The sequence below is a fragment of the Zea mays genome, chromosome 2, assembly GCF_902167145.1.
Source record: "Zea mays cultivar B73 chromosome 2, Zm-B73-REFERENCE-NAM-5.0, whole genome shotgun sequence".
NCBI classification, from domain to species: domain Eukaryota; kingdom Viridiplantae; phylum Streptophyta; class Magnoliopsida; order Poales; family Poaceae; genus Zea; species Zea mays.
In genome coordinates, this window is record NC_050097.1 from 235,310,015 (window position 1) to 235,382,103 (window position 72,089).

Sequence of the window (72,089 nt, forward strand, 5' to 3'; positions counted from 1 at the left end):
AGGTTCAGTGTAATTTTAAGTGCAGGGCTGCACAATGAAACATCAGGTTCAGTCTACAAATATCACATGTTCAGTGTACTCTCACTCAAACACATGTTCAGTCATACACAGGTTCAGTCAACATTGCAGGTTTGGGTTAGCAACTGAACCTTGTGCATGTATATTCTGTTTTTTGTCAGGCCTTGTTGATTAAAGTGATTATTTTTGTATACTTTGGAAGAGAAACCTTCGATGCTTACTGGTGACTTATTATTATTGTTAAAGATAAATCTGTACAGCCCCATAGGGCTTTTATATTTTTGGTATGATTGTATTTATGGTAGAGATAGAGTTTGTTGCCCATTAGGCTGTACCCAGGGCTTTGTAGTGCAATGGTTAATTTTATCACATGCTTCTCTTTCTATCAGGATTGATCTTTACACATACAGTCAATCAGCTTCCAGTACCGGCTCCTTAACTTGACTAAATTGTTTTGCTTATTAAAAATTGCAAAGTGTTCCTATTCAAGTTGGGCAAACGCCCCCACTCTTGCAGTACTTTGGCTCATTGCTAACTCGAGGGAAGCTCAATGCCTTTTAGTCTCTTGAGCTATCTCGCACTACAGGAACGTAAAGCATTTTCGGCGGGAAATTGGTTTGTAGAAGGTAAGCCGGAGGGAAGCAGTGCAGAAAATAATCACCCGAGTTGTTGCAGTGCTGAACGCCAGCGAAGAAAAGTAAACAAGCGACGCAAAAAAGGATCTGTGGATGTCCAGCTGTGTCGAGCGGTGGCTAGATCAACAAATGAAAAATAAAAAAGCGACCTGTGGACATCCAGTGCGTTGGCTACAACAAGAGATGAAAAATCATGTGCCAAAAAAGCAACGATATGATTTGGTTGTTGAGATTTTACAGATTATCATCTAAAATTAGAGTTTGTTGTATGCACCCATCGATTAGGAACTTGTCTATCTTTTTTACAACCCTAAGACTGTCTCCAGCAACGTCCTCTATATACATCCTCTATATCCGTCCTTTACAGTCTTCTCTAAAAGATTCCATCTCCTATATCTACTTTCTCTCCAACAACGTCCTCTAAATCACGTCCTCTATATGTAAATACCTATATTAAACACATTTTTAATTTTTTAATTTTTGTACATACGTATTTGTCATACTCTCAAATGTATTGTACATATTTTAGTTTTATTAAACCGGTTGTTTAAAGTATTCAAATAGATAGAGAACCGTTTAGAGAAACTCTACATATAGAGGATCCAGCAGCGTTCTCTAAATTTAGAGGACCGTTTAGAGGACGTTGCTGGAGGGAGTAGAGGACGTCCTCGTCCTCTAAATTTAGGGTACAGGACCCTTTAGAGGGTCTTGTTGGAGCCAGCCTAATACTCTAAAATTTGCTAGGATTTATACCTAGGCTGTTGGAGTTTCTCTAATTTGTTGTATTCCTTACTCTACTCAGATGTAGTGGTTATGATATGTTGGGTAATCACCGGCAAGCCTACCTACTTATGTCTATCTTTTGATGAAAGTTATGATTATCTTTAACTTTTGTAGTGTTGTCGCATGCTGTATTGACCTTTATCATTCCAAATCTTAGGGCTTGTTTGTTTCGCTCTCAATCCATATGGACTTGGTGAGATTAGGTGGGTTTAAATCCTAAACAAATTAAAATTTTTCATAATTTTTTTCAATCCCATCTAATCCACATGAGATCGAAATAATTGAACAAGACCTTAAGGTCCCGTTTGTTTCCTTTCATTTTGAGGAATTGGAATCTTACTAATGAAATATGCTATTTTTTAGAATGTGACATTCGACCATTTTCCAAAGTTATCATATAAGCCTATCTCAAATTCATGGAGTGAGAGATGGAAATCGATTCTATAGATTTACATGCTATTTTTCCGATGCACAACTTATAACACACTCTTCTACTTGCTTCGCTATAACATAAATATATTATATAACTATCTCTCTCATATGATTTAGCATAATATACAAATATATTAAATATATAAATATATGAACTTAATTAGTTTTTTCTAAATTATAATTATTAAAATGGAATTCAATTTCAACGAAACAAACGGTGCCTAAGTGAAATATAACAGTGTTGTTAAGATCATGCAATTTTATATATACCTAATTTAGGACGAGAAGTCATGTTATGATATATTGTTTGATTTACGGTATCACACATATAACGATTTCATGTGTTTTCCGTGACAACGCACGAGCATAGACCTAGTGTTATATATAAGCGTCTTATAAAATAGTTGTATAAAAACAATTCATAATTGTTTTTTTTCTTATAAACTCAGATGGAGATATACTCTATATTATAAAATACAGCTCTCGACAGGATCTACAACTTCCGCTTATTAGACGAGGACAAAAAGCTGTCCTAAAATACCGTTTTAATTATTTCATGGATTTTGAAATCCAAAGTTTTAAACAACGTACCTCAAGTTTTCTTAAGATCATAGCACAACGCAGATGAGCATACACTTGCCACTAGGTACATGCTCATATCAAACCCCCTACGATCGAGGAGCTGTTTAAAACTTTGGATAATTAATCATGCACACCATCACTACTTACATGCACATTGGTTGACATCTACCTAGCAGAAAATGATGAACTGGGCCAGCGCTGCGGTTGTACAAATGAGCTGAAAGCCTGAAATAGTCCAAACTCCAACACGCCACATAGTCAGGGAACATGTCTCAAATAGATCAAATGTTTTGAAGCAGCGTTGATACTAACAACCAGCTGGAACAGCAGATTATATTGGACAATTAATGGAACGTGCAACTTGGGCAGCACAACAACATGTCTTTGACAGCCCATAAAATTAAAGCATGAACAGTACTCGAAACAAATTTGGAATTTAGGATAGCCACTCTTCATATTGTCTAGCGAAATCCAAATCAGACAAAGACTGCAACCGCTGACTGAGCATAATGGACGGAAAGGGACAGCACGACTGCACCAGCTAGCCGTGTAGTCCTGTCCTGCAAACACCACCGATGGATGCATGGCGGAGGCGCGATGACCATGCATGGTGACTTCATCTTCTGAGACCATATTATCATTAGGACGATCCTAGTCCGCCGCACTTTTTGGGGTACTCCATTATTAGATGCCTGCCATTGAGACTGATTTGATCACTTTGCTAGTTGTGTTGAACATTTGCCTCTTCTAGAGAGATTAGCGTTATTCTAGAAGTTTTGAGTTGCTTGTTGGTTTTTGCTAGTGGTGTTAAGCCCTTTCTATCACTTCTTGAGGACTGCCACCTTTGCTTTAATTTTTGTGTCGAGCTATTACCCATGTCTCTAGGAACCAAATTTTGCTTCTTCTTGGTTGCCTTTTGAGCCATTGTCCATGTCTTTGGGAACCGACTTTTCTCATGTCAAATGACCTTGTTCTTTCCTTTTCACCCAATTTTGGTTGTTGGATGAGTTCACACATTTTCCTTTTGTACCGGTGTTGACAATGGTCGATATAAAACCTTATAGTATATAAGCAGGTTTTTTTCTCCCTCACTTTCTCATCTCCCTTCCTCAGCTACATTCACCCAAGATCATCCTTCTATCTCTCTCTATATCTCTGGTGGTATTCGAATGAGGGGCACAAGGCGTGATGTATTTGATGATGGTTTGTGAGGGTACAAGCCATCCGGTAGTGGTGTAAGGCCCATGAACCCGAACAACCCATCTAGTAGTCGTGTAAGGATTCTCATGCATGATGTGATCATCTTTGGAGATGGGAATCAATGCAAAGTAAAAGGTTTGGGTAAGATAGCGATTACTACTAAGAATTCCATTTCAAATGTGTTTTTTGTAGAATAGCTTGGTTACAATTTGCTTTCTGTAAGTCAGTTATGTCATATGGGTTATAATTGTTTGTTTACAAATGTTGATGTAACTGTCTTTAGAAAAAGTGATGGTTCAATATCATTTAAAGTTGTACTAGATGGCAAGCTTTATTTTGTCGATTTTTCTAAAGAGAATACTGATCTAGATGCATGTTTACATGCTAAGACTAACTTGTGCTGGCTCTCGCATCGCCGTCTAGCACACGTTGGGATGAAGAACCTTCATAAGCTTCTAAAGGGAGAACATGTGTTAAGACTAACCGATGTCTGTTTTGACAAAGACAGACCTTGTGCAGCGTGTCAAGCAAGGAAGCAAGTAGGAACAAGTCATCCAAGCCGGAACGTGATAAACAAGAAGTTGAGTAGCTGAAAAGGTAAACATTTGTCTGTAGGGGGAGGTTGGTTCTGGTTGAGTCCGTTCTTTCTAGCATAGCAATGTTCATGCTATCCTTTTTCGAGGTGCCACGTGGAGTGCTTGAAAAGCTGGACTTTTATAGATCTAGTTTCTTTTGGCAGGCATATGATAATAAAAAGAAATACAGATTAATTAAATGGAGTATAATCTGTCAACCAAAAGACCAGGGTGGTTTGGGCATTAAAAATTTAGACATCCAGAAGCAATGTCTTTTGAGCAAGTGGTTGTTCAAACTGATAAACAAGGATGTGATGTGCCAATACTTATTGAGGAGGAAATATGTCAAAGATAAGATGATCAGACAGTTAGTTAAAAATCCGAGCGACTTTCAATTTTGGTCAGGTCTTATGAAAGTGAAGGAGAAATTCTTGAAACTAGAAACCTTCATCGCCAAAAATGGGAAGAATGTTGGGTTTTGGGAGGATAGGTGGTTAGTAAACTTTACCTTGTGGAATAGATTTCCATCTCTATATTGCATAGTCCATTGTAAGAACGATTCCATAACCTCGATAATGAATTTAGTATCGCTCAATATTTCCTCCAGGAGGGGCCGGGGCTGGAGGGTCGTAACCTAGCTGCATGGCATAATCTGGTAGCTTTATTGACAAATGTTACTTTGAATGAGGCTAGAGATATTTTTACGTGGGATCTCCATTAGAACAAAAAAATTCTCGACTCATTCAATGTATAATACGCTAATGATCAATGGGGTTGTTAGTAGGCCGGGAAAAGACTATAGATGGTGTAGTAAGATTCCGCTTAAAATCAAAGTTTTTATGTGGTATCTTAAAAATGGGTGGTGCTAATAAAGGACAATCTGGGGCGTAGGAATTGGCAAGGAGATAAGAGATGTGTTTTTTTTTGTTCATGCAATAAAACGATCCAACATTTATTCTTTGACTGTCATTTTGCTAAGTTCGTTTGGAGAGCGGTTCATATTACCTTTGGCGTGGCAGCCCCAATATGAGTATAAATCATGTGTACGGTGATTGGCTATATGGACTCAATAGCAAAGCCAAATCACCGATTATGGTAGGGGTGGCTGCGTTATGCTGGGGTTATGGCTTAGTAGAAATGATATAGTCTTTGAAAAATGTTCGTCTAAAACATATATGCAGGTACTTTACGTGGGACCCACTGGTGCTGGTTCTGGACGTAGCTGCAGAGGTGTGACGAGGACAAAGAAGCCCTGAGGAACGCCTGTCGAGCCTTTGGAGACAACATTTATGTAGATCACCGTAAAGCTGCAGATGTGTTTCTATTATAGTATTGTATCGTCCTAATTTTGTTTACTAGTATTCGTTTTTATTGCACCCTGCGTGGTTTCTTCGGATGTTTCTTTTTTTTTTCCTTTGCTCGTATTTTGTTGGCCGGAACAGTGGTGGTGAAGGGCGGTACATTGTGTTACTGTTATCTAAAAAGAAATACGGGATCAAATAAATAAAAACTTTCACATGATCCCAACATTTTTTCCTTTGTTCTCACCAAATTTTGGGTGTTACATAATAAACTAATTAAGTACGATACTTACACATTACAATGAATGAACACGCTATACTGCATATTAATTTGGGGGAAAACGACACAAAAGCAAGTAATAGACAAGTACACGCTATACGTGCATGCTCGCTTGGCTTGGAGATGTGTATCTGCTTATATTATAGGTCGTTGTACTCGTCAACGACCACGCTGGGCTTGTTCGGGATTCTTTCTCGTCAACGCCTTTATTTGAGACACCTTCATCTTGGCAACCTGGGGTGCGTGGCTGCTGACTGTGAGGAGCACCTGCCGAAGGCTCGCAAGGTTTTCCAGGCCGTACACGCCCGCCATCGTCACGAACGTAAGCTCAAGGCTCTCAAGCTTCGGCATTGCTCCTCCCAGAAAGCTCAGAGGTGGCAGCACCGGCGTGGCAAAGCGCAGCAGCTTGAGCTTCTCGAACCCTCCAGCCTGCACAAAGATCTCCCCTCCCTTGTGCAGAATCTGGAGCACGTTCGTCTTCTTCATCGTAGAATCCATGGTGAAAACGAGAGAGAAGAGGTCTGGGAGCTTGCTAAGGACCACCAAAGTGCTCGCCGTGAGCGAGGTCAAGGAAAGGGTCAGGCTCTCCAGGTTGTGCAGGTGGACGATCCAGTCAGGCACCTTGGACAGCATGCCGGAGAGCCCCAGGGTGTGCAGGTGCTCCGGTGGGGCCTGTGAAGCGACGAGCGAGCTGTCAAGGAAGCCCGTGAAGTCATCATCAATAGCAAGAACCTTGAGGGAGCAGCTGCTGAGGTGCTCAATGGCAGACACCAGTAGAACGTTGTCCATCTCGGTGAAGGTCCGAAGCCTGTAGACAGTGAGCTTCTTCAGGTTCGTCAGATTCTCCAGGGCATGCAGTCCTCTCGTCGACCCTTTGCTAGCCGCCTTGCATCGCCAGCAGCGGCCACTATAGCCATCTGTTGCATTGGTGCTCGCGGTTGTTGAGCAGCAGCCTGGCTGTGCCTCCTTCTTCTTGTCTGTTCCTTGGTTATATGATCCACCCCTGGCAACATCATCACTACCGGCCGTAGAGCTTCCAGCGATTTCAATCCCAGACAGCGTCTGCAGAGCCGTCATCTTTGTTATCCCTTCAGTCAATGCCAGCCCGATCCGCTTGCTCTTGCTTCCAGCAAGAAGATGCACGATATGCTGTAGCTTGTCGACAGATGGAGGCAGCTGCAAGATGTTTGTATCCCTTATGTCAAGTACCTGAAGATACTCCAGCCTACCGATCTCCTTGGGGATCTCCTCGACGTCTGTCCTTCGCAGACTAAGGTATTTGAGCTGATGCATCCCGCATATCTTGTCGAGCTGGTTGGTCAGGGATAGATCCTTGCAGCTCTCAAGGTCCAGCACCTGCAGTATCTGAAACTTGGACAGGGTAGAACGGAGAGCTTTGAAACTGCCCAGAGCCGTCAGAGACCGGACGTGCGACAGCTTCATCCTCTCCACCGTCTCCTTCTCTGGCTGATCGCTCTTCTGGACGGACAGCCGGCGCACCTTGTAGCTTGGGAACGGTGTGTGCCAGTGGCCGCCAACCACCGTGATGAAGTTCTCGTCGTTTGATTTGACGACGATGTGCTCGAGGACCATGTCGTGGACCTGGCAGCTCTTCACCCTGCCGTTGCTGCTGTTGTTGACCGCTCGGATTAGGTTCCTGCTGATGAGCTCGTTGAAGCAGTCCTCGGCTACTTCCTCCACTGTCTTCCCGTGCTTCTCAGCGATGAACCCTTCGGCGATCCATCTTCTGATCAGACGCTTTCTACTGATGAAACAACCCTTGGGAAACATGCTCAGGTAGAGTAGGCAGGTCTTAAGGTCTGCAGGCAATTGGGTATAGCAGTGGTTCACTATCTCTGTGACTCCTTCTGTGGAGAGATTTTTCTCTAGATCCTCACTTAAATCCTCGCCCACTTGGACCATGAATTTGTCCAACCGTTCACTAATAATCTCATTGTCCTGTTCTATATGGGTACTAACAACGTCCTGCTTCTCCACTTTTACCATGAATTCATCCAACTTTTCACTTACATCCCAGTCCACTTGAGTCGAATGGTCCTTCTTCTCTTTAGGGGCAACATCTGACGCTGATCTCAGCTTACTAGCCACTAGCCCTGCGACTAGAATTATGGCCAGGGGCAAACCTCCGCATTTCTTCAGAAGAGCTCTTGCACCATTAGAGGGTACATCAGGAGCACTCAAGATGATCCGACGGAAGAGTTTGTAGGAGTTGTACTCATCGAGTGGCTTCAGCTCATGGACACGGCCTTGTTGACGGCGGCAGGCTTCAGCTACAGATCTGAACCTAGTTGTCACCACTACGCAGCTGCCCCTCTTGCATTTTGGCAAAGAATCCCTAATGCTTTCCCATGCTGATACAGACCATATGTCATCGATCAAGATATGGTACCTATTACAACAGTTATTTACAACTAAGTCAGTATTCCAATCCAAGCGAGTATTACTTTACCAAAGGTACTTATGAAACAAACATTGTTTCTTTTGGTATACATTGGTTTTTTTAAAAACATTAGCATATCCCATCCCTGACGCGGCCGCACCACCCCCTCAATCTTTATTTGGATATTCTATTATTGACTCTAATCCACATGTGTATATCTTAATTTACCTCAATACATATAGATTGTGGTTAATACTAGAGTATAGACAACAAGAATCCATCCTACTACCTACATCTTTAAATGTAGCAGTCTATCCATTGCACCAAATCTCCATTTGTGATTATAGTGGAAGATATATAGGTTTTATAAATTTAGACATGACTGATGCCATACTAAGCCATAATGGGTCCTCCGCCACTGCCTAACAGCATGCACGACGTCCCCTCGCCTCTGGCCCTTGTCCGCGAGTGCGCGCTAGGGACTGCGCCCACGCTTCCCTCTTGATCGTGGCTGACCCTCTTCAGGGTGAAAACGGATACTTATTCGGATACCAGTTTTTTAGTCTTTTTTCTTTGATTGTGAATAAATAGGATATAACATAAGAAAAAATAAACATCAAATTTTATACATATCTATTTTAAAATATTAAATTTGTCCATTTGAATACCCATTTTCATCCCTACCACCCCTTCCTCCAGTTTCTCAATGTGTTGGTGCTAGCCCTGTCATCTGTTTCCCTCGCGTTGGAGCCCACACTACCGACATCCCCTCTCCATTCAGTGTGTGTCCTGCCTGCCCTTCATGGAGTACGCTCGCTAGCAACGATCTCTACAGCCGTGCCCACGCACCACACTCCTCTGTGCCAGGCGTTCCTCGCCTTGCACGTGGACTGCCCTGTCGTGCTATCCATCAGTGGCCGCATAGTCCTCCTCGCTCTCCCCCTTCTCTATCGTGGCCCAATACACCGCTCCTAGTTGTCCCCTTCCTCCAGCAACATAGGGGCATGGGCGCCCTGAGGGTGTCGAGCTATCCCTTTCTGCACCTGCTCTCTCGACGCTTATCTTTCGCTCCACTGTGGTCCACGTGCCTCCGTACTATGTGCGTGTATCCCTTCAAGATGCATAATTCCTTCGGGGCACGTTCGTTCATGGCCTTTGATCAGGACATGAATCTAGTTCTCTGCTACTGTGTTGAGCTCCACCACCCTCTAGCCTTCATCCACCCTCCCGAGGCCCACCACTCTCTAGGACCATTGTGTTCCGAAGTGTTGATAATGTCTCCATGATGATAGAGGCCATGCCGTCACCACCGCCCATACTTGATGTGAGCCTGCTCGATAGTGGCGACCCTAACACCCATCCTAGAGGCTCTGTGGGAGGGTGTCTCCGTTGGATCTCTCCTCTCACCTCATGTCATTGTAGCCCACTCCTGCTACTTCCACCGATTGGGTTGCTAGCTACAACGCCTCATACCACACCACTCCTGACCAAGGTACTGTCTCTTTACCCCATCCCTACAACCCCATCTTTCCTTCTTCCATCATTGTCAGCAATGTGTCGACTCTGCCTGTCACCTCATTAGGTACGTGACCTAGTCCTTCTTGGCCCCTTGTAGCTCAACACCATACTTGTTGCTCCCAACATCATACAGAACTTTCTCTTAGTCCAACAGTGCCCCGTGAGGTCCTGTCACCTTCGACCGTACCACGTATGACCCTATCACCTCTGATCATGCCACGTACGACCCTATACTTCTCGACACATATGGCTCATTTCATCGATCCTGCCAATGTCTACTAGCAACATGTGTGTCCCTGTCCACTAGTTCACTCTACCGATGAGCCACCTAGTGCCCCAACCTATTCCCATGCCAAGCCGTTGGTGCACCATCTAGACGCCATCCACCACGACCCATACCACGCCCACCCAATGGTCAAGCAACGGTTGACTGGTGTTCTCCGACCTATAGACTAGCTGGTGCTCATGGCCCCACCGCTCCACCTCCCTCTCATGTATCATCCTTCGTTAGTAATGCGCTCGCTAACCCCCACTAGCGTAGTGCTATGGAGGAGCATTATGAGGCCTTGCTGACCAACCACACATGGGACCTAGTGTTGTGTCCTCTAGCAACAATGTGGTCACTAGTAAGTGGATATTTCAGCACAAGCTTAAGTCTGATAGCACTCTAGATCCATATAAGGCCCATTGGGTTCGTTAGGGCTTCAGCTAGCTCCTAAAGTGGACTACAACAAGACCTTTAGCCTTATCGTGAAATCTATAATTGTTCAAATCGTCCTCTCCCTCGCCCTCTGATCTCTAGGGACTGGGTGGTCTACCAGCTAGACATCAATAATACCTTCTTCCATGGCACTCTAACCAAGACAGTGTACTTGTAACACCACATCCACTCTCGGACCGATAGTACATACTCCTGTCAGCTCTCTAAGATTATAGACCATCCGCACAAACCAACATGAGTATTTTGTGTGCACTTTATCCTCACTCATGCATAGCCGAGAAGACTTCCTGGTCGGCCACCCATCCCAATATTGCTCTAGGCCAAGCAAGCTTAACCTAAAGGTTCTTTTGAGATAGATTTCCAAAAAATTTAGAACACGAACATAGCATCTTCAAGAGACTTTATTTTTTACTGTTCTATTTATATCTTCATAAAAATTACACTCTACATGTAGCACCTCATTCCAACAGACTCTAACAAACAAGTTAGTTTGGCTAGCCGTAGTGGCTAGCTAAATTTAGCTAGAAAGGGACAATTTAGAGAGCTAGATGGCTCAGCGAGTTAGACTTTTATACATTACCTCTTGTCTTGTATGTGACGGGCGAGGAGCTGTTTGAGCGCCTCTTGTCCCAATTCCTCCATCTTGGCGCCATTCTTGGAATCACTTGCTTGCTGGTCGTGAAACTGCCTGATAAGGCTTCTGAGAACCGTGGGGAGATGGAACTTCTGTGACGCCAAAACGGATGCCCTGCAATCAAAGTCATTCCCAAATTCGCGGTACAAGGCCCTGGCAAGAGTGGTTTTGCCGAGGCCACCAAACCCTACAATGGCATGGATCCTCGGCTGATGATCATTAGCGACCTGCTGCTTCGCATCATCCATGAACGTGAACCATGGCTTGAGCTCCTCCTTGGCGTCCTCGATGCCCACGGGTGCCATGGCACAGATGAGCGCGGGAGGGGGTGCTGGGCGGTCAACGGGGGCGTTGGCCAGGTCTGAAGTCGACCCACCACCTGCAGCGACCAGCGGCGGGTTTCCCAGATTCTCGACCCCGTACCTGGTGCGCCGCTCGCTGACGTTCTGCGCTCGGGCCTTGAGGTTGCCGAGGTCAGTGGCGATGCGGTGGCGCGCGTGCAGCGTGGTGAGCAGGTACCATGCCCTCTTGAGGCTGGCAAGCCTCCCACTGCCGCGGGGCTCGCCACTGAGGCGATGGCGGGCGTTGTCGACGCAGTCTTCGATGTCGTAGGCCACCTCCCGGACTTGCTTCATCCAGTCCTGGCGCTGCTCGTCGTGCTTCGCCTCCTGTTTAATCCTGTTAAGGAAGGCCTGCATGCTGGCCAACTCATCGTTGATGTACTGGATGTCGTCGCTGACGCCTCCGATCAAAGTGTACTCCTGGGCCAGGAGGCTCCCGAGCTTGTTCAATAGGGAATTCACAGCGTCGTTGGAGGCGCCGACCACGAGGTCCATGGCATCAACTACGTCGCTCGATCTTAGCTAGTGGGCTCGCTGCTGGTCGAGAAGAAGCTCTTGGTTCGTTCCCCATGCAATGTGCATGCGAAGCAAATAAACTACCAATCGTTGGAATCCTGGCCTGGCCTTGACACAAAGAGAACATGGCATGGCTTTGTGGGAAGGCAAAGGCACGCCGTGCAAAGTCCCTAGAGAATGCATGCACGATGCACGAAAGGAATCTGGTGCAGATGTTGTACGTGCGTGCAGCCTTGTTGATAACATACTACGAATCACGACACTTTGATAACTGGGTCATTCTCAATAGGAATTTTATAATCATTGAATACGGTGACCACATCATGCTTGGTAACATAATAGTGCAATTGTGACTTATGAGTTATGAGGAGAGATATAGAGAGATTTATGGGAACGGTAGAGTTTTATGTGAATGAAACTATGTATACATAGTTACCTAGTTTAAAGCTGATGCGGCAATATTGGAACAATGCATGAAACTCATCACTAATAACAATAGCCTTATGTGGAGAGGATCGGACTCTCAAACACTTGAATTACAATATTGGAATCGTAATCCTTCGCGCTTTGAACATTTGGCATCAGTGTCGCCTGATCGCCATTGCAACGTGTGTGTTCTTACCTTCCTGCCCCTAGTTGCCTCCGTTCTTGTTCCTTCCGTTAGTTGGCATCGTCTCCTAGTTCCGTTCTCCTCACTCCTCTTACTCGCCGCCACACTCGTCTTCTTCCTCACCTCCACCGTCTCGTCTTTGGCTTCGCACCTACTCCCCTCTATACTCCTCGCAGCCGTCCCAACCCGCATTTGAGCAGTCGCTGATTTTTGGTTGTGTTGGGTTTGATTCCGCATTCGTCCTCCTCCCCGTCATTGTAACACCCTGGGATCTACAAACACCCCAGAATGCTACTAAACTATACATCTAACATTCATATATAAAATGTTGACAGCATCTCCTTTGAAAATTGCATAAACGAGGAAGCAACAAAGTATAAATAGATATCATGATAAGAAAACATAATAGACATTAATAATCTGCTAGCAATGGGAAAACAACCATAACGACATGAACAGAATTAACCAGTACACACAACTAGTTAAAAACAAACATCCTTTGACAAAAAGTTTCTAATTAAATCATGATTGCGCCTAGACAGCGTTATTATGCGAGTGAAGGTGGATGTGCTGCTACTTCCCACTCCCCTTGATGAGTAACACGCACCTGCATTGAATAATGCAAGAGTGAGATGAAACATCTCAGCAAGCAAATTGTTTTGACGAGATATTTAAACCACAAATTGAATTAATCAACATTTTAAAAGAATCACAATTAAGATCAGAAATACTTGTAGATATAGAACTCAGTAGTCCAAATATAACCAATACCATCTCATTTCCTCGAACAACCACAATAGGTTGTATAACACTTCCCTGCATCAACAATACCTGCAAATATCACTCAATGTATGCATAGGAATGCAATGTGTAGGTCCTCTATCTTCATACCTCTGAGGGTATAAAACCACATCATCTGCAAATATCACTTCAATGAATGCATATGAATGCAATGTATATGTCCTCTGCCTTCATACCTCTAAGGGTATGAAGCCGCATTGTACCCCTCCTCGGGCAACGTATATGCTAAGTTGTACCGGTACGGTCGGACCATAGGTTACGACAAAACTTCAGATGCAAATGAGTCATGCAATGTATATGGCATGCTGCATTTATCAATAAACTTCACTTCCTTGAGATACAATACAAACCTCAATTAATACTTCATCTGCCTACAGATACAATATAAACCTCAAATAATACTTCATCTGCCTTCAGAGGTGTGAATTAATCTCATGGGTCATACTCGAACCATAATCATCATCAATATATTACAGAGCATCAATATAATACAATCAAGTAAAATATCATCATATAGTTCAATTATGGAAGAATCCAATAATTCTGAATATTAGAGTGTAGGCGATAGAAATAACAGGTCAAAACGGTAGCAATTACCGATACTTTCACTTGCCTTCATCGAAGAAGAAAAATGTACTATGCATGATCTGGAGTGTAGCCACCTGCTAGCGGGCATAAAACTTAGTACAAATATTTCACAAACATTTGCCAACAATCAACAAATCGCTCCTACACTTGAAACCAAGACCTGGTGGAAAGACTCTCACCCTGAACCACATGCCATACAGCAGCAACGCTGTTTGTTAATTTTGTATCTTTAAAATTCGAATTGGATAGCAGCAATAATAAATTTTAGCGCGAATTGTTTGGAGGGGTAGTCTACCCTTTTTGATGCATTCGGCACGTGCAATTTCTTTTCCTGCTAGACGACCCGCAATTTGGATTTTTATTCCCTTTATATCCGCTTTTTTAGTTAATTCAATAGCTTTTTTCATTGCTTTTCAGAATGAAACTCTATTTTTTAATTGGAAAGCTATATATTCCGCAAGAATATTAGGTTGTCTATAAGGTTCTTTAACCTTTTCGATAGCAATATTAAGTCTCTGGTTTACAGAATTAACTTCCTTTTGGAGATCTTTCTCTAATTCTTCGATTGCTCCCTTTTTCTTTAATAAGTTGGGGAATCCAATATGGATTATGACGTGGATTGTATCGATTTCTTTTTGAATTTCTATATGTGTAATTACTTCAGAACTTGAGTCTGATTCCATTTTTCTATTCGAGCCTTTTTTCCTATTCTTTTGTATATAGTTCTTGATACAATTTCGTATTTTTTTATCTTCCTGTAGACCTTCAGAATAATTTTTTGGTTGTGCGAACCAAAAGGAATGGTGATTTTGAGTTGTACCAAGTCTGAAACCGAGTGGATTTATTTTTTGTCCCATATTTTTCTATTATATTTATTTTTTTTACTGGGAATCGAAATCTTAGATTGTAGCAGTGGTGATATCAAACAAAATACTCTATGAGTATCTACACAAAATACTCTACAACTTCGGTATTCAATGGATAATTAAATTCTAGCATCTATAAATCTAAAACATCTGACAGGATAACTGACTGAATCTGTTTCAGACAGCAACATAGTTAACTTCAAAATTCGATATCTCCCAAACTACTCAACCAAAAATTATGAAATTCTGCTGGCAGTAAGAACTTTTATTCCTCTACAAAAGTCTTCATATTTGGAACAGCCAATTCGGCCATTTACTAGATGAAACCTACCAGTGAACAGACCCGCTCTTTTTTGTCACGCAAATAGGAACAGCCACAGTAAAACAAACATAACTGGAGTTTCAAAATTCATATGAATGCACTCTTTAACAATCTGGAAATCTTATGAAATGATCTACAACTTCTTTAACCAACCTAAAGTTTAATTCTGTTGATAAAATTGCCTAAATCTTAAGAGAACAGATTCTGCACAGAACTGTGAGACTGAAAAACTGCTATAATCAAACTGTAATAACTTTCTGATCTGATGTCCGATTGAGGTGTTCTTCATGGCCACCGAAATATCTACAAATTATCTACAACTCATAGATAGACATTTTATTTTTTTTAGGACACTAAGAGCACGGAAAACTAGCATGAACAGAAACTGTCGAATCTTCCATTCTGCACACACTAATTTCGAGATCAAAATCTAACCCCACATCTAATCCAACCTCTAATCCTTCAATCCCCATGATCCACAGCCTCCAAAAACACATAATTACATGGAGGAACATGGATCTTATCCTTACCTAAGGTTTCCCCAAGAAAATCTGCAAGAAGAGATGAGGTAGAACATCTCTTTGATCCTCTCTTCCTCTTCAATTCAACGTGCTCCTCCTCTTCTCGATCCTTGCTGCGTGGGGGGAGATCTAGGGAGGAGGAAGCAATGGAGGGCGGCTGCAATGGGAGGAGAGGGGGCGGTCAGCCAAGGGAAAAGGGGGGTGGCGGCCAAGAGAGGGGGGAAGGGAAAAGGGGGTGGCCACCTAGAGTTTTGTGGGAGAAAGAAACGACGCCTCAGATGACTTCTGACTTTGCATCCAACGGCCCACAACCCTTTCCCTCATCCACGCACCGAAGATCAACTTTTGGTCAACATTTTTTTGGGATATTACACTCTACCCCCCTTAAAAAGAATTCGTCCTCGAATTCGGCCACTCCAAGCAAAACACCCAAGATATAGCACCACCATTCAAAACATGGGTCCAAAATTGGTCTTAATTAACACAAGAACTTCTACCTTGGACTAATTGTCTAAGTAAACTACACGACCTGACATCAAGCATGAAACAACATGCAATAAAGCTCAAAGCAAGTCATAGATGCAATCAACACTACAATTTCACACCATCGAATTTAGATGCAGCTATACATCAACATCAATGTCTTAAAACAACACTCTTTTATGAAGGGGTAATATGCACTAAGCACAAACCTTACCAACTTCAACAATTCATTTTAATTAAATGGCGAAACATCCACACTAGATGAATGTATAAGAAGATCAAACACCTCACCTCAAAGCACCACGAAACAAGTAGTTCTATTGAAACCAAAACTCCTAATCTTCCTAAACCTTGTTCTTGCCATCATGAAAAGATAATCATGTAATCTAACATTCTTTGCACCCCACTATAGGGAGAAAGTCTACAGAACTAATGGAGCAATAAAGCCAACAAGAACCCAATAACATTCTGCGCGGCACAGGTCATCGAAGAAATGCCAAAAGCTCCACAAAGAGCATGGACAACACAACAACACAATACTTGGTTAACCAATGTCACTATACTTCATCCAACAACTGAACTAAGAAAAATATCCAAACTAGTAAGGTTAACCTACACATAATATAAGTCTTCATCTACTGTAGTTCAGAAACTTACATTTCATTCTATCATACGATGCACTCAAAGTACCAGATATACAAGGTCAATAATAACCCCGTAATCCTTCACACATTTGACAAACATATCAAGCTGATGTAAAAACCACATCAGTTAGGAATAGGTGACTAACCACACACAACCAACTCTAGGCTAGGCAATGACTTCATTCAAACCAATAGATAGGTGGTCCAACAATGGCTCCACAAGCATGCATCGGGAAGGGAACCATCAGATCCCCAACGTATTAATACATAATCAATGGATCAAGAAAATCAAAGATTTATTCTACAATTAGTATGACTAACAGGCAACCACTTTAAACCACATCTAGGCTTTGTGGCAACTAAAACACACAATAGAAGAGAGGCATGTAAGCCATTCTGGCTATGTAAAGACTTCCCACAAAAATCCATATAAAGTATCAATATTCATTTCTTTCAGAACTGGTTTCTCGACATAAACAATCATTCTTTGCAAAGATAGTTGGAACTATCCACCAACCGCTCAACAACTTAAATTCAAATTGATGGTTACCTTGTAACCCAAAACACGCAATTCAAACTCCTCTTAGAAACATCCTCAATCAAGCATATATAACAATATTATTGTCATAAAACTCAACCATGAAAACAAGGTGAAAACAACATAGGCATACTTGTATATCACAAGCATAATAACAACTTCAATCTCACAAAAGACCAGTGATATCAAACGCATTAATAAAACAATATAAAGATTTAGAGATAAATTATATCAGGCATTAAGTCATAAACAACTTACCACATCACCATAAAGGAATAGGAAGGGGTGAAATTATTGTCATCTGCACTTCAAAGACATTAATATATATCAAAGATATTTGAACACATACCCTTTCTATATGTGCAAGTGTGTTAAATTTATCTTCAAATTACCAAGAATCTAAAGCCTATGCTTTGATACCAACTGTAACACCCCGGGATCCACAAACACCCCAGAATGCTACTAAACTACACATCTAACGTTCATATATAAAATTTCGACAACATCTCCTTTGAAAATTGCATAAACGGGGAAGCAACAAAGTATAAATAGATATCATAATAAGAAAATATAATAGACATTAATAATCTGCTAGCAATGGGAAAACAACCATAACGACATGAACTAAATTAACCAGTGTGCACAACTACTTAAAAACAAACATCCTTGGACAAGAAGTTTCTAATTAAATCATGACTGCGCCTAGGCAGCATTATTATGAGAGTGAAGGTGGATGTGCTGCTACTTCCCACTCCCCTTGATGAGTAACAAGCACCTGCATTGTGTAATGCAAAAGTGAGATGAAACATCTCAGCAAGCAAATTGTTTTGACGAGATATTTAAACCACAAATTGAATTAATCAACATTTTAAAAGAATCACAATTAAGATCAGAAATACTTGTAGATATAGAACTCAGTAGTCCCAATATAACCAATACCATCTCATTTCCTCGAACAACCACAATGGGTTGTATAACACTTCCCTGTGTCAACAATACCTGCAAATATCACTCAATGTATGCATAGGAATGCAATGTGTAGGTCCTCTATCTTCATACCTCTGAGGGTATAAAACCACATCATCTACAAATATCACTTCAATGAATGTATATGAATGCAATGCATATGTCCTCTGCCTTCATACCTCTAAGGGTATGAAGCCGCATCGTATCCCTCCTCGGGCAACGTACGATGCTAAGTTGTAACGGTACGGCCGGACCATAGGTCACGACAAAACTTCAGATGCAAATGAGTCATGCAATGTATATGGCATGCTGCATTTATCAATAAAGTTCACTTCCTTCAGATACAATATGCTAGCACACAAAATAAGGAAAGAAACGCAAGAGCAAAGCACACATGGTCGGCTGGTCAAAGCTGACCCTACTTTTGATCAGTTGCTCTCTAAATATGCTAGCAAGAAGGTTGTTCTAGGTGATCGACCAACAAAGAAACCTCGTTCACCCGCCAAAACAAAACGACCCGAAAGGAGGCGCAACAAACATCGCCTATTCATCGTGTGAGGCCAGAGTGCTTTCCACTCATTTACTCATCGTCAATATATTGTCCTGTCCAAATATGGACTGGTACGATAATGAATCTATGGTGCATTCATAGTCCCTTTGTCTATCCAGACGGGGGGCACCTTCATTCTATTCATTTTGATCCATTGATTAAATGGTCATGACCGAGAAAGATGCAATCTGAAACAACCTTTATACATTGGTGCTCTATTGAATGATCACCATATTGAAAAGTCGGTGACTTATATCAAGCTTAGTTCATATGCTTTTGGTTCGTCAACCTCCACTAAAACGCAGGGGAGCATATGTTGAGCACAAAAAATGTCAGTGCGGACGGTCCGACCCTGAGGCCGGACGGTCCACGATCCGGACGGTCCGCGGTGGTAGCGCGAACGGTCCGCGCGTGCGTAGAACCAGCTAGGGTACCGAGTTGCTTGCGGTATTTGTTGGCTAAATCTACGAAATTAACTCGGGACACGACTTTTAACGGATCCATACCTTCCCCCTTTATATAGATGAAGGGTACGACTGATTGAACCCCCAACAATCGATCAAATCAAATCTACCTTTTAGTTTTACCTTTCCGTTCTTCCAATTTCTAGGAGTAGGAGTAATTTAGTCGTAGGATTAGATCTAGTTTAGTCTTCTACTATAATCTGTACTCGACTTTACGCCGATTATTAGAGGAGCATCGGGCGGCCTGTCGACCCGGAGCAATCCCTTGGAACTCTCCCTATCGACGGGATCTCTCCTAGGGCGAATTCCAGGGTTCTTCGCGGAGAAGAAGACCCTCTACGCCACACGGACCGTCCGGCCCCAGGCGCGGACCGTCCGGAAACATCCAAAGGAGGAGCCTCCCCGCGCCAGGCCACGGACTATCTGGTCATGTGACGCGGACCGTCCGCGCCTTCGCAGAAGACCTCTGCGCTATCGCGGACCATCCAACTCCAGGCGCGGACTTTCCGGACGTGCGGAGAGGAGTCTGCTCCTGCGCCAGATCACGGACCGTCTAGCCCACGGACCGTCCGCGCCTCTGCAGGGAGCATCGTCAGATGGTCTACTGGATACTTTGCTGCCGATGTTTGTGGATGCTCGTGTCATCTTCCTCCTCCGATCTGGGGGAGGATGGCGTGAATGGGGGTGCATGTCATGACCGCATGAGAATAAAGGAAGCCCATACTGACACAAAAGCTTGTGCATGTAAGAAGAAAGGAATTGGTTGGACTGGGTGGCGTCCATGAATGATATCGATGTGCCGCCGTGCGTTCGGGGGTTTGGAACCGAATCAAACCTGCACCGACACACGTCCCCCATGGCCCTTTGCTTGCTAGCTCTATATGATGGCGAGGCTGCATGGCTGAGTGGCTTGCATTGCTCGATCTCTTGCATGCATGCATCCAATGCAAGCTAGAGGCTGAGATTTGATCGAGAGCTCGGACATTAATTATCCTGCAGCTGGATCAAGTAAGTGTGTGTACGTGTGTCCCTCTCTCCTTTTGCTTGGGAAAATAAACTAAATAAATGCCGATCGACATTATATATATATATATATATTCTCCCTCTCTTATTCTGCAGCTACTGGTGTCATGGCGGCGCACCCACATCCACATGGTTCCCGGAAGCAGCAGCCTTCTCCTTCCAACAAGCAGGATCAGGAGGACACGAGGGTGGCAAAGATCGCGGAGGTACTAAGCGTGTTGGAGCCCGTTCGGGCGAGTATCTCTCAACAGCTGGGTGCTGGTGCTGCCGGCCGTCGCTGCGTCGTCGCTGCAGGTTACACTAGACGGCGCTGCTTGGCCTTCATGGAGACGGAGCTGAGCATCATTGCGGAGTTTCTCAAGACACTTAGCCAGCAACATCTGGATGCCGACACGAGGAGATGGATGGAGCACTATGAGCTTGTCTTCAGTAAACTCGACAGCGTCATCCAAGAAGTTGATCCCTCACGCCGCACGCTGCTACGAACGCGATTGAGAAGTGCCACGCAGTGCATCCTAAGCCGCAACAATAGATCGTATCCGTTCTCTCCTAACATAAAACAGCTTTACTATCGCAGCGAACATCCCTGCAGGTTTAAGCATCTTCTTCAAGCTAATAGTCGTCCTGAGGCCGACATCGGGCTTGCACCACCCCAACTTGGTGGTGGCAGTGGCACTGGCACCAACTTAACGGCGAGTGCCGCCCTCCCTCTTGTTGGCATCGACCGCCCGGCGAAAAAGCTCCTCAGGTGGCTCACACCCCGGGAGGAGACGGACAAGAGCCTGAGAGTCATGTCCATTGTCGGACCTCCGGGCATGGGCAAGACGACTCTTGCCATGGAAGTCCACAGGCGCAAGAAGGCCGAGGACGCTACTGTTTCCGTTTTCCAGTGCAACCTTGTGGCTCGGTTCTCCCGGGGGCCGGACAGAAACAAGCTTCTTCTCCAAGACATCCTCTCTCAAGTTTCTGATCGAGCAGCACCAGCATTGACGTCGTCCAGCCAGTCACAACGCAAGACAATAAAGCTGCTTATTCACCTCGTCTCAAAACACCTGCGAGATAAGAGGTACGTACAGCATGGCATCTCAAGCAATTTGTAGATTTTTTTACTACTGTACGTGTGTATTCATTCGAAATCCTTAATTAGCTTCAGCAGTTATATAATATAAGTCCTTGCTGCATCTTTTCATGTCATCTAAATCCTAGCTATCAACTTTTAATCTTCTTAATTATATAGCTATTGTATTTTCCTTATCTAGATGTTAAGTTTAAACTCTAATGCTTATTGAAATTAATGTTTGCTTTCATATTTACTGCAAAAACAGATAATTTTAGCCTACAATGGTTTAAACAGTCATTTTAGCCTGCACCATGGCATTCAAAATGTTAAATTAATGTACTTTTGATCTTATTAATTAATTGCTGTGTTTTTTTTCCTCTTATATATATACCCACACTGCATGCACGTTATATATGCTAGGTACTTCATCATTATTGACGATATATGGGACACATCAGATTGGGAGAAGATCAAGGATGCATTTCCTAACAATAATCTTGATAGCAGAATATTGATCACAACACGCGTTATAAGTTTGTCATGGGTATGCTGCTTTGATTCTGATGATGGGCTTGTGCATCAGATGAAGCCTTTGAATCGGACAGACTCGGAAAGGCTGCTTCTGGCAAGCGCCTTTGGTCCTTCGTCTGTGGATGATTATGATTGCCAGCAGCCATTGTGTGATGAAATACTGATCAGATGTGAAGGTGTACCATTGTTCATAATCGGTATGGCGGACTTGTTTAAAGAACAATTATTGCAGCAGAAGGACGCCGAGGATCAGAGGACCCTTGCAGTTTACAGCAGCGAGCTGGAGCAAGGCCCCCAACGACTACCGAAATGTATCGAACGAGCATTGTCCCTTGCTTATGATGACCTTCCTTATGAGTCCAAGCTACAATCTTTATGCATGACCATGTTTCCTTCTGGTTACAAGTTCGACAATGACCGTTTCTTCTTCTTCAGATGGAACGAAGACAATGAAGTGGCGATGCGCTTTACTATTCCGCATCTGGCGGACAGGAATGTCATCACGCGTGTTGCTGGTGCTGACTGTAGGCACTGTCCGGATGAAGAAGAGGGCTGCCACTGTCAGTGGCACGTCAATCATTTTATGCAGCAGTTCCTTGCCTCCAAATCTGCAGAGATGGGTTTCTATTTCACCGCCAGTAGCCTCAAGAAGTACTTATTACTAGCAGGAGCAGGAGCTAACAACAACAGGACACAGCGGAGGCTAATCCTTCACCATCCTGACCCAAATCTCCCATCTCTGCTTCAACAAATTGATCTATCTCAGACACGTTCCCTGGCTGTGTCAGGTGCTGTCAGCGGCATCCCTATGGACAAGTTCGTCAACTTGGTGGTGCTGGATCTGGAAGGCTGGGAGAATCTCAAGGACGATGACCTGCTGCAGATATGCAGAAGCAAGATGTATTTCCTGACGTACCTGAGCGTCAGGAACACTCCGACAAGCAAGATCCCGCCGGAGATCAAGGAGCTGTGGAGTCTGCAGACATTGGACGCGAGCTGCACGCAGATCAGCGATGAGCTCCCACTCCAAGTGTTCAAGCTAACAAGTTTGAAGCACCTGGATCTGAGGGGGACACGGGTCAGGAGGATAAGCAAGCTGCCCAACAAGCAGCAGATTGTGGGCTCACGGGTTCCCTTGTTTACCCTTCTCGTTGGCGGCGGCGGCGGCGGTGGTGGTCCTATGGAAACAGCAGCGAGAGTGACGCCCGATGTACGGCATCTCCAAGACCTCGAGATGCTGGCCACTGTTGACTTGACCGAGAACCCCGTGAGCTTCCTCCGGGCTCTCGGCGACCTAAAATGGTTAAAGGTGCTCAAGATCACGTGGTCCTTCTGCCACTCCACCGACGGAGAGTGCCGTGCGGCGCTTCTGTCGTCCATCGGCAGGTGGTCCCACCTCCAGTCCCTAACCATTCACTGCGGACTCGGCTGCTCCATGGAGTTCCTGGGCACCCTCTCCTATCCGCCCGAGCACCTCAGGAAGCTCAAGGTGACGGGGGGCGTGTTTGCAGGCGTTCTCCGGTGGCTCAGTGTGCCTTCACACCACTTGTCTTTCCTGCAGATCACCATTTGCAGCATCACGGCAGATGATCTCAAGGTGCTTGCCGACCTGGCCCAGCTGCACACCCTGGTGCTAGGCCTGGACTTCGTCCCCACAGAAGCTGTAGTGATCGAGGACGGTGGTTTCCCTCTGCTTCGGAAGTTCTTCGTCAACTGCCCAGTGCCATGGCTCGCCTTCGAGATAGGAGCATTGCCAAATCTCGCATATCTTCAGCTGGAGTTCGCTGCGACGCTGCCAACCCAGACCAGGGCTCCATCGGGCATCGCCAACATCCACAGGATCACGGACATTGCTCTGTGCTACGGGGAACACTACGCCAACAGCCCCAGCGTCAAGATCATAGTGGAGGCCGTAAGGAAACAGATCGTCGAGCATTGCAACCCGATCGACCTCTACATCAATGGCATTGAGCAAGACGATGTTCAGGCACCAGATGACTTGACAGAAGATGCAAATGTGACTCAGAGCCGAACCGGATCCGGATCACAATCGCCCAGGGAATGATGACCGTACGACACAATCGCCCAGGGAAAGAGACAAGAAGAAGAACTAGGAGCATGTCAGCATATGGCACCCACTAGTGTTGATTCCAAATTGAAGTGTACTCTTCGTAATTTGAATAGTTGTTTACAACTTCATTTACATTGTCGTAATGCTGTTTTTTACAAATCAAGTATTTTCTGTGTGTTTTTCTTTCACTGTGTTGTGGATTTGTACTCAACAATAATGCAACAACTGGGGTTACTTGTCAGCCCTCCTGAAACTACAACAATGTGCATGTCTTTAGAAATAAATAGCGAGCACTTCAGTTTCACGTTCAAATAGCTAAAAGGATATATACTGAGTGAGCACAAAAAAATAGGTCCTCTTTTCTCTTATAACAAGACATAGAAGGTGAAAGGGTCTCTAGCATAATGGTTAAGGCTTCTAAGTAGTACTCCCTCCGGTTTCCTATTAGTTGTCGTTTAGGACAATGACACGGTCTCCAAAATATAACTTTGACCAATGTTTTTTTGTTAAAATACAAATGAACTCTTAATACATTTATACTTTTATAAAAGTACTTTTTATGACAAATTGACGCATATAAATATTAGGTTCCAAAACTAAATAACAAAATAGTTATTTGTAGTCAAAATTTTATAAGTTTGACTCGAGCCTTATCCAAAACGACAACTAATAGGAAACCGGAGAGAGTACCTCTAATTCATGAGTTCAATTTCCTTCGGGAGCGAATTGCAGGCTTGTTAAAAAAATCCCCACGTTGTGCCCCGTCCGCTTCCGGTTACGTCCTGCACGTCACCCTTCGGCTGGATCATTGTATAGTGAGCAGTAACGGTCTACTAGTGATGGGGCAAGGGTTCAGAGATTTTTTAGGCCGGGAGTATGTTTCGGTCTCTTCTTAATATAATATCGGGAGGACAGTCTATCTTTCCCGATCGAGTTTTTAACATGACATAGAAGTACTAGCACATAATTATATTGTTGCAACAGAAAAATATGAGAGCCGCTAAGGTATTGCTCCTCGCGACCACCTCCTCTATTTTTAGATAATGAATACCAGTTCAGCTTCTCCTCATTTAGAGGATTAGCCAACACACAGAAAGTTTTTACATGCTGAAACATACCATAAAAGACCACGATTTGATAACCAGAAAAATACTCACAATCCATAGACAAAACTACGAAGCAATTCGATTTGTAAACCTCCATCCATGTTGCGCAAAAATTTGTAGAGCCGTGCACTCTAACCGTCGGCAAGCTTCCTTTATTTGGACACCCTCTTCTTGTTTATGAAGATCAGCCCACGTTCTAAACCAATGTGTCCATGTATTAAAACAGTCGGGCATTTCGTGAGAAGGTTACAATTTGTGCCCATCTTCATTAATTAATTTGGTTGTCTCTAGAAATGTTTTGGCATTTGTGGTGACTTGAGTCCTGCAAAGGTGCTCGTAGGGGGGTTTGAGCATGTGCATAGGGGCAAGTGTATGCGCGCACATGTATGAGTATTTGCTTTGTACTATATGATCTATCCACTTCAGGTGACCTCATTGTGGGGATCAGCAGGCGATCTTGGGGTGGCATCCATCATCAAGAAGACCCTGTCACGGCCCAGAAATCATAAAAAAATTCAGGTGTCGTGCTTGGGTGAAGCTGACGCGTCCCTTCAGTCTCCATGAATTCATCCGGAGCTTGCTGATTCAATTCTATACAGATTATTCTCTGCCAGAATGTTTCCGCAAGCCGGCGGATGTCATGACTGTTGCCTTTTTCACCAGCTTGTAATCCTGTCATAGCTAGGTGCATTAGTTAGGGCCTGTTTGTTTACCCCTCAGATTATATAATCTGGATTAAATAATCTTAAGAGGCAAACAAACAGTCCAGCTTATTTGCCGAGATTATATAATCTAACCCCTTGGATTATGATAATCCATAAGCAAGTGAGGAGGTGCTTATTTCAGATTATTTTTTTCCCACTTCCCCACTACCCTTTCAAGTTTCCTAGAAATTACCCATCATTGCCATTATAACCCACCATTGACATTATTGTCTTCCTCATACAAAAGAATCCTATTAACAACTCAAATAATCTGGATAAACAAACGGGACTACTCAGATTATATAATCCAGATTATATAATCCAGATTATATAATCCTCCAAAAATAATCTAGATTATATAATCCATGGGGTTAAACAAACAGGCCCTTAGTCTGCATATTTTGTTTTCGCGTAGAATCCGGGTGCTCTGTAGAGATTGCCCAGAGCACGCCGTGACCGCGTCCAGGCATATCTCCCGCCACGACACGCATGCCGTGCATGTCGCACGAGCGCCCGAAAATGGTGGCACATCGTGCAGCTGCGAGGCGTGGCGGGGAACTCGGATCGCGCTGTGGAACTAATGTTATCTATGCATTGTGATGCGCTGCGCAGTTTTGGCGTGAGCGGAAAATACTCTGTCTTCCGTGTGCAGGAGCGTTCGAGCTCTCTGGTGTTCTAGTTCTCAGTGTTCTTGCAGCCGGTGAACGCCGTCAATTCGCCGGTGGTTCCAACAATGACAGCTTCTGAAGCCGAACTAGTGGATGAGTTTACATGTTGCCATCGTCAACCACAAGATTATATATATGTATATATCATTGTTGTTGCCATTGTCAATCACAAGATTGCAATCCAGAAAGGAGGCTGCTTGCATCACGAAGGTCATTAGACTAAACAACCGCACATCAGAATGAAATCATTCTTTTGAGACAATAGACAAACAAATGATGATTGGACTTACATGTTTATTTGTCGACATATGTGTATGTTTCCTGATTAATATAGTTATAAAAAGTAAGAAATGACTAGCTACCAATACCATGCATCTATGTGAGGCACATTGCTAGCTAGTGTAGGCGCAGGGCAGGGCTCCTTCAAGCTTCTCTGCTGACATGATCCTTCAAGCATGCTAGTAGGAGTCGAGATTGCGCTTGCGTAGCTTGCGCTCGTCAGAGAGCTTCTTGGCGAAGTGAGCTAGCGCCTCTGCATTCGTGCCCTCGCCGGAGCAGGGCTCGTACACACCTGTGTCGATGTTCACTCTGGCCACTGGCTTCTTGAGCAGGTCCTGGCCGATCCCGATCAGAGACTCCATGTTCTCCTTGGTCGCGATGTCCACTGACGATGTGTTCCCAATCAGAGTATCATCCTACACACACAGGCGTCCAATATAATAGCAGCCATCAATGGTCGTCATCCGTTTTATATGAAGAACATTTTTGTTTTTTTTTTTTGCTTTAGTATATCCATGTTAGATGTTTTCATGTATCCTGTACATACACTATACCTGAATGCGAAGGTAGTTCTTCTCACAGTGGAGGGCCTGGAAGAGAACGGCAGCATGGATGTCGACCATGTCGGAGCTGGCGTGGGAGAAGATGTCGATGATCGGGGTGAAGCCGCCGTTGTATAGCCACTGAAAGAGGCCCCATTTGGCGCACTGCGGCGCGGTGTACTTCTCCGCCTGCTTGGCCGACCCGGTCCCCACGGAGATGATGAGGTAGTTGGTGTACTCGGTGGGCCTGCCGGCGTTGAAGTCCGGGTTCCGGCGGAGCACCTCCTTGGTGAGCATGGACATGGCCACCATGGTGGGGTTGTTGGCCGCGACGCCGCCGTCGACGAGGTGGAACTCGCGGGACCTGCCGTCGGTGGCCTCCGTCTTGAAGAAGTGCGCCGGGAAGTAGGTGGGCGCCGCCGACGTGCTGATGCAGATGTCGGAGAGGTGCGCGTTCTTGAGGGTGTCGTTCTTGGCCTCGTACGTGGAGAAGATGATGGGCTGCAGGTACTTGACGTCGAACGCCGGCACGATGACGTTGGTCACCGTGTCCGCCACCCTCACGTCGTGCGTCAGGCTCTTGATCTTGTCGTGCAGGAACACGCCGTCGTACTTGGGACCCTTCACCAGGCCCAGCAGGTTCGCCACCGGCGTCAGGAACCCGGCCCTGTGCACCACCACAAACCACAGTATGAATTTGCTGGACCCGTTGGGTAGGTGTAGCTTAGAGTTGGTGGATAGATGCGATGCATGCGACACGAAGAACAGCCGAACTAACTGACGCATGAATGAAAGTGACAGAGAGCTACCAAACCAAAAGGAAGAAGAAAGAGCGTCAGGCGGATATGAACGGCGTATACTTTTTCTGAGGGAAGATCTTGGGCCCGTTCTCGAGGTAGAACGTGTTGAGGTCCTTGGCGGCGAACAGCGGCCGGTTGTTCTCGTCCGGCGCCGCCAGCATCGACGTGAGAAGGGCGCCGGTGCTCGTCCCGGCGATCACGTCGAAGTAGTCGGCGATCCGAGCATCTGGGCCGTCCAGCTCCTGCAGCTTGGCCTCGAGGTGCGCGATGATAGTGGCTGGGATGAGGCCGCGGATGCCGCCACCATCGATGCTCAGAATCGTGATCAGCTTCCCTGTCGACGGCGGCGGCTGCGGCACGGTGGCGCAGTTGGACGAGGCGTTGCTCTCCATGTGTCTGAAACTTAACTGGAGATCGGTCTAGCAGAGCTCTAGAGTAGAAGAGAATCCAAGAAGGAATTAAGGAGTACTCCAGTCCTCGCTTTTGCAGTTGTGTTTCTTGGATCTTGTGCTCTGGATTCGCTGGCTCTGGCAAGCTATTTATAATACAAAGATTGTAGTCACAACAGTATGAATTGTAGTGAAAATGACAAGTTTTAGCTCTGCACGTTCTCTGCGTGGCTTATTAATCTCTCTTTTTCCAGTCATACGCCGGCAGCGGTGATCGAACTTTCTCCAGCCCTTTCCTCACATGCTTTTCCCATGTTTCACGCTAACTTGGAGCAAAGCTTCGTCGACTTACTAAGAGCATCTCCAACAATGCCTCAAACTAATGCCTCAAATCGAAATATAGGGCTCTACACAGGAAAAACCACTCCAACAGTGACTCAATTCAACAAATTTTGTCAAAAAACTATAAGGCACCCTCTCAAGTGCCTCAAATATACTACACCGTAGTGAGCTGCCCTATAATCTAGATTTGGGGCTTTATTGTTGGAGCGGGGTGTTTTGTTGGTGCCCTAAATTCTATAAAATTTACTTATTTTTAAATTATAAGGCATTTTTATAGGTCACGTTGTTGGAGATGCTCTTAAAGCATCTCCAACAATGCCTTAAACTAGTGCCTCAAATTGAAATATAGGGCTCTACACAGTAAAAACCACTCCAACAGTAACTCAATTCAACAAATTTTGTCAAAAAACTATAGGGCACCCTCTCAAGTGCCTCAAATATACTACACCGTAGTGTCCTGCCCTATTATCTAGATTTGGGGCTTTACTGTTGGAGCGGAGTGTTTTATTGGTGCCCTAAATTTTATAAAATTTACTTATTTTTAAATTATAAGGCATTTTTATATGTCACGTTGTTGGAGATGCTCTAATAAGCCATCATAACGGAAAAATGAACTGGCGAAAGAAAAATGACAGGATTGTGGCTTTCCTATCAGCATGCATGCGTGGTAAAAAAAAAACCCGATAGTGATGTCAAACTTCACTACCAGCTAAACTGACAATATTGAGTTGAGCAACACGGCCGGTTCTTTCCTACAACCGGTAGTATCGAGTTGAGCAACATTACCGCGACTTATTCATTCATTCGATAATAATTAAAATTTTCATTATTAATTTATTTATTATCTTGATGTAGTATTTTTCATGATTATTAGATTCACATACATCGCAAATTTATAAAAATTTATATTAATTAGAAATATTATAGTAATATATATGTTATAATAAAAAATTATACATCCCAATAATGTATGAAACGTGATTTTATTATAATCTTTCTTGTCCTTGGACTGTGCTATACAGAACGATTCTTTTTTACTCAAAATATCGTCTCGTCCAACATTATAAAGGCTGCTATAGCTCATCTTGGATCCAGTGATCTTTGTCATTCAAGCAAGATGATATTAAAACAAGGACGTGCTAGATAAAACAGTAGTGTGTTTTGTTGAATTAACGTGTATACATGAAATGAAAAAAAAATGGTGCATACCGCATACAAACACACTCCTTTGTAGCCCTCACATCCACTACGTGGAGGCCCACAAAAACAGATCGAAATTTGTAACTTAACCTATTTATAATTTGTTTTTCTTTTATTTATATAGGCCTCTAGGTGGTGTCCCTTGTTAATTTGTTTTTCGTGTATTTATATAGAGTATCGGCAAGTTGACTGTAATATTAACAATTTTGCCACTTGCTCACACCACCCTGGAGTAGAAAACAGTACTCCACATATATATTCTGTATTGAGGAGGACAGCTTCATCCGTTTCAAAATATTATTTGTTTTTATGTCTATATTCAACTAGATGATTATGAATATAAACACATATATATAACACATACATCAAATATTGTGTGAATGTATAAAATAGTAAAACTAATTTTATTTTGGTACAGAGGGATATATGTGATTGTTAATAAAAACTTTTTCGCCCTATATTTGCTTATGAAGATTGAGATCTTACATACAGCTAAGTGTCATCAAAACTATGCTAGAGTTTAGCTAGCTACTAGTTGGGCTCTAAGAATAATGCAAGCACATAATCCGCACATGTCAATTGATGGCACTAGCTAGTTGAGAAATTTAAAGTGCTAGATTTATCTAGTCTAGTTTAAAACGGTAGAGATTTGTGGTGACCGGCCGTGTGCGTGGCTACACCAAAATTTTCACGTGTGTGTATGTCCCTGAATTCCAGCTCAACATTTTTGTCGCACACACGAGAGCGACTATGCATGAATAGGCTAATCAACTTGAAGGTAACTTGGTAGAGACGACTGATGAGGACAGAAACACGAGGGCCTACCGCACTTAGTTAAGCTAGCTCGTGTCATATTACCGACTAAATTATTGTGTTCTTGTCTCCTACTTTTTTTTTCTCTCTTTTGACTTGCTCTTTACTCACTACATTTGAGATTTTTATGCTTAAATTTTGTCGCCTCTATAAACAACTTTTCAAAGACGACTGAAATACAAGGTCGCCTCTACAAACAACTTTCCATAGAAGCAGTTGGTAAATCATAGCCGACTCTATTGTCCAATGCTGACAGAGGCTCCAAATGCTAGACAAGTTTCATTCAATACATACACCATTATATATGGAGACATATATATATATATATATATATATATATATATATATATATATATATATATATATATATATATATATATATATATATATATATATATATATATATATATATATATATATATATATATATATATATATATACATAGACGACATTAGCTGTCATCTATATAAGTACTTTCACATATATAGTTAACAATAAATGGCATGATAAGCTACCATCTATAAGTTCTAAGTCGCCTCTTTCCATATGCATCGTCCTTCCAAATAAATACTACCAAGTTTGAGACAGACCATTCCAACATCATGCAGCAGCCACTACTTCCATTTGTATAGGCAAAAGAGATGAGGCATATAATCAACAATACTTTGTTTCTCTATGATCTTTGCATCCGGGTCGCTTGCACCTAGTGTCTTGGACCTGTTGCATGTCTTATGGGTCTTTAATGTAACTTAAAATACCTTGCTTGAGGTGTTGACCATCTAAATCACCTTGTTGCCTGAGTCCACATGCATTTTGCATCCGTTGAAGTATACATTGTATACTAGCAAACAATACTAATCTAAATGGACATATTAATTATCAAACACCATAATCCAAACTAAAGGGTACATACGATGGCCGGGGTCTATTTTCGCCTCTGTTCAAAATTGGCCCCATTGCTATAAAACAATATTTTGTAGTAGTGATGGTACTTAGAGTTTACCTAAGTTAAGCCATGACCATGATTGCAACTAAATACATATTCAGGATATACAAGGGTGCTATGCAAAGAGATTAGAACTATGAATATGGACAAATTTAAAAAACTATACATAGTATGTGGAAACTATAGCCAATCGTAACAGGATATAGATTTTAGAGTATCTATCTTACAATTGTGTCAGTAAACAAACAAAAGAAGACCGCATGTTCTGCTAAGGTTCTAGACCGGCCTATATCATTACGAATTCATGAACTACATAGCATAATAGCTACCTATATAAACTAATAATCACTGTTATGCTATCAATACAATACATTACAATACAATACTTGATGTCTAATATATAAAATTCTAACTTGCGCCCTTATAAGGGCATGCATGTTTAGGTACACATGATTAGTTACTAGTCAGGCTAGAACCTAGCCTGAAGTAGCTATAATTAGTCACTGGTTGGCTACCAACTAGTTGGAGACTTATCTAAAAATTTTGTCTCTCGATCTACCCATTAGAGCCCTTCTCTTTATTTGATCCAAACATGCCCTAAGAAATGATGCCATCGCCACTATAGTCGCCCGAAATACATAATTAATTGTTGTATTCGGTGTGTGATTGGTTTGAAGAACCACCATTACCGAAATCCGGCTCTTTACCGATCCTAGATAATAAGGTGGTACATCGTTAAATTTGGTGGCGTGGATCTATTATTATGTTACGAGGAATATGACGACGATGCATCATGGATCCTAATTCGTTCCACGGATAAAAAAAACTGAGAAATAAATAATATAGATGCATGATAGACTAACTTAATCTTGAACACTCTACCATTCACGGCTAGCTGGGGCCTAGAGAGTGAGATCAGGCTGGAGAGAAGAGCGAGGAACATACCAGCTAGGCGCTCCATTTGAAGGACGTCGATGATGTGCATGTATACTCTTTACAAAGAGGGTACGGTGTAGAATAATAGGGAATGAATGTAATGGAAAAAAAAGGTCGAGCAATTATTATTTAAGCTAATTTCTAGCTAGCTGGTCTAACTAGTGACCAGACGAGCAGCTGGCTCGTCGTCTAGACAGAGACCCAGAACAAAAGCTGGCCAGGTGCTAGCTACTCATCAAAAGACGACGACGGACGGAGACGTCCAAACCGCTGCTGTGCATATAATAATGATAATGAAAGGCGGCTTACTATTTTTTACTCTAGTTCTCTTTATCTATCCGCACTGAGCGAGAGGCAATGTCACATCGTCGTCACGCATATGCGGCATGCATGGGACACGACGCGACGACGCCAGCAGCCAGGTCCCGTGGGGTAGCTAGGGGTATGCAATACCCCACGTGCCTAGTGTGTATATATATAAATATACTGCTAGGTCAGTACCCCGTGCGTTGCAACGGGAACATATAATAACATGATAACTTATATACAAAATGTGTCTTATATTGTTATAAGAAAATATTTCATAATCCATTTATGATCATAGCCATACATAAATTTAGTTATTTTAATTTAGTTGTTTCACTACTACATTGCAACCATCAGTATCATGCAGACTTCGATATATGTCATGATTTGCATGGTCTCATTATTGGAGAGCACGTGCCACACCTGCCGGTAGAAGTTCCGTCGTACATCGTTAGTCATCAGGCACGCACCACCATACACGCTTGCTTAAACAAAAAATGCAAGTGTGTGTTTGCGAAGAGAATTAAAGGCAGACCGGCACAAAAGGTACCCCGACGATGGCGAGTGGTCATTGTTGTCGGTCCACCTCTGCTCACCTCCGGTGTCGAGATGACGCCACAATCCTTGATATAATAGTCGTCGAACGCACGCGATATGGTGAGTACCGATCACTCTTGGCTGGGCTGCCAAATGAAGTGCACCCCGGGCTCATCAGCGAGGTAGTACACCTGGTCGTTGCACCACCGGATGTGCTACTCCTCTACATACATCTTGTTTGAGGACACTCACACAACAAAAACAATGGTCGTCATTCCAGCGCACAAGAATTCATGGTCGGTCAGTAGCGACTTACGTGGCAGGTTAGGCTTCAGGTGGATGATGAGCTAGACGGCGTGATGTTGTCGTCGTAGGTTGTGATGACCAGAACAACCCGAGAGTCGTCGACATTGGCGACGACCATGAGGTCCCCATGTTTGACGATGGACAGCGCGGTGCAGCCGCTCTGGACCACGTCCAAGCGGCGGCTGCGCTGGAGCTTGCCGTACACAGCGGCGAATGGGCCATGTAGGACTGCTTCCAGAGGTCGAACTGGCAGTCGCCAAGTTTCTTCTCGTCGTCGGTGAGCGACGCCAACGCGAGCGCCTCGTGCTAGTGGTGTTTGTTCGGGGTTTCTAAGTAAGAAACATGGATTCACCTTTGGCATTGGTTTATGAAAATGATTTATAAGTTAGATCCATGGAAAAATATTACGGAGAATAAATGTTACACATGCAAAAAAAGTATTTAAGTTGAAAACATTATTCAAACAAAAGAAATTGCATGCAAGGCTCTTCTTTAAATACTACTCCCTCAATCCAAAAATATAATTTAATAATCTCAATGATACTTATCTACTACTACACATTGTGCAAGGGTAGCAGGTGGGCTTCGGGAGAGATGTATTATATGTTTTTACTATAATAGATGTAGACATAAACACACATGTGGTGTAGTGGTAGCTACAAACACATTTATTTGAGAGGTCGTGGGTTCGAATGGGAATAGGAATAGGCTTTGTGTGAGGGAGAATAAGAAAGACACGTGATAGCCGGGAATGGAAATGTGAATGGGCTACCCCTTATCGTCTTAATAGGTAGTAGAGATTTATAGAAAGAATAAAATATATCTAAAAATATTTAACATAGAAAGAATATTATGTTAATTGTCTTGTGATTTTTTTGTGTTCAAGTCTATGGCCTCAGGACCTATCTAACGAAGTCTGAGGATGACTGGATGAACGGAAAAATATAATCATAAAAATCGACAATCCAACATCTGATCGTTCAGATTCTTAGATAGTCTGGTGTGGCTCATGAGATGCTACTGAATGCTAGATTGTTGGGTGTAGACTTAAGTCAAGACGTACCTAAATTGAGTCTCTTAGAAGGTCCTGGCTAAAAAAATATATAAATATTTGAATATAAAATTTATTGCATAATTTAGTGTATGCAATATCAAATAACGTTCAGATGTTAAAACTATCACCGGATTATTGTCAAATGGTTTGACCGAAATAATTTGATGAAATGTACATACTTAGATTTTAGTTGAGGATCCAAGGGCTAGAGCTAGTTTGAGCTAGTTTGTGCCAAACTAGCCCAAAAGTAACCAAACAGGAGGGCTAGAGCCAGTTTTTTGCAACTAGCTCACCCTAAAAAACTCTCCTCACCAAGGGGTGATTATTGGGGCTAGTTTGTTGGAAGGCCCACCAAAATCCTTTTTTCTCTCTTATCCTTCCGCACGGGATCCGCACGTTCCTGGGTCCGTTTCTTTTCTTCGATACGCAGGGAAGGACCGGCGCCGCCGTCCTCGAGCAGGTCAGCCGTCGCCTCCCTCCGTTCCCTCAGCCTCCTCCTCCCTCTTTTCTTGATCCATGGAAAGGTAGTGGAGGGGCACGGCTGGCCACATTAGAACCTCTTGTTGAAGATGTCAACATGAATGTCTTCCGTGATGACTTAGCTCATGCTTTATTTTATGGAGTGTAATTTTTTTTAATATTGATTAAGGACTTGTATGTTCGTATGGGACATCGCATTTGTATGCAGAAATTAAACTTATTGTGATTTGAATGTTTGATTTGTGAAAATAAATTTATTTGTGTTATTTGTGTGTGGGAGAAGCCACACTAAATCCGGATAAGGAAAGGTTTAAATGAGACAAATGATTATAAAATAGCATTTATTGTAAACTAGCCCTTGGATCCAAACACGTAGAGGGCTAGAGCTAGTTTGGGCTAGAGTTAGAGCTAGAAACTAGCTCTAGCTCTAGCCGGGCTTGAAGGATCCAAACAGGGCCATAGTAAAATTCTAGATACGCTACTGGCCAGGTCCATCTGAGACTTGCAGGGGCTGTCTGGATTTATTGGTTTCCGTCCACAATTTGTCACAACTACAAGTTTTAGGCAAGTGTGGCTAGAAAGTTTAGAGCCACGCTCTTTATTTTTGTCACGTGTAAAAGAGTCCTGCCATATTCTTTTTACTCTCACTACCGGAATCCGAGGTTTTACCGAGTGTCGGCCTCTTTGCCGAGTGCCTTTTGTCGGGCACTCGGCAAAGAAGGCTTTGCCGAGAGCCGCACTCGGTAAAGTTAGGCTCTCGGCAAAGAGCCTCTTTATCGAGTGCTGGACACTCGGCACAGGACCCCACTCGACAAACTCGTTTACCGAGTGTGAAACACTCGGCAAAGGTGGCGCTCGGCAAAGGGCCGTCAGCGGCCGTCCCAAAGCTGACGGCCGTCAGTCTTTGCCGAGAGCCGAGGGTTGGCACTAGGCAAAGGACGCTTTGTCGAGTGTCTTCTCTAGACACTCGGCAAAGTATCTTTTTATTTTTTTGATTTTGTCTTCCAAACTTTTTATGGTATGTTCCTACACTATGTAGACCTACATGTATCATTTGTGGACAATTATAACAGAGTTTTCAATCGTTAGTAGATTTAGTTCGTTTATTTGAATTTCTTCGAAAAATTCAGATTTGAACTGCAGGTCACTAGAAACTTGGAAAACCGTGCATGCAAAAATGATATTCATGTTACTTAACATAAGTTACGACCGATTCCAGGAGCGTACCGGAAACTTCGAGCAACATGCTCACTAAACATGTCCGTGAACTTGCCATCCACATGTTTAAAAATTGTATAAAACACAAACAAAGTCAGAAAATCATGAAATTTATCCACGTGTCATGATATCATATATACAGGCTGTGATAAAAAATTGAAAAATTTTCGAGAAAACTATGACGCGTTATGTACAGGTTGTCATAATACTCGGCAAAGAGCAAAAATCTAGGCACCGGTTTAGTGACTTTGCCGAGTGTTATGTCTCTGGCACTCGGCAAAGAGGCCGGCTTTGCCGAGTGCCGCACAGAGCACTCGGCAAATAGCCTGACATGGGGACCCTCCCTGGCGGGCTCTTTGTCGAGTGTCCCAGATGTCACTCGGCAAAGATGTATTCTTTGCCGAGTGCTTCTGGAAAGACACTCGGCAAAGGTAACTCCTTTGCCGAGTGTCAGTTACCTTTACCGAGTGTCATCCGTGACACTCGGCAAAGACGCCGTCTCCGTCACCCGTCACTGTAACGGCCGCTTTTCTTTGCCGATTGTTCGAGAAAAAGTACTTGGCAAAGAAGGCTTTGCTGATGCACTGTTTGTCGAGCCTTCTTTGCCGAGTGTCACACTCGGCAAAGCCGTTGTCGAGCGTTTTTAAGGCTTTGCCGAGTGCCCCGTTTCCGGTAGTGTCTATTTTATGTGGAGTTAAGCGGAACCTTTATCTAAATTTAGCTATGACTATGAGACAAGCATTTGCCAAATTAAAATGATCAAACTTGACTAGGATAAAGTGCGACACAAGATATGGCTAGAAACGAAACAAACGTGCTCTTTACTTTTCCTCCGTCCCTTGAAGTAATCTGTTAATTTGGATATATACGTACGTCTGTAATGTTGGTGCAGCTTGTTTCCGCTTCGGACGACGAATGCAAACAGCAGCTGGTTTTATCGTCGTTTATATGTGTGCCGTGCGAGATCTGTTACCGCGGTTTAAATTATCGTTCAGCGCGCTGTGGACAGATTAATCGGTCGATTACGGCCGAGTAATTTCAAATTTTGGTTTTGATTCGAATTTGACCGGTCTCCGTCCGGTGTATTGGTGGCGGCCGGTGTACCTTGTTCGGTTATTCCTATTCCATATGAATGGAATGAGATTAGAAAAAATTATGAAAGATTTTGATTTACATCCATCCGTTTACTATCAGTCAGCATATGTTTTATTAGTGCTAAATGATCAGTCGGCAAAAGTTGTTCGTCGCTATAGATTTATCCCGACGGCACTTATAGCGTCGGATATGTGTAGTCGGCATATGTTTTTAGCGATGGATAGTAAGACGTTAAAAGGGCTTTTAGTGACCGATAGTAAGCTGCAGATTTTAGGTTGTGGTGTAAATATAGATTGAGAGCAAAACTAACGAGACGGAGCGTTCTATTCTTCAAACAGATCGACTATACGTTGGTCCCATGATGGGGGAATTGCTAGGCATCTCCCTCAACGTACCACCCACTTTTGCACCCTCGACCCATCGTGCTGAAAAACAATTAGGCTGTGGTCGAGGTTTGGATCAACACAAGGAGCAAGCTCTAGCTCCCTAGCTAGAGGCGCCAGCGCCAGCGCCAGCGCCATGCATGATGGAACACATGCATGCATGCATTCTTGGCGCCTAAACACCGGACAAACAAATTAAAGGTCATCTGCCGACGAGTCATCCAACATTCCAACCCATGCATGGCGTGCAGCACGTACGTACGTGTGTCCAACGTGCGCGCGTAGTAGTGAAGCACGTGCCACTGCCACCCAGTATATGAGCCCCCTTACTTAGCTATATGTCAGACTCTCCGCCGGCCGTCCACTAGCTAGATATTCATGTGTTCAGGGAGGTAGCCCCAACGGTGATACTGACAATCTCCTAGAACGCAGACCACCTTCCTGAACACATCCACCTCCTGCTTAGACCCGACATACGTGCACGAAGTCGGCAACCTCGGCTGCGTCCTGGAACCTGCTTTTAATGAAGAAGCCGAGACTGCAGACAACGCTGATGAATGCCTTCGAGAGGTTGAACACGCCCCACAGTCGGCACGCTAGCTGCCTGCGCAGCGCCGTCTGGGACCATCCAGTTCCAAATAATGGATGGGGGAGGGGGAGGCGCGCGAGAAACAAGGCAAGGAACCCTAATGCACAAGAACTTGCGGTCTGAGCAATCGTGACGAAGGAGAACTGTTTTTGCCTCGACCACGACCACTTCGTTGCCGGCCGTCGCCAGCGCGGGGCCGCGAGCATGACGATGCCCGCTTCGACCACCACGGGAGATTTAGACCCCAGTAAAAGAGGGCTCCATGAACAGGCTTTACCTTCGTTCTTGGTGATGATGCGACCGGATCCAGCCAGTTGACGGAGGAGATAGAGCACGCCAATGACCTACCTTCAGATCTGCGCCTCCACGGTGTACTCCGCCGGTTCTTGGAGGTGGCGGATGGTGTCGCGGGCGGCTGAGGCGAGGGCCCGGCATCGGGAGGAAGCGCGAGGAGGACGGAGGTTGGAGAGGGAGGGCAACAAATGAGAGAGGAAGTTGTGGGAAGAGGGCGGTTGCTGAGCGTCGTAGGAGGCGGCGTCGGGAGGCAGGATCAAGGGAGCGGGCGCGAGGTTGAGGATGGGAAATGAGAAAGGTACAATGGGCAGAATCGAGAATGATAGAACAGACTATTCTTTACTGTTTTAATAAAGTAACAGATATTTGTATAGGTGTAGCCAGAGCCGGTCCTGAACAGGTGCCGACGGTGCGGCCGCACCGGGCCTCTAAGAACCAGGCCCCTTTCCACAGTAGTTTATGTAGATTACAACACAAAGATCGATAAAGGCTAAAGCCCATCAACGTACAGTATGCAGGTCTGTTTAAGCTCGATTATTTGGCTTCTCGTGGACGCTTGAGCTGCAATCCTCTTGCCTTCTCGTGGAAGCCTTCGCTCACATTGTCCAGGCTATAGCAATCGCCCGGCACCAGCAGCAGCTAGAGCGACAGGTAGGAGGGATCGCCCTGTCCGCTGCTCTGCCGTCCGCCCAGACCACGGCTTGTCACGCGCCGTGCCTAGCGGTAGCGACAGGGAACGCTGAGTGTGCCCTGCCTCGACCCTCCGTAACTTCGTCTAGGTCTGCTACTCTACTTTCGCGAATCAGTTTTCGCCTCAAACCAATCTTTACTAGTTAAATAGTTAAATGTTCTTTTATATTTCTGAGTATAGGTTATTGTGTTCTAGTCACCACATTCCACATGTCGTCCACTAAAAAACATGCATCTAGTAGTGAAAAAGGAAAACCAAGAAACATATAGAGGAGTTCAATGCATCGTAGTATTCATAAATTTTGGTATTTATGGTCAATGGGGCCTCAATTTTTATCTTGCACCGAGCCACCAAATTCTCAGGGCCGACCCTGTGTGTAGCTTTCTATTTTCAGTTCTATACTTTCAACCTGTAGATGGTATGCATGTTAAATTGAAAGTGTGAGGGAAATACTCTAACCCCTACTCATATTTCCTTTATTTTCAGAGGTGCAGTTTTTTATAAGTGACAATGTATGTCATTATGGATCCTGTGGAAATTGTATGCTTATTTGATAGTTAAGCCATGTAAGCATTTGATAGTTCAGCCATGTAAGCAGACTAAACATAATTACACAATCAATTGTAATTTTTTATAAAATATAAGGAGTTTCAATTGAGATTATGTGCTTTGCCAGTTCTGTCTATTAGCTTTGTAAATCGATTGACTCATATAGTCATATTAGGGCTTGTTCGTTTGGGCCGGGAATGGTCTGGATTGGGAAGGAAACCATATGGATCAAACCCACCTGGTTGAAATCCTGGCCCACACAATAATCGTGTTCGTTTAAGCCCGCCTGGGCCTCAATCCCGGCCCATCCCGCCAGTTCCCACCTCATCCCGGCCTGGGAAAAAACCTTGTCTCGACGGCGTGGAAAGAAACCGCGTCTACAGCACAGAGGCGGCGGTGCCTAGGGCACAGAGAAGGCGGCGGCGACATCTATACTGGCTGACCGGCGCCATTCCATCGGTGTCCGCTTCTCGCAGGTAGTACTCACATCCTCCTCCTCTCCTTTCCATCGCGTGCATCTTTCCATTCGTCGTCGTCGCATGCCATTTCCATTCCATCGCGTGCATCTTTCCATGCGCCTGAGGCTAGCGAAGCTGGTGCTGTGTGCTTGGTGTGGTTGCTCCACACCGACGGTTTCGTTGTGCTGTGTGCTTTCCGCAGCACTGTTGAGGCTAGCGAAGCTGGTGCTGGACGCCGACCTGAGCGCGCCGTGCGACGCCCTGGTGCTGTTCGCCGGTAGTACTAATCATGTTGTCACCCTAGATTGCTACCTGTAGATCTTTGCATCGATGTGGCCGGCCAATGGAGTACTCCCAAGTGGTAGGCAACTCGTCGATCTACAGTATAGAGTCCAACATTTGGGACTTGCTTGTTTCAGCGCCCCCTCTTCAGTTATTGATCTCTTTCCTGGGCCCTTGTTGTTGTGGAATAATGTGCGACATTGGCTGCAAGGTAAAATTAGTTGTGACAGTGAAGCTAATTTACTGAAACTGATATGCTAAGGTCCGCTAAACTCATATGCTAAGATCTCACACTACTGGTGCTAGTAGCTAGCGCAACCAGACTGTTTTTGCCTGGCTCGTCATCGAAGCAGCGACCTCTCTACATCGCATCCAGTTCCAGACCGCGCTGTCGTCAGACCGGCGAACATGTCGTCCTCCCTGTTCTTGGCCCACAGCACCACGTACAGTCCAGCGAACATTACAATCTTCATAGTCATGTTGCCCAGAAGCTCTCAAATTTTCTTGGTATTTCTGTTGGAGCCATTAACATTTTTAAAGCAAGTTGTATTATTGAGCATGCCAAAAACTGTGATCTAGAGTAATTCCTTGTTAGAAACTGTGATCTAGAGTAATTCCTTGTTCCATTTTGATTTTTATTTCCAGCAATAAAGGCACTGACTACTAGTATTTTGTGCACTGTAGTATTCCTTGAGCTATTGATCTGTCAACAATAGGAAATTCCTTGAGCTGAATACTAGACGCAAAGCACCTGACCTAACGAAAGTTAAATACTCCTAAATACTAGACACAAAGCACCTAGACTAAGTCCAGAACACTCTTGTTGCATTCATACAATACAGCATGCAGACCAGTGTGGGGTGCTCTTATGTCTGTTTTATCCTGTTACTTCCAACATATCTCACAAGCTGGATGTACAAGAGCATGATATCTTCAGTCAGTCTGGTGAAATTATCACTACTAAGCTATCTTAGTTCTTTGGTCTTGGTACCTAATGCATGGATCTGCTATGCCTCAATTGAAAATTAATTAATTTTCTAGCTAGCTAAAGTTGATTGGAAATTAATTAATATAGTGTTGCTTCCTATGGCAATTGTGTAGGTCATGTGTGACCTGCTTGGTGTGGTTGCTCGACACTCTCCTCAATTGGTGATATTTTCTTTTGGAGCCCAAGTTCTTCGTCTAAGGCATGACTGGACATGGCATTTTGGCGACATCAGAATAGCACATGCTGCTAGTGTTGTTTGATATTAGAGACACTTTTTGATTTGCTTGCATGTTTTATTTTCAGTTTGAGGGGCACGAGTGGTCGGACTTGTTTCAGTTTCAGAAAACTAGGGACACTTCTTTTAGTTTCAGAATTGAGAGAAGTGTATTTTAGTTTCAGGATTCATAATGATAGGGACACTTCACTCAGCATATGTTCGGTTGTGATTAAAACCATGGTTGTGGACGTTCTCCATAGCATCTTTCTACTTTATTTTAGTTTCATGATTCAAAATGCTAGTGACACTTCTTTCTATTTTTATTTTATAGAAAGCAACATTGTACATGGCAGGTCTATGTAAGCCCACTAGGCAACGTTTTACAGTGTTGCCAGGTCTATGTACAGCCGGTCTCTAGTGGGCTTACAGTGTTGCTTCCTTGTTGAATTATGTTGCATATATGGCGGGGATTAACCGAACAAACATTTTGAGACAGGTATTTAAACCATAAAGATATTAAATCCCAAAGGGATTAAGTGAAAAGGAGGGATCCACTCAATCCCTCCCTGGATTAGATCCACTTGGGGAATTAATCCATTGCAACCGAACAAGCCCTTAAGGGGAACCAAAATTTCAGAAGATAGGTATGAGAGTTATAAACTATTCTTGGAAGAAAAGGTGAGGCTACCTGCACTTGTTTGGATCTCACAGCAGGAAACGAGTTGATGTTGCTAATCCTTCACTAAAATAGGAAAACTAGGCAGTTTTCTAGTTAAATTCCATCTTAGGGATAGGCCCTTTGTAGTTAGTACTTACGAATGAGATGGACATGCACCCTTTCTCTTGATGCACACAAGATTTAATGGTACAATATGAATACAATATGATAACTTCCATGACATTTCAAAATATATAGTTCCACTTTAGTAAAATAGTTTTGGATGCATTTGCTACAATTTACTGCATATTCAAATTGAGGCTAACCTTGTGGCGTCGATAACCTTGAGGCTAGTCTTTTGTATGCATTTGCTACAATTTAGTGCATTTTCTACACAAAGGACGAGGAGGGGTGGGTGCTGATTCACTTAGTGGCAAGCTTCGACTACTCTCAAATCATCGACATCCTGCTTGAGCGAAGTATGAGACTGACGCGGTACGTGTGGGCAAACTGTACTATTTTTACTACAAATTTCTAATATTAGTTGGCGCAAAATTGATAGGCATATCTTATGGTGAGCGTGCTGAACACGAAGGACGAGGAGTGGTGGGCGCTGATTCACTCAGTGGCAAGCTTCGACTACTCTCAAATCATCGACATCCTGCTTGAGCGAAGTATGAGACTGACGCGGTACGTGTGGGCAAACTGTACTATTTTTACTACGGATTTCTAATATTAGTTGGTGCAAAATTGATAGGCATATCTTATGGTGAGCGTGCTGAACACGAAGGACGCGTAGGGGTGGGCGCTGATTCACTCAGTGGCAAGCTTCGACTACTCTCAAATCATCGACATCCTGCTTGAGCGAAGTATGAGACTAACGCGGTACGTGTGGGCAAACTGTACTATTTTTACTACGGATTTCTAATATTAGTTGGCGCAAAATTGATAGGCATATCTTATGGTGAGCGTGCTGAACACGAAGGACGCGTAGGGGTGGGCGCTGATTCAACCAGTGGCAAGCTTCGACTACTCTCAAATCATCGACATCCTGCTTGAGCGAAGTATGAGAATGACGCGGTATGTGTGGGCAAACTGTACTATTTTTACTACGGATTTCTAATATTAGTTGGCGCAAAATTGATAGGCATATCTTATGGTGAGCGTGCTGAGCACGAAGGACGTGGAGGGGTGGGCGCCGATTCACTCCATGGCGTGCTCCGACAACTCTCAAATCATCGACATCCACCTTGAGCGATGTATGAGACCAGCACGATACATGTGGGCAAATTGTACTTTTTCTAGCTTTCTACGCTGGATTTCTAATATTAGTTGGCGCAAAATTAATAGTACATGACGGGCTTAAGCATTGGATCACACAATGATTTAAAAGTTGTTCATTTGGAGATACGAACACCATTTTTCTGTTCATATATGGTCGTTTTCCCTGTTCTTGAATGTTCAGCTCTGAATTTTGTGTTGTATTTGCCAAAATCATATGTGTATTTTTAACAGCAAACTGGAAGCAACATAGTCTGGCCATGTATCTGTTTTATTTTTCAATTCACCTTTCATCTTTTGTGCTAAAATGGTGGATGAACGTACTTTGTCACTGATATTGTTGTGATCTGGTTCCTATATTTTTTTAGAACAAGCCAATAATTGGTTGTTGCCTAAAAATTATCAAACAATTATTGTAGTTAATTGAAAAGAGAATTTCATGAGAGTGTGCCCATCGTTAATTCTCAGTTTGGCATCATTTAGTGTCAGCATTTGTTGTGTTATTGGCGCTTCACCTTCTATACTGGCTTCTGTGTTTGTGTTACTCAGTCCATTTGTTGGTGCTGATGCAGCTGTATTCGGTTCAAGCGGCTTTGATGCAGCTCCAGCTGACCATCCTCTTGTCAGTGGGAATGGTGAGCTTCTCATACTTTTATTTTGTGTATCCTATTGATTGAAAAACTGCTTTGGTTATGGATCTATTTATAGTGATGTGTATGTGCTTGAAGTAACTAATTGCATGTGTGTAGTTGTTAGTCCTAGAAAAGGTTTAAAATCACAAATCTCCCATCTCCCAAGATCAGGGGAAGGCGTAATCAATATGAAAAAGTGAAATGCTAGCAGTTTTTTTTACAGCTTCTGTATGCAGCTTGGTATATCTTCTGTATGCTTAATTTAGGTGCTGAAATAGTTATTTCATGCCCTTCCTCAATGTTTACCAATGTGCTGATCTCAATGCTTATACACTATATGATTTTGTCAGGTTACGAGCATACCTCATGCACTATTTGCTGAGTTAATTGGATAAGAGGTTTGCTTATGCTTGTATCCTTGATGTATGTTCATATACATTCGATATGTCACAAACTAAACTTTAGTGAGGAAAACCAAACACCCTCTAAAAATGTTGCACCACAAGAGATGGTTCCTGCACTCAATACATTGGAACCAATCAAATGTACTACCAGCTGCGGCAAAGAAGCCATTTGCCTTGCTGTCGCGCTAGTTCCCCCTGTAAGGTACAAGGGGATGTTCTCCTTTTGGAGCCAAAACAAACTGGCTTCATGATAATCTGCTATACAGAAATCTCACATGCAAGACTTGGTTGCTAATTAAATTACACTGTATTAGTGATTGTTTGGAATCGTTCTATTTGTTAGAGCATCTCCAACAAAAGTCCTAAACATGGTCCTATTTTGAAATGTAGGTCTCCAACACTAAAAAACCGCTCCAACGAAAGTCCTATTTCACAAAAATCCATCAAACAATTTTAGGACCCGGTGTCAGGTCCTAAATATAGGACCCCATATGATAGAGCCATATCCTCGTTTTATACACTATTTCTAACATTTTATTTTATAAATAACATGATCTATTTTTTTAATAACATGATATAGGACTCAACTATTGGAACTACAAATGTTTTTTATGACCCTAAATATTTTAAATTAGGTCCTATTTTAATTTTTAATACTCAAATGTATAACTCCTTGTTGGAGATGCTCTTACCATGTTTGTTTTGCCTGTATCTGAAATTTTAGAGATCGTGTTTTCAAATTTTGATCAGCAAAGTGTTTGTATATTTGAGTTTCTGTTATTATTTTCTCACTAAATCGTGTAATTTTCTTATCAATTTCATTATGTGTTTGGCATTATTAATTCCATTTGAGATCATTTACACACCTACACTGTAGAGACTGGTTTGGTCTTCTGTACTTCATATATGTTGGAATTGCAGCGATTATAGTAACGACAAGGCATCCATCACCAGGGCATGTTTGGAATTCTGGAAAATATGCATGGAACAACATGACAACATATTTGTAATTTGTTCAAACCTTACATCTTAAGAAATATGTCGGTCGCGGAGAAGGTGAGGAAGACAACAAGAGTTCAATTAGTCGAACATGAAAATAGTCTAAATGCTTGCGCTTAAGCGGGGAAAAACAATAATTCTTCCTATTGTGATGGCAAAAGGTGTCCTCGAAAAGAACAGAACCAAAAAATGTTCCTATTGTCACGGCTCAACCTCATAGAAAATCTTGAGTTGGCGTTTTTAAGTTCTATGGCAACGCACGTGCACATATCTAGTAGTCTAATTATAAAATTAATTATACATATGAGAACTAAAAGGTAAGACGAACCTATTAAGCCTAATTAGTATATGATTCGTCCATGTGATGCTTCAATAAATATCACTAATAATGAAGTAATTAGGTTTAATAAATTTGTCTAGTTATTATTCTTTGTCTATGTAATTAGTTTTATAATTAAACTATATTTAATATTCATAATTAATATTCAAGCATCTGATATGACACAGACTAAACTTTAATCAGAGTAACCAAACAAACCAAACACCCTCAAAGTTTGGTGTAGTCTCTAAGTTTGATGTAGTGATGAGAAGCTCACTTGGTCTCTTTGTATTTATGAGGGAAGCCTGTCTCGAGTTTTTTTTAAGGACTTGCCTCTTCAATGTATTAGAAGAGAACTGTAAAGGGGCCCCACATGACCGAGCAAAAAAGCTCGGTAAGAAAAAGAAAAAAAGGAAAAACCACCACCTATTGAACTACCTAAGAAACACTAAAGCTCCCAACTTGATCTTTCACTAATTGCGCGACCTGGACTATAGATCTTTGCTGGCCCTGGAAAATTATGTTGTTTCTTTCCAACCATATATTCCACCAGAAGTAGATGAGAATCCCATCAAAAATCTTCTTTGGCTTCTTGCAGCAAAGACTCCTTAATCTCTTCCACCAATCGTACAACGACCCATCGCTAGAAATGCCACTTAGGAAGGATAGATTGGTCCAAGATAAGATCATGCCCCACACCTCTTCAGCTGAAAATGGGTAATCTTTACATAAATGGGGCATGTTTTCATGAGATAAGTTGCAAAGGCAACAAATTGGATTACAAGGTAATCCCCACTCATGTACAAAATAAGAAAATAAGATCATGCCCCACACCTCTTCAAAAAGCCTGTCTCGAGATATCCCTAACCTAGACTCACTCATGTATGTTGGAGCCTCTAGTACTGCATGATGCCTTTAGATGTTGCCAGCTTGGAGATAAAACAAGAAACTTTCTCCCAATGGTGATTCCTATGAATTTAAATGGTCGGTTCACTACTGTGTGTGTCATCGTGAGCATATATGGCACGAGATTATAAGGAGATTACAAGGAGGTAGAGAGGTTATATTTGAGAAATAGCGAGAGAGATGTGGCCGTAGAAATAGCGAGAGAGAGAGAGAGGTGGCCATACCGTACACTCGCAAGGTGGGCGTGGTTAGGTCATCTCCAGTAGGCCGTGTAAACAATCGTGTAAAATATTGTTTTATATTATAGATTATACTGTTTGTAAAATGGAGTTTAAAGGAAACGTTTGACAGATCTCCTATAGCTCTCTTCCAGCGAGAATCACTCCGCAGAGTTAAACGGTAAAAATCTGAACTGCTCCATGATGGGAGTGGAATGAATATAGTCTTTATTTTGTTCTATAAGTGGGAGCCATAAAATTGCCTCCCATAGTTCCGAAGCTGCTCCCCACTCTCTAACTCTCAAGAATCACTTCGCAGCCTATTCATCAAACGATTTTCGTCAAATAGATTCACTTCTGCTATAGAATCAGTCGGAATCACTCTATTAGAGAATCGGCTCTCAGAGCTAGAGAATCATGGAGTGGAGCTCTATCGAACAAGTTCTAAAATAGAGAATAAAATAGGGAATCTGATGGAGATAATTGCTTTATTTGATAAGCCCACCGTTGGGCATCCGCAAGACACGCGTGGAGAGAATCAACAACAGAGGCAATTCAAGGCAGAGTCTCCCTCAAATACATGGTTGTTCCCGCGCTTCCAGAGAAACCAGCATCAAGGTGGACTCTCATGCATAGGGAAGTGGTTGCATACCTCATAAACCTTTGTTTAGGTACTCTTGTATTGATACCAATCTATATATATGAGGTGGATTGAGGTGTAAATTATATCTCAATACATATGGATTGATGTCAATATTAAAATAACTAAACTAGGCCTAATAGGGAAATGGATACAGATCTTAGACTAGTTGTCATCGAGCAATAGACCAATCATTCTCTACACGATCTTCTGTTACCATTGTCCTTTTCATCTTTGGCAAGGAAGATTACTAACAAGAGAAAGCATTGCTTGAAAACTCACGTGTGGTAGGAATCTTGGTGTACGATAACCCTCGTGTTTTGTAATTAACTACTTCAAATATTGACATTATTTAATCTTTGACAAGCAAGGATATGTTCATCGAACTGTCTTGACTGGTTATGAAACTCTGTCATCTTGGCTAGCAAACTGTTATGACTGTAGTTCCCAAGAAGGATCCGAATACTGCCGGTCCGAAAGCTTAAAAATTGTGCAAACGTTTTACCTTGTAAACTATATTATGGAGGTAGAGAGGTTACATGGAGGTAGAGAGGTTATATTTGAGAAATAGCGAGAGAGATGTGGCCGTAGAAATAGCGAGAGAGGTGGCCTTACCAATTACCATACGCTCGCAAGGTGGGCGTGGTTAGGCCATCTTTTAGTAGACGTGTAAATGGTTATATAAAATACTTTTTTATATTATATATTATACTGTTTACAAAATGAAGTTTAAGGAAAATGTTTGGTAGAGCTCTCATAGCTCTCTCTAAGCGAGAATCACTCAACAGAGTTAAACGGTAAAAATTTGAACTCCTCCATGATAGGAGTGAAATGAATCTAGCCTCTATTTTGTTCTATAAAGTGGGAGCCAAAAAAACTACTTTCCACCGTTTTCAGGCTGCTCCCCACTCTCTAACTCTCATAAATTACTTCATAGCCTATTTGTCAAACGATTTTTGTCAAATAGATTCACTTCTGCTAGAGAATAAATCACTCTATTAAAGAATCGGCTCTCAGAGCTAGAGAATCATGGAACGGAGCTCTACTGAAAGTCGCCTAGAGGGGGGTGAATATGGCTGTTGGGGACTTGTTCTCAACTGCTATGAGTTAAGAACAAGGCAACACAGAGAATGTTAAACGATAAAGTCCTTCGTCCTTTGAAGCATTATTTCCCTTAGGATATAACGATCTTCGGACGAAGGTCATGAAGGACGAACCTTCATCATCACAGTACATATTAATGAAAGACGAAGCATATGAAACATAAAAGATAGTATGAACAATCATATAACATTATTCATTTAACTTTATTATATCATCATAGAGAAATAAGAACAATATCAAATTATAAATGTACCTTCGGCTTGGAAGGAGATGAAAATACAAGGATGACGCAAAAGCAAAATGCCAAGTCAGCGTGAACAGTACGGGGGTACTGTTCACCTATTTATAGGCACGGGGTACAACCCATACAAAATTACATACATGCCCTTTACATTTGGTGATAATTCCATAGCACTCTATCGAGGTCTAAATGGCCTTTTCATCTTTAAGTCGGTTCCCTTTTCTGCGAACATGCCGAAGCTTTCCTGCTTCACAGCTTCGGCGCTGTGTCAACCTTTGTATCTTTTGAGCTTCTCCCTTTCTGATACAAGTCCGAAGATACCTGTTCACACATTATAAAGCCGCTTCTCCCTTGAAGACCTTCGGCGACGAAGCATAGACCCAACAGTAGCCCCTTTCGCGGTGCTAGATCGTTTTTCGTAACGAGCTTGATCCGTGAAAAAAGTCTCTTAAGCTTCGGGGAGCCGAAGGTCCAAAAAACACCTTCCCTGAGCTCGTTGCCGAGAAACGATTCACTCCCCCTGCGCGTAGCGGCCCCACCTTGCAGAGTTACTGTTCGGTCTCTGTGGTCCACCGTTCAGCGAGTGCGAGCGGGTGTCCGCCTGGTGTAAAACTTCTGGCGCTTCGCCTTCTTACCTGCGGCACTATATAAACAGACGAGTAGGTGTGAAGTTACCACAGCATTTACTGCTATTTGCACTGTTTTGCTGCCAAAATTCTTAACCATCGCCGAAGCTTGTTTGTCAGAATTGAACGAAGCTCCTTCTTGAAGCCTGCTTCGGAGAAAAAAGTATTAAAGTTTTACAAGTTCATAGTTAAATGGCCAGAGTCCGCTCTACCGCCAGGGTTGAGCGCGAAGGGGAGGAGACTGAAGCTTCGGAGACCGTCCCTATCTCCGAAGCCATGCAACGATCCGGGCTAGTGATTTCGGAAAAAATGCCTATTGATGATGCAGAACAAGCAATCGCTGAAGCAGAAGGAGAAGATGCTGAGGAAACTGACTCCGAAGATGATTATCACCTTGCCACACCAAGCAAACCCAGCCATTTAGACTTCGGGAAATCTACTGTTTCGAAGGCTGATTTGTCCAAGATGGTAAAGTCAGGCTATTTTACTGAAAATCAAAAGAAGCTATTACGCCTCGGGGGAGAAGAGACTACCCCAAAGCCGGAAAAAGATGAAATTGTTATTTTTAAGAGCTTCCTAAAAGCTGGATTAAGATTCCCCCTTCATGGGATTATTGCAGAGATATTAAAGAATTTTGGAATCTATTTTCACCAGCTGACCCCCAACGCTATCGTTAGGCTCAATGTTTATATCTGGGCACTCCGAAGCCAGGCGGTGGAACCGTTTGCGGACAGCTTTTGCCGAGTTCATGAACTGCACTATCAGACAAAGGCTAGAAAGGATGGATTACATGACAATTTTGGTTGCTATAATTTTGCGTATCGGAAAACTACGAAGTATCCTGTGATCAGCTACCGAAGCAAATGGGCAGCAGGGTGGAAATCGGAATGGTTCTATGTTAAGGTTGATGATGATAAAGAAAAGCTTGTGCAGAGTCCACTGGAACTGACCTTCGGAGAAACCCGCCCCCAGTGCCACATGCTACCAGAGGGTCCAACTCAAAAAGCAATGTATGAATTCAAAATAATTGCAGAGAATATCAGTACAAGGGACCTGGTTCAGGAATTCTTGGCTTTCAAGGTTTTCCCTAGTGTAAAAGAGTGGGAGATGCCGAAGCTGGAGGGGGAAAAGAAAAAGGGTGAACTTGTACGCTTGCCTTACTACTTCAAATTTAAGAAATACTTTAAAACTCCTTGCCGAGAGTGGCTGGATATGATTGAAGTGATGTGCAACGAGATACTTGGCAATTATTCGAAAAAAGAAGATCAATTGATGACCGCAGCCTTCGGCACTCGACCGAAACGAAGGCTAAATCGAGTATTGGACGCCTTGGGTTTCGAGTACCCAGACTACGAAGATCTGAACAAAGGTGCCGGAGGCCAAAAAAGGAAAAGGGGGACTGAAGCCTTAGATGAAGGCGAAAAAGAGCCAATAAAGAAGAAAATTCCAAAGAAAAGGAAGGCTTCTTCTCCGAAGCAACAAATATCCGAAGCAGAAGAAACTCCCGCATCACCTTCTGCTGCTGTTGTTGAGGAAATTCTGAAGGTAATGACTGAATCCTTACCTGCGAAGCTAAGTCCACTGGGTCCACAACTGACAAAGTTTTTTCAGAAGGACAAGGAGCCTAAGAAATCGAGGAAAACAATCAAGGCAAAGAAACAAAGAATCATTACCGTAACAGAGGTAATTGACAAAACGCCGCCAAGAGCTTCGGCCCAAAAAACACGAGCAGCTGCAGAGGAGGCAGATATTGAAATTGCACCTTCGGAGGCCGCAACCGTCGAAGTTGCCTCAGCTGAAGATTTGAATTTAGAGAGCACAATTAAACATATTGACCAAATGCTGCTAGACATGGCTGCAGAAGAAGCTGCCACTGTTGCCGAAGAGACTGTGACCGTAGCGTCAAAGAAAGGAAAAGAAATTGCTGATGAAGCTTCAGAAAACGAAGCCTTCGCGTTCCAAAACTTAGTTGGAGAACATCTAACAAAAGCTGAAATAGAAGAGCTTAAAGAGTATGCCCAATCCTGTGGATACAAACCTGGGGCACTCCTCTTCGGAGGCGTTGATGATGAGAAATTAGAGTGTATTCGGGACCAAACAGGGGCCAAAGTTATCAGTACTCTGTCCAAGAGTATTGGATTCCCGAAGCTAGAAGCAGATATCAGCCGCTACCGACGACAGCATGTCGTTGGTAGTTTGTTTTACTCCAACTTCAAGGTAAATGACTTGTCCCTTAACTTTTATTGTTTCTAATAAAAACATGTCTGACGAAGGTTGTGTTTATGTAGAGCATGCTATTGAGCAAAGCTTTGCAAATGCAGCAAGATCTCGAAGATAAAAAGCATGAAATTATAATCGGAAACTTGGAAAACAAAATAAAAGAGCAATCAGATGTTTTTGAGAAAAAGAACTTTGAGCTCCAGGCAGCCGAAGGCTTACTGGCGGAAGCTGAAGCAAAAATATCAGAACTAAACTCGAAGCTTCTCCGCCAGTCTGAGCAGTTCGAACGGGAAAAACAAGATCTCAATGCAAAACTTGAAGCCGAAGCTCAGCAAAATTCGGATTTGAGAAAACTACTGACAAATCTTCAAGAAAAATGCCTGGAGTTTAGCAACAAGTGCATTCAACGACTAAGAAAGATTTTTTACTCGGTTGGAGCCAGTAGTGGAAAATTTACCCCCTCAGCTGAAGATCTGCCAAAAACCTTCGAACACATTGAGGGGGAGATTGACGAACTCGACGAAGTCATAGCTGGGCATGGTGACTTTTGTGCCTGGGTGGCTTCTCGAGGGACTGCTGCAGCCTTCATGAAGGCTGGCTGTGATCATGGGAAAATTGTCAATAGGCCAAATTTTACTTTGTCACCATCAATCCTGGATGACATCCCTGATCTCGCCCGAAGCATCTCAAATCGATTTGTAAAAATGATATGGACAAAAGGTGGTCGAGAAAAAGCTGGAGACGAAGATCGTAGCCACCTTGATCCAGTAAGAAATCATACCTTGTGCTTACCTTTTCCTATAAACTTGATTCTGACTTCCAATGGCCTTATTCATGTAGGATGACGAAGCCGAAGCTGATGATCAAAAATAACGCCGAAGCCGAAGCTCCTTGGAGATTTAGATAGTTGACTGCAGACAGTACTTGAAAAACTTTTGAGATAACTCTTGTAAATGTAAACAAAAACTTTCATGTATACTGTTCATACCTTGTAATATATCTTTAATCTCTCACTGATGTATGAGAAATGCTTTGATGTGGACGAAATTTCCTTTTTTGAGCCGAAGGCGAAAAAAAACACCTTCCCTTCTTTTCGTACGCAACGAAGCATAGAAAACATCATTTTCCTTTTTTCCGAATCTCTCCATAAAAACAATAGTTTCCCCTCTTTTTTGTGCACGAAGCTCTTTTTCCCTTTCTTTTTTCTCTTCTTGCCGAAGCAATCATTTTATGCTATGAAGATGATTATCCTACATATGCCTAGATGAATGTTTATGAATGCAAATGCTATGATGTAATGTGTTGTGCAAATGAATGGCCAAACACGTATCCGAAGCTATATTCATAGCCATTATTTTCTTAAAAACAATCACACCTTAGCTCTGCATTCCCTTAGGAACGACTTTGGAGCTTCTTCGCCTTTACTTTTGGCGGAATCAGCGTTGACTTTTCGCTGTAAGCTCTGCATTCCCTTAGGAACGACTTTGGAGCTTCTTCGCCTTTAACTTAGGCGGTATAAGCTCTGCATTCCCTTAGGAACGTCTTTGGAGCTTCTTCGCCTTTTACTTAGGCGGTATAAGCTCTGCATTCCCTTAGGAACGTCTTTGGAGCTTCGTCGTTTTTACTTTTCGGCACTCGATGGTGCGCTCTCAGCTTTTACATTTACATTCTTTGGGGGATTTTGCTCTTATAAGACTAAAAAAGGAAATTACATATGCTGGCCCCATTAAAAACCTTTCTCCCCCTTTGGAAAGGAAAAGGGTGCCATGAAAGAAAAAATAAAAATGTGAAAAATTACATCGAATTATACATAATATCGCCGAAGCTCATCCGCATTCCAAGACCTAGGAATGTCATTGCCGTCCATATCTTTCAATCTGTATGACCCGGGCCTTGACGAAGATGCTACTAAGAAAGGCCCGTCCCATTTCAACTGCAATTTGCCCACTGTTTCCGGGTTGGCCACCCTCCGAAGTACCAAGTGCCCTGGCTCAATATTTTTTAGCCGAACCTTTCTATCCCGCCATTTGACTGTTTCAGCTTGATATTTATTAATATTCTCCACGGCTTGCAGTCTGATCCCTTCTAAAGCATCTTTTTCTATAGAATAAGCAGCTTCGGAATCTGATTCTGCCGAAGCTACTATCCTTATTGATCCGGCTTTAGCTTCCTCTGGAGTTATTGCTTCGTCACCGAATAATAACTTAAATGGAGTGAAGCCTGTGGACCTTGATGTTGTCGTGTTGTGGCTCCACACCACTTTGGTTAGCTGATCTGGCCATTTTCCTCTAGGCTGATTGAAGATTAGCTTCATTATTCCTGTCATTATAATGTCGTTGGCTCTTTCAACGAGTCCATTTGACTCCGGGTGCCTGACTGATGCAAAATGGATCTTCGTACCAATTTGGTCACAGAAATCCCTGAAAGCTTCGGAGTCAAACTGTGTTCCATTGTCCACTGTGATAGCCTTTGGCACCCCGAAACGACAAACAATATTCTGCCAGAAAAACTTTTGGACGGTAGCCGAAGTTATTGTGGCTAAAGGCTTCGCCTCAATCCATTTAGAAAAATATTCCACAGCTACCACAACATATCTCAAGTTCCCTTGGGCCGGTGGTAATGGACCTAACAAGTCAAGGCCCCACCTTTGCAATGGCCAAGTGGGTTGTATGAGCTGTGTTAAGGACGAAGGTTGTTTCTGATCTCTTGCACATTTCTGACAACCTTCGCACTTTTGAACCAATTCTGCTGCATCCGAAGCTGCCTTCGGCCAATAAAATCCTTGACGGAAAATTTTTCCAAGTAACGGCCTGGATCCGATGTGAGATCCACACAGGCCTGCATGTATTTCTTTCATTAACTCTATACCTTCGGTTCTGGATAAGCATTTGAGTAACGGAGCACAAACTCCATGTTTGTACAACTCCCCTTCTATCATGACATATGGACGAGCTCTTGCCTCCATTCTCTTGTTATAAGCTTCGTCATCTGAAAGAAATTTACCCTGAAGGTAAGAGATGATCTCAGTTCTCCAATCTTCACTAAAAACAGGAGATATATTAAGAACTGCTCTTTCAAGGAGTTCCACCGAAGGTGCTTTTATTGTTTCAAAGAACACATCCGAAGGTAAAGGCAGCCCCTGTGCTGCTGACTTAGCTAGCAGATCAGCATGCTCATTTTGTCCTCGAGGGATATTCTTGACAGAAAACCCTTCGAAGGAAGCTTCGACTCTTCGAACCATATCCAGATATTTTTCAAGCTTCGGATCCTTAGCCTTACAACTTTTGTCAATATGACCCGAAACAACCTGGGAATCAGTTTTAAGTATGGCCCTTCTGATTCCCATTGCTTTTAACTTTCGAAGACCTAAAATCAATGCTTCGTACTCAGCAATGTTATTTGTGCAATTAAAATCAAGTTTTGCCGCATAACAGGTTTTGACTTTGGAAGGTGAAACCAACACAGCAGCCGCTCCTGCTCCGAAGGTTCCCCAAGATCCATCACAAAACACTATCCAGGCTTCGTTGTCTTTATTTGTTTCCTCCTCCTGAGCCCCTGGTGTCCAATCAGCAATAAAGTCTGCCAGTGCCTGCGACTGAATTGAAGATCTATGAACATATTCAATACAAAATTCATTGAGCTCTGCAGCCCATTTTCCAATCCTTCCAGTAGCTTCTCTGTTCCTCATAATATCCTTCAGAGGTTGTGATGAAGGAACAATTATGTTGTAAGCTTGGAAATAGTGCCGAAGCTTCCTGGAGGCCATCAAGACAACATACAGTATCTTCTCCAACTCTGTATAATTTTTCTTTGATAAACTAAGGACCTCGGAAACAAAATATATTGGGGCCTGCCTTTTGACTTGACCATCAAGCTTCTCCTGAACAAGCGCTGCACTTACCGCTGAGTGCGAAGCTGCCACATATAACAATAAAGGAGCCCCTGGCATTGGTGGAGTCAATGTTGTTAGATCTATCAAATACTGTTTCAGTTCTTCGAAAGCCTTCTGCTGGATTGGTCCCCATTGAAAGACTTCGGCCGACTTCAGCACTTCGAAGAATGGTAAATTTCTCTCTGCCGATCTGGATATGAATCTATTGAGAGATGCCAACCTTCCTGTCAATCTTTGAGCCCCCTTCTTTGTAGTTGGTGGCTCCATCCGAAGTATAGCTTCAATTTTACTTGGATTGGCTTCAATGCCCTTTGTTGAAACCAAGCATCCAAGAAATTTTCCCTTCTTCACTCCGAAGACACATTTTTCTGGATTTAACTTTAAGCCAGCTTGCCTGAAACTGGCGAAGGTCTCCTGCAGATCAGCAATATGATTCTCCTGCTTCGTGCTTTTGACAATGATGTCATCAACATAAGTTAACACATTTCTGCCTATTTGAGATTGAAGAACCTTCGCAGTCATTCGGCTGAAAATTCCTCCAGCGTTTTTGAGCCCCTCAGGCATCCGAAGATAGCAATATGTGCCACTTGGAGTGATGAAGCTAGTCTTCGGCTCATCTTCCTTCTTCATCCAAATTTGGTGATAGCCTGAATAACAGTCTAACAGACTCATGAGCTCTGACGAAGCTGCTGCATCAACTAAAGAATCTATCCTTGGTAGTGGGAATTCATCCTTCGGACAAGCCTTGTTAAGATCTGTAAAATCGATGCACATTCGCCACTTGCCATTGGCCTTTTTTACCATAACAGTGTTAGCCAGCCATTCTGGGTACTTCACTTCTCTGATAACTCCTGCACTGAGGAGTCTTTTGACTTCGTTGCGAGCACCTTCGGCCTTATCATCTGACATTTTCCGAAGCCTTTGCTTTCTGGGTCTGAAGGATGGATCGACATTGAGTGAGTGCTCGATAACATCTCTATTAACTCCGCAGAGATCATTGGCTGACCATGCAAAAACATCCTTGTTATTGAACAAAAACCTTATCAAGGTTTTCTCCTGCTCTTCGGATAACTGAGAGCCTAGCAGCACCTTCTGCTCTGCTATGTCCTCACATAAGAGCATAGGCTTCGGCTGATCTGCTGAAGCTGCTTTCTCCCTTCTGAATTTGTACTGTTCACAAGCTTCAGCTCCATCTATATTATGGATTGCTTTTGAGTCAGTCCAATTACCTTTGGCCCTTCTTGCGGCTTCCTGACTTCCATGGATAGGAATGGGTCCCTGATCCGAAGGTATCTTCATGCAAAGATAAGCAGGATGAAGGATTGCTTCGAAGGCATTAAGAGTACCACGACCAATAATTGCATTGTAAGGATATTCCATGTCAACAATGTCAAACACAACTTGCTCAGTTCTAGTGTTGTTGATGAATCCGAAGGTCACTGACATGGTGATCTTGCCCAGTGCTACAATCTGTCTTCCTCCGAAACCACAGAGAGGATGTGTAGCATCATGAATCTTATCTTCTGGCTCTTGCATTTGTCTGAAGGCTTTAGCAAATATGATGTCAGCTGCACTGCCTGTGTCAACCAAGACATTGTGGACCAGAAATCCTTTGATAACACAAGAGATAACCATGGCATCGTTGTGTGGGTAATCTTTGAGCTGAAGGTCCTCTTGGGAGAAGGTAATAGGAATATGAGACCATCTTGATTTGATGAAGGGTCCTTGCACCCCAACATGCTGTACCCTTCTCTGTGCTTCCTTCTTCTGTTTCTTGTTAGCTGGCTCTGAGGACGAGCCACCTGTGATTGGGAGCACCAGCTTCGGGTCCGAAGCAGCTCCAGCTTGGTCATTGAACGAAGCCATCAGCTCAAAAAGTGGAAGTGAGTTCACCGGAGGTGGGCGCCAATGTTGGGGACTTGTTCTCAACTGCTATGAGTTAAGAACAAGGCAACACAGAGAATGTTAAACGATAAAGTCCTTCGTCCTTTGAAGCATTATTTCCCTTAGGATATAACGATCTTCGGACGAAGGTCATGAAGGACGAACCTTCATCATCACAGTACATATTAATGAAAGACGAAGCATATGAAACATAAAAGATAGTATGAACAATCATATAACATTATTCATTTAACTTTATTATATCATCATAGAGAAATAAGAACAATATCAAATTATAAATGTACCTTCGGCTTGGAAGGAGATGAAAATACAAGGATGACGCAAAAGCAAAATGCCAAGTCAGCGTGAACAGTACGGGGGTACTGTTCACCTATTTATAGGCACGGGGTACAACCCATACAAAATTACATACATGCCCTTTACATTTGGTGATAATTCCATAGCACTCTATCGAGGTCTAAATGGCCTTTTCATCTTTAAGTCGGTTCCCTTTTCTGCGAACATGCCGAAGCTTTCCTGCTTCACAGCTTCGGCGCTGTGTCAACCTTTGTATCTTTTGAGCTTCTCCCTTTCTGATACAAGTCCGAAGATACCTGTTCACACATTATAAAGTCGCTTCTCCCTTGAAGACCTTCGGCGACGAAGCATAGACCCAACAATGGCGAATCTGAAATTTACAAACTTAATCACAACTACAAGCCGGGTTAGCGTTAGAAATATAATCGAGTCCGCGAGAGAGGGTGCAAAACAAATCGCAAGCGAATAAAGAGTGTGACACGCGGATTTGTTTTACCGAGGTTCGGTTCTCGCAAACCTACTCCCCGTTGAGGTGGTCACAAAGACCGGGTCTCTTTCAACCCTTTCCCTCTCGCAAACGGCCCCTCGGACCGAGTGAGCTTCTTCTTCGCAATCAAACGGGAACAAAACTTCCCCACAAGGACCACCACACAATTGGTGTCTCTTGCCTCGGTTATAATTGAGTTGTTCGCAAGTAAGAACGAAAGAAAGAAGCAATCCAAGCGCAAGAGCTCGAAAGAACACAAGCAAATCTCTCTCACTAATCACTAAAGCTTTTGTGGAATTGGGAGAGGATTTGATCACTTGGGTGTGTCTAGAATTGAATGCTAGAGCTCTTGTAAGTAGTTGGAAGGTGGAAAACTTGGATGATTTGAATGTGGGGTGGTTGGGGGTATTTATAACCCCAACCACCAAACTAGCCGTTTGGTGGAGGCTGCTGTCGCATGGCGCACCGGACAGTCCGGTGCGCCATCGGACACTATCCGGTGCGCCAGCCACGTCATCAGGCCGTTGGGTTCCGACAGTTGGAGCTCTGACTTGTGGGACCGCCTGGCTGTCCGATGGTGCACCGGACAAGTCTTGTAGACTGTCCGGTGTGCCACCCGCGCGTGCTCTGCTCCTCTGCGCGCGCTGGCGCGCATTTAATGCGTTGCTGTCGACCGTTGGCGCGAAGTAGCCGTTGCTCCGCTGGCTCATTAGACAGTCCGGTGTGCACCGGACATGTCCGGTGAATTATAGCGGAGCGGATTCCCGAAGCTGGCGAGTTCATAGACACTCTCCTCTGGAGCACCGGACATTGTCCCGGTGGTGCACCGGACAGTCCGGTGAATTATAGCGAAGCGCCTCTGAGAATTCCCGAAGGTGAAGAGTTTGGCTTGGAGTTCCCTGGTGCACCGGACAGTCCGGTGCGCCAGACCATGGCAGCCTTCGGTTGTCCCTTGCTCTTTTGGTTGAACCCATTTCTTGGTCTTTTTATTGGCTAAGTGTGAACCTTTGGCACCTGTATAACTTATAGACTAGAGCAAACTAGTTAGTCCAATTATTTGTGTTGGGCAATTCAACCACCAAAATCAATTAAGAACTAGGTGTAAGCCTAATTCCCTTTCAATCTCCCCCTTTTTGGTGATTGATGTCAACACAAACCAAAGCAAGTATAGAAATACATAATTGAACTAGTTTGCATAATGTAAGTGCAAAGGTTACTTGGAATTGAGCCAATATAAATACTTATAAAATATGCATGGATTGTTTCTTTAATTTTTGACATTTTGGACCATGCTTGCACCACATGTTTTGTTTTTGCAAATTCTTTTGTAAATCCTTTTCAAAATTCTTTTGCAAATAGTTAAAGGTAAATGAATAAGATTTTGCGAAGCATTTTCAAGATTTGAAATTTTCTCCCCCTGTTTCAAATGTTTTTCCTTTGACTAAACAAAACTCCCCCTTAATGAAATCCTCCTCTTAGTGTTCAAGAGGGTTTTAAGATATCGATTTTGAAAATACTACTTTCTCCCCCTTTTGAACACAATAAGATACCAATTTGAAATTTACCAATTGAAAATCATTAGTTTTTTGTTTTTAAAATTAGGTGGTGGTGCGGTCCTTTTGCTTTGGGCTAATACTTTCTCCCCCTTTGGCATGAATCGCCAAAAACGGATACTTTGAGTGAAATATAAGCCCTTTCAAACTACTTTCTCCCCTTTGGCAAATAAAATATGAGTGAAGATTATACCAAAGCCGGAGAGTTGCTCAGAGCGACGGCGAAGGATGAGTTACGGAGTGGAAGCCTTTGTCTTCGCCGAAGACACCAATTCCCTTTCAATATACCTATGACTTGGTTTGAAATAGACTTGAAAAACACATTAGTCATAGCATATATAAAAGAGACATGATCAAAGGTATATGAATGAGCTATGTGTGCAAATCAACAAAAGAAGTTCCTAGAATCAAAAATATTTAGCTCATACCTAAGTTTGTTAAAAGTTTGTTCATCTAGTGGCTTGGTAAAGATATCGGCTAATTGATCTTTAGTATTAATGTAGGCAATTTCGATATCTCCCTTTTGTTGGTGATCCCTTAGAAAATGATACCGAATGTCTATGTGTTTAGTGCGGCTATGCTCAACGGGATTATCCGCTATGCGGATTGCACTCTCATTATCACATAGAAGAGGAACTTTGGTTAATTTGTAATCGTAGTCCCGAAGGGTTTGCCTCATCCAAAGTAGTTGCGCGCAACAATGTCCTGCGGCAATATACTCGGCTTCGGCGGTAGAAAGAGCTACGGAATTTTGCTTCTTTGAAGCCCAAGACACCAAGGATCTTCCCAAGAACTGGCAAGTCCCCGATGTGCTCTTTCTATTAATTTTACACCCCGCCCAATCGGCATCCGAATAACCAATTAAATCAAATGTGGATCCCCTAGGATACCAAAGCCCAAACTTAGGAGTATAAACTAAATATCTCAAGATTCGTTTTACGACCGTAAGGTGAGCTTCCTTAGGGTCGGCTTGGAATCTTGCACACATGCATACGGAAAGCATAATATCCGGTCGAGATGCACATAAATAGAGTAAAGAACCTATCATCGACCGGTATACCTTTTGATCTACGGACTTACCTTCCGTGTCGAGGTCGAGATGCCCATTGGTTCCCATGGGTGTCTTGATGGGTTTGGCATCCTTCATCCCAAACTTGCTTAGAATATCTTGAGTATACTTCGTTTGGCTTATGAAGGTGCCCTCTTGGAGTTGCTTCACTTGAAATCCTAAGAAATACTTCAACTCCCCCATCATTGACATCTCGAATTTTTGTGTCATGATCCTACTAAACTCTTCACATGTAGATTTGTTAGTAGACCCAAATATGATATCATCAACATAAATTTGGCATACAAACAAATCATTTTCAAGAGTTTTGGTAAAGAGTGTAGGATCGGCCTTTCCGACTTTGAATCCATTAGTGATAAGAAAATCTCTAAGGCATTCATACCATGCTCTTGGGGCTTGCTTGAGCCCATAAAGCGCCTTAGAGAGTTTATACACATGGTTAGGGTACTCACTATCTTCAAAGCCGGGAGGTTGCGCAACATAGACCTCTTCCTTGATTGGTCCATTGAGGAAAGCACTCTTCACGTCCATTTGATAAAGCTTGAAGCCATGGTAAGTAGCATAGGCTAATAATATACGAATTGACTCAAGTCTAGCTATGGGTGCATAGGTTTCACCGAAATCCAAACCTTCGACTTGGGAGTATCCTTTGGCCACAAGTCGGGCTTTGTTCCTTGTCACCACACCATGCTCATCTTGCTTGTTGCGGAACACCCACTTGGTTCCTACAACATTTTGAATAGGACGCGGAACTAAATGCCATACCTCATTCCTAGTGAAGTTGTTGAGCTCCTCTTGCATCGCCACCACCCAATCCGAATCTTGAAGTGCTTCCTCTATCCTATGTGGCTCAATAGAGGAAACAAAACAGTAATGTTCACAAAAATGAGCAACACGAGATCTAGTGGTTACCCCCTTATGAATGTCGCTGAGGATGGTGTCGACGGGGTGATCTCGTTGGATTGCTTGGTGGACTCTTGGGTGTGGCGGCCTTGGTTCTTCATCCTCCTTATCTTGATCATTTGCATCTCCCCCTTGATCATTGCCGTCATCTTGAGGTGGCTCATTTGCTTGATCTTCTCCTTTATCAACTTGAGCCTCATCCTCATTTTGAGTTGGTGGAGATGCTTGCGTGGAGGAGGATGGTTGATCTTGTGCATTTGGAGGCTTTTCGGATTCCTTAGGACACACATCCCCAATGGACATGTTCCTTAGCGCGATGCACGGAGCCTCTTCATCACCTATCTCATTAAGATCAACTTGCTCTACTTGAGAGCCGTTAGTCTCATCAAACACAACGTCACAAGAAACTTCAACTTGTCCAGAGGACTTGTTAAAGACTCTATATGCCCTTGTGTTTGAATCATATCCTAGTAAAAAGCCTTCTACAGTCTTAGGAGCAAATTTAGATTTTCTACCTCTTTTAACAAGTATAAAGCATTTGCTACCAAAGACTCTAAAGTATGAAATATTGAGCATTTTACCAGTTAGGAGTTCGTATGATGTCTTCTTGAGGATTCGGTGTAGATACAACCGGTTGATGGCGTAGCAAGCGGTGTTGACCGCCTCGGCCCAAAACCGATCCGAAGTCTTGTACTCATCAAGCATGGTTCTTGACATATCCAATAGAGTTCTATTCTTCCTTTCCACTACACCATTTTGTTGTGGGGTGTAGGGAGAAGATAACTCATGCTTGATGCCCTCCTCCTCAAGGAAGCCTTCAATTTGAGAGTTCTTGAACTCCGTCCCGTTGTCGCTTCTTATTTTCTTAATCCTTAAGTCGAACTCGTTTTGAGCCCGTCTCAAGAATCCCTTTAATGTCTCTTGGGTATGAGATTTTTCCTGCAAAAAGAATATCCAAGTGAAGCGAGAATAATCATCCACAATAACTAGACAGTACTTACTCCTGCCGATGCTTATGTAAGCAATCGGGCCGAATAGATCCATGTGTAGGAGCTCCAGTGGCCTGTCAGTCGTCATGATGTTCTTGTGTGGATGATGAACACCAACTTGCTTCCCTGCTTGGCATGCGCTACAAATCCTGTCTTTCTCAAAATGAACATTTGTTAATCCTAAAATGTGCTCTCCCTTTAGAAGCTTATGAAGATTCTTCATTCCAACATGGGCTAGTCGGCGGTGCCAGAGCCAACCCATGTTAGTCTTAGCAATTAAGCAAGTGTCGAGTTCAGCTCTATCAAAATTTACTAAGTATAGCTGACCCTCTAACACTCCCTTAAATGCTACTGAATCATCACTTCTTCTAAAGACAGTGACACCTACATCAGTAAATAGACAGTTGTAGCCCATTTTGCATAATTGAGAAACGGAAAGCAAATTGTAATCTAATGAATCTATAAGAAAAACATTGGAAATAGAATGGTCAAGAGATATAGCAATTTTACCCAATCCTTTGACCAAACCTTGATTTCCATCCTCGAATGTGATAGCTCATTGGGGATCATGGTTTTTCTCGTAGGAGGAGAACATCTTCTTCTCCCCTGTCATGTGGTTTGTGCACCCGCTGTCGATTACCCAACTTGAGCCCCCGGATGCATAAACCTACAAAACAAGTTTAGTTCTTGACTTTAGGTACCCAAATGGTTTTGGGTCCTTTGGCATTAGACACAAGAACTTTGGGTACCCAAACACAAGTCTTTGACCCCTTGTGCTTGCCCCCAACATACTTGGCAATTACCTTGCCGGATTTGTTAGTTAACACATAAGATGCATCAAAAGTTTTAAATGAAATGCTATGTTCATTTGATGCACTAGGAGTCTTCTTCTTAGGCAACTTAGCACGGGTTGGTTGCCTAGAACTAGATGTCTCACCCTTATAGATAAAAGCATGATTAGGGCCAGAGTGAGACTTCCTAGAATGAATTCTCCTAATTTTGCTCTCAGGATAACCGGCAGGGTACAAAATGTAACCCTCGTTATCTTGAGGCGTGGGAGCCTTTCCCTTAACAAAGTTTGACAATTTCTTAGGAGGGGCATTAAGTTTGACATTGCCTCCCTGTTGGAAGCCAATGCCATCCTTAATGCCAGGGCGTCTCCCTCTATAGAGCATGCTTCTAGCAAATTTAAATTTTTCGTTTTCTAAGTCATGCTCGGCAATTTTAGCATCTAATTTTGCTATATGATCATTTTGTTGTTTAATTAAAGCCATGTGATCATGAATAGCATCAATGTTAACATTTCTATATCTAGTGCAAATGGTAGTATGTTCAACGGTAGATGTAGAGGGTTTGCAAGATTTTAATTCTACAACCTTAGCATGTAATATATCATTTTTACTTCTAAGGTCGGAAATGGAAGCATTGCAAACATCAAGTTCTTTAGCCTTAGCAAGCAATTTTTTATTTTCATTTCTAAGGCTAGCAAGAGTAATGTTTAATTCTTCAATCTTAGCAAGCAAATTATCATTATCATTTCTAAGATTGGGAATTGAAACATCACAAACATTTGAATCAACCTTAGCTAACAAGTTAGCATTCTCATTTCTAAGGTTGTCTATAGTCTCATGGCAAGTGCTTAGCTCACTAGATAGTTTTTCACATTTTTCTACTTCTAGAGCGTAAGCATTTTTAACTTTAACATGCTTCTTGTTTTCTTTAATAAGGAAGTCCTCTTGGGTGTCCAAGAGATCATCCTTCTCATGGATAGCACTAATCAATTCATTTAATTTCTTTTTTTGTTGCATGTTTAAGTTGGCAAAAAGAGTACGCAAATTATCTTCCTCATCACTAGCATTATCATCGCTAGAGGACTCATATCTAGTGGAGGATTTGGATTTAACCTTCTTCTTTTTGCCGTCCTTTGCCATGAGGCACTTGTGGCCGACGTTGGCGAAGAGAAGGCCCTTGTTGATGGTGATGTTGGCGGCGTCCTCGTCGGAGGAGCTCTCGTCCGAGTCCCACTCGCGGCATACATGGGTGTCGCCACTCTTCTTCTTGTAGTATTTCTTCTTCTCCTTTCTTCTCCCCTTCTTGTCGTCGCCCTTGTCACTATCACTAGAAATAGGACATTTTGCTATAAAGTGACCGGACTTACCACACTTGTAGCAAACCTTCTTGGAGCGGGGCTTGTAATCTTTCCCCCTCCTTTGCTTGAGGATTTAGCGGAAGCTCTTTGATAGTCGCCTAGAGGGGGGGTGAATAGGGCGAAACTGAAATTCTCAAAAATAATCACAACTACAAGCCGGGTTAGCGTTAGAAATATAATCGAGTCCACGAGAGAGGGAGGAAAACAAATCGCAAGCAAATAATGAAGTGAGACACGCGGATTTGTTTTACCGAGGTTCGGTTCTCTCAAACCTACTCCCCGTTGAGGAGGCCACAAAGGCCGGGTCTCTTTCAACCCTTCCCTCTCTCAAACGGTCCCTTTGACCGAGTGAGCTTCTCTTCTCAAATCACTTGGGAATCAAACTTCCCGCAAGGGCCACCACACGATTGGTGCCTCTTGCCTTAATTACAAGTGAGTGTTTGATCACAAGAAAGAATGCGAAAGAAAAGAAGCGATCCAAGCACAAGAGCTCAAATGAACACTACAAATCACTCTCACTAGTCACTAGGGCTTTGTGTGGAGTTGGGAGAGGATTTGATCTCCTTTTGGTGTGCTTTGCAATGAATGCTAGCTCTTGTATAGTGGTTGGAAGCTGGAAAACTTGGATGCAATGAATGGTGGGGTGGTTGGGGTATTTATAGCCCCAACCACCAAAAGTGGCCGTTGGAAGGCTGTCTGTTCGATGGCGCACCGGACAGTCCGGTGCACACCGGACAGTCCGGTGCCCCCGCCACGTCATCAGTGCCGTTGGAAATTGACCGTTGGAGTTCTGACTTCTGGGCCCGCCTTGATGTCCGGTGGCGCACCGGACATGCACTGTTCACTGTCCGGTGCGCCGGCATGGGCGACTCTGACTTCTGCGCGCGCTGCGCGCGCATTAAATGCCGTTGCAGGTAGCCGTTGGCGCGAAGTAGCCGTTGCTCCGAGGATGCACCGGACAGTCCGGTGTACACCGGACAGTCCGGTGAATTTTAGCGGAGCAGCTGAAGCGAAAACCCGAGGCAGGCGAGTTCCGGAGGCCGCCCTTCCTTGGAGCACCGGACATGTCCGGTGCACACCGGACAGTCCGGTGAATTATAGCGGAGTTGCCTCTAGAAATTCCCGAAGGTGGCGAGTTTGTGTTGAAGTCCTCTGGTGCACCGGACATGTCCGGTGGCGCACCGGACAGTCCGGTGCCCCCCAGACCAGAGGTGCCTTCGGTTGCCTTTAGCTCTCTATTTGAACCCAACTTTGGTCCTTTTAATTGGCTTGATGTCAACCTTTGACACCTGTATAACTTATTAACTAGAGCAAACTAGTTAGTCCAAAGATTTGTGTTGGGCAATTCAACCACCAAAATTATATAGGAACTAGGTGTAAGCCTAATTCCCTTTCAATCTCCCCCTTTTTGGTGATTGATGTCAACACAAACCAAAGCAAATATAGAATTGCATAATTGAACTAGTTTGTATGATGTAAGTGCAAAGGTTGCTTGGAATTGAGCCAATATAAGTACTTACAAGATATGTATGGATTGTTTCTTCTTCTTTAACATTTTGGACCACACTTGCACCACATGTTTTGCTTTTGCAAAAATCTTTTGTAAATCTTTTCAAAGTTCTTTTGCAAATAGTCAAGGGTAAATGAATAAGAGTTTGCAAAGCATTTTTAAATTTTGAAATTTTTTCCCCCTGTTTCAAATGCTTTTCCTTTGACTAAACAAAACTCCCCCTAAATGAAATCATCCTCTTAGTGTTCAAGAGGGTTTTGATGATTGAAATACTATTTTCTCCCCCTTTTTAACTCAAAAAGATACCAATTGAAAAATACTCTTGGAAAACACTAAATTTTTGAAATGGGTGGTGGTGCGGTCCTTTTGCTTTGGGCTCATACTTTCTCCCCCTTTGGCATGAATCGCCAAAAACGGAATCATTAGAGCCCTCGAAGTATTTTCTCCTCCTTTGGTCATAAAGTAAATGAATGAAGAGTATACCAAAGTTGGAGAGATGCTTGGAGTGACGGCGAAGATAGAGTAGTGGAGTGGAGTGGAAGCCTTTGTCTTCGCCGAAGACTCCAATTCCCTTTCAATATACCTATGACTTGGTTTGAAATACTCTTGAAAACACATTAGTCATAGCATATACAAAAGAGACATGATCAAAGGTATATTTATGAGCTATGTGGCAAGTTAGCAAAAGAAATTCCTAGAATCAAGAATATTGAGCTCATGCCTAAGTTTGGTAAAAGTTTGTTCATCAAGAGGCTTGGTAAAGATATCGGCTAATTGATCTTTAGTATTAATGTATGCAATCTCGATATCTCCCTTTTGTTGGTGATGTCACACCCGGTTCCAGGGGGTAGAACCGAGTGCATAGCATATGTGTGCCAGGATCCATTTCCACACATATGTTGACGTCACAAGTGTAATATATCAAAAGAACAATGCATAAAAGCGTAAATAACGATTATATTAACATATTACACTTCGAACAGACATAATGTCTTAACCTTTATTCATCAAAGTACAGCGAAACAAGGACATCCATCCACAGGAAGATGACCGGGGGTATCACTAGACTAGCATCCATGGAGTTCAGCATCATATCTCCATCTGCAACTTCTGATCAAAATTAAGCAAGGGTGAGCTCACTTATGGTCGGGGCTCAGCAAGTGGGGGAAAAACTAATGCAAGTCTAACAAGGTGAGGCTGAGGTTGAGCAGTAAGCATTTTAGTTGGTCAACATTTTATTAACAACACCTGTCTTACTAATAAGTGTGAATCCCAAGTATTCCCATTAAGCAAAGATACAAGAGTATATCAAAAACACTTAAGTGAAACCACTTAAGCAAAACCATTGGCAGATCATCGGATCTCGATTTATTTTCATCTTCAAGTTCAATTATCATGTGAGGAGTCCAGGCTACTCATAACCGTGAGCACGGCTGATATATCAGTTTTACACTCTGCAGAGGTGGCGCATCTTTACCCATGAGTCGTGATTCCCTTCTAGCCCGGGTTAGCTAGACCCGTATTCACTTCCGAGGTGAATGGCCAGGGTCTCACTACGAGGCTTCTCCCTAGAGTCCTCATTACGCAAATGCTAGAAATGGTCAAACTGCATAAGGCACACCTACCGTAACCAACTTATAGTCCGGACCACAGGGTAAAGCTTTGGGAACTATGCCCGTATCCAATCTGCCTGAGCCAGAACTATAAGAGCTTGCCAGATGCCCCCGTTCCGGTCGACCACGACCAACACCCAACATAAGACTTCCCTAGTTATTTAGCCAAGACCAGAGCCATGATAGTTCTCATGGTAGCACTGTTTTCCCGGGTGGTCACTCCATGTTCCAATTAATATATAATAATCTTGTTTAACCATCGGGTTAACAACAATAAAGTAAACTTACCATTTGGAACATTAGTATCATAAACAGGAGTGACTGCATAAATTTAAGTTGTAGCAATAGCATAGCTACGAAGGTAAAGTATAATTCCCAGGTTTGATCAAGGAGTAAGGTTGGAAAGGTTATCTAAATAGGTAACCCGTCAAGTTATGCATATATATCCAAAAGAATAAACTTTATTAAATGTATTGTTTGGGATCAAACAGAGTATGCAGAGGGAGAAGTCCACTTGCCTTGCTTATTGAAAACTTGAGGTTCTTCCACGGAATAGCACTTGATTCTCAACTATTAGATCAATCACTGAATATCACACAAACAAACAAAAAGAACAAACACCACTCAATAACATACAACATTCACCATACGTAAAGCTAAAAGAAAGCCTAACGAAAAGAGTGTTCGCTTTTCAAAACATTACACGCAAGGTTATAATAAAAAGGTATTCTTTTCAAACATGTGATCTATACTTCATAAAATAAGACATGAGCTTATAAGTGTCTTAATTAAAATATACAAATATTAGGTTCACTAATTTAATCTTTTATAAATCGTCATACGTGATATGTCTAGATTAAGGGTTTATAACACGATAAAACACGTAATAACGATATTAAACATTTTTAACCTTTTAGAATAGATATAAGTTATATATATCTAAGGTTAATGGGCTACTAATCGCGTTATTAATTTTAGAAGCATTATGAAGCATTTTATAAATATTGTTAACCAATTACTTATGACAAATTAAGATATAAGTCTAAATAGATTTTATGTGAAAAGATCATTATTATTAAACACCTATTTATGGAAAGTTATGATATATGTCTTAAATGAACTTTTATGTAAAAGACAATGAACAAACAACTATCTTTTAATTTCATTTAAAAACACATAGCCTATATTATTATATTCAAAGTTAATATATAAAGTAACATTTTAGTTATTACTTTATTTTACTCTTTAGGAAAAACTAAATGATTTATATAACATGGACTAAATGTGATAAAATTAATCAAGCTCATATAACTAATTATGAATAAGTTGACAATAGGTGTGACTAATAAATTATGATAAAGGATAATTAATATATTAATTATCTTTAATTCTATTGTAGGAACAAATGATCCAGATAATTAAAATGAATACTATATTTATTGGTATTAATTATCATTTAAGTTATGACGGTGTGAGCACTTATTTAAGCCATTATATTATTATTTAGACATATTACTATTTAGTACGACTACACTTAAACATCTATAACAAATCTTATTAAATCAAAATCATGATGTCTATTAAAAAGGTCATTTTGTAGTTAGAAACAAATTCTCTAATTCTTTAGTAAGAAACCTATATTTACCAATATAACTATCAATATAACTATCAATTTCTTTGGTAATAAAATTCTATTCTTTCGATTTTCTCCTTAAATAGAATTTATACGTATACTAAAAATTGTTTATTTAATTCTTTTAACATTAATATACTAGAATTAATGTAAATTACTAAATGAGACTTTTAATAACAAAATCATGGTTATTATGACATAAATAAATGTCTTACTAATTCTAAGTACTTAAGTGCCATACTTATGAGTAAAATCTATGTATTTTCATTCGACCGAAAATACGTGTCTTAATTCCTATTATACTTATATCAATACTATCCGGTTATCGCTCCACATACTAAAGCGAAATCAATTATAAACAATTCGAGTATGAAAATCACTAAAGTAGTGAATAGTGACCGTGCTCATTTTTGGAATTATAAAATCATACGCATTTTTAAAGTATTGTCGCGGGTTCGATTTTGACTACACGTATAAAACAAAATCTCTACAATCATATACGAATCACCAAATCGCATCATCATAATATTACAACAATAATTCACAATAAATTTAAAACATGATTTAGAAAATAAATATTTCAGGGTTGCCTTCGACCTTGTGTTTTCGTTCCTGCGCAGGGATGAATGTCGACGAGCAGGGAGGGTTCAACGGGTAGGGAACGACGAGGTTTGACGGGTTCGGACACGTCTCCGGCGAGGCACGACAGCGAGCAGGGCGCTGTTGTGCGCGCGGGCAGGGGTTCTGGCGGGGTTCCACGGACGGCGGGGCGGACGGCGACGGTGTAGACTAACTCCAGCGACGGTTTGGGCGAGTGGGAGAGAGAGAGCGACCTTGGGGAGGGAGAGAGAGGTCCAGGCTCGGCCAGATTTTATAGAGAGAGCGCCAGGGGAGGGAAGAGAAACGACGGGTTCTTCATGGAGGCTATTGATGGCGTTCATGAATGGAGGGGAGTAACGCCGGCATTGAAGTTCCTTTACGCGGGAGAAGAACGGACGGCTCGGCTTCATGGCACGGTCGTCGCGCGGTCGAACTTCCTAGCGTTGGGGTCGCGGCAGCTGCGGTCGAGGATGCTTGGGCGACGGGTCGTCGCGCAGGAGCGCGCGCGGCTCGGTCCTCGCAGCGCTCGGGTCGCGTCGGGCGCGCAGGCACAGGGGATGCCGGGGTTCGGCGCGGCGTCGGCTTCAAGGGCGCGGGCAGGCTCGGCCGGTGTCCTGGCAGCGCACCTGGGAGAGAGAAACGAGAGGGAGGAGAAGAAACGGCGCTGGCCGTTAATGGCGCTTAATGGAGGAGGCGACTGTTATGGAGAAGGGGAAGAAACAACGGCTGCTCCACTAGTGGGCGTCGTGGGGAGCCAGAGAGCCGGTCGGCTGCTATAATCCCTTCGGCGAAATGTTTGATGTCCATGCGGTGTGCGGCTGAGAAGAAATATTAGGCGTGAGGGAAGAAAGGACTGTGCGATGGGCCCCACTGTGCAGAGAGAATAGGACTATAGGAGAGAGAGCACGGTTCGGCAAGGGAAAAAACTGAGCAAGAGCTCGGCAAGGGAATTCATCATTTTTTTTCTTTTTTTTAAATAGATGTGTGTGCGTGAGTGTGTTTGCGTTTTGTTTTTTTTTTCTTTTTCTTTTCGAATTTATTTTTATGGTAACAATATATATACATATATATACACTGTAGAAAAAAACTCCCA

At 42.9% G+C, this 72,089-nt stretch overlaps 3 protein-coding genes and 1 long non-coding RNA gene across 28 annotated transcripts; 2 read left to right on the forward strand and 2 right to left on the reverse strand.

Annotated features, from left to right (window-relative positions):
- Window positions 1–5,720: 5,720 nt before the first annotated feature.
- LOC103648158 (disease resistance protein Pik-2) lies at window positions 5,721–12,053 on the reverse strand. The gene is made up of 2 exons (XM_008672648.1): window positions 11,027–12,053; window positions 5,721–8,216 (listed from the first exon to the last, which is right to left on the reverse strand). Exons 1-2 carry the CDS (start codon window positions 11,914–11,916, stop codon window positions 5,966–5,968), a joined length of 3,141 nt encoding a protein of 1,046 aa, XP_008670870.1. The 5' UTR covers window positions 11,917–12,053; the 3' UTR covers window positions 5,721–5,965.
- An 8,049-nt stretch (window positions 12,054–20,102) lies between these two features.
- Window positions 20,103–24,223, forward strand: LOC103648157 (disease resistance protein RGA5). 2 transcript variants are annotated; one of them, XM_008672647.2, is made up of 3 exons: window positions 20,103–20,298; window positions 20,410–21,379; window positions 21,794–24,223. In XM_008672647.2, exons 2-3 carry the CDS (start codon window positions 20,421–20,423, stop codon window positions 23,967–23,969), a joined length of 3,135 nt encoding a protein of 1,044 aa, XP_008670869.1. In that variant the 5' UTR covers window positions 20,103–20,298; window positions 20,410–20,420; the 3' UTR covers window positions 23,970–24,223. The 2 variants fall into 2 exon arrangements, with proteins under 2 accessions (XP_008670869.1, XP_020404299.1); XM_020548710.3 differs by having other exon boundaries at window positions 20,207–20,308; window positions 21,794–24,104.
- Window positions 24,224–26,687: 2,464 nt separating this feature from the next.
- Window positions 26,688–28,565, reverse strand: LOC109944627 (patatin-like protein 1). Its single transcript, XM_020549396.1, has 3 exons — window positions 28,135–28,565; window positions 27,287–27,941; window positions 26,688–27,148 (listed from the first exon to the last, which is right to left on the reverse strand). Exons 1-3 carry the CDS (start codon window positions 28,464–28,466, stop codon window positions 26,912–26,914), a joined length of 1,224 nt encoding a protein of 407 aa, XP_020404985.1. The 5' UTR covers window positions 28,467–28,565; the 3' UTR covers window positions 26,688–26,911.
- An 11,944-nt stretch (window positions 28,566–40,509) lies between these two features.
- On the forward strand, window positions 40,510–47,131 carry LOC103648156 (uncharacterized). Of its 24 annotated transcripts, none has more exons than XR_004856539.1 (9): window positions 40,513–40,679; window positions 42,045–43,301; window positions 43,369–43,480; window positions 43,564–43,675; window positions 43,759–43,886; window positions 43,954–44,065; window positions 44,660–44,722; window positions 45,070–45,131; window positions 46,180–47,131. It is a non-coding gene; the product is annotated as an uncharacterized lncRNA (long non-coding RNA). The 24 variants fall into 24 exon arrangements; XR_002267471.3 differs by having other exon boundaries at window positions 43,759–43,870; window positions 43,954–44,087; window positions 46,180–47,116; XR_002267475.3 differs by having other exon boundaries at window positions 42,045–43,285; window positions 43,759–43,870; window positions 46,158–47,114.
- Window positions 47,132–72,089: the final 24,958 nt, after the last annotated feature.

Coding starts and splice junctions, on each gene's coding strand:
- LOC103648158 (XM_008672648.1), bottom strand. CDS start 11,916: ATGGACCTCGTGGTCGGCGCCTCCAACGACGCTGTGAATTCCCTATTG. Junction 8,217..11,026: donor CGTCACATACAAGACAAGAG/GTAATGTATAAA, acceptor CTGTTGTAATAG/GTACCATATCTTGATCGATG.
- LOC103648157 (XM_008672647.2), top strand. CDS start 20,421: ATGGCGGCGCACCCACATCCACATGGTTCCCGGAAGCAGCAGCCTTCT. Junction 21,380..21,793: donor AAACACCTGCGAGATAAGAG/GTACGTACAGCA, acceptor TATATATGCTAG/GTACTTCATCATTATTGACG.
- LOC109944627 (XM_020549396.1), bottom strand. CDS start 28,466: ATGGAGAGCAACGCCTCGTCCAACTGCGCCACCGTGCCGCAGCCGCCG. Junction 27,942..28,134: donor AAGATCTTCCCTCAGAAAAA/GTATACGCCGTT, acceptor GGTGGTGCACAG/GGCCGGGTTCCTGACGCCGG. Junction 27,149..27,286: donor AGAACTACCTTCGCATTCAG/GTATAGTGTATG, acceptor CTGTGTGTGTAG/GATGATACTCTGATTGGGAA.